Source organism: Nicotiana sylvestris, chromosome 12 (assembly GCF_000393655.2).
Source record: "Nicotiana sylvestris chromosome 12, ASM39365v2, whole genome shotgun sequence".
Classification (NCBI taxonomy): domain Eukaryota; kingdom Viridiplantae; phylum Streptophyta; class Magnoliopsida; order Solanales; family Solanaceae; genus Nicotiana; species Nicotiana sylvestris.
The window spans coordinates 156715544-156787632 of NC_091068.1; the positions used below are offsets into that span (position 1 = coordinate 156715544).

At 37.8% G+C, this 72089-nt stretch overlaps 6 protein-coding genes and 2 long non-coding RNA genes across 9 annotated transcripts; 3 read left to right on the forward strand and 5 right to left on the reverse strand.

Annotated features, from left to right (window-relative positions):
* Nucleotides 1-17864: 17864 nt before the first annotated feature.
* LOC104216904 (auxin-induced protein 15A-like) lies at nt 17865-19562 on the reverse strand. Its single transcript, XM_009767040.2, has 2 exons — nt 19548-19562; nt 17865-18221 (listed from the first exon to the last, which is right to left on the reverse strand). The coding sequence occupies exons 1-2, from the start codon at nt 19560-19562 to the stop codon at nt 17865-17867; spliced, it is 372 nt and encodes a 123-aa protein (XP_009765342.2).
* Nucleotides 19563-20339: 777 nt separating this feature from the next.
* LOC104216900 (uncharacterized) lies at nt 20340-21796 on the forward strand. The gene is made up of 2 exons (XR_708618.2): nt 20340-21008; nt 21326-21796. It is a non-coding gene; the product is annotated as an uncharacterized lncRNA (long non-coding RNA).
* Nucleotides 21797-22357: 561 nt separating this feature from the next.
* On the reverse strand, nt 22358-22648 carry LOC104216901 (auxin-responsive protein SAUR21-like). The gene has a single exon (XM_070164725.1). It carries the CDS (start codon nt 22646-22648, stop codon nt 22358-22360), a length of 291 nt encoding a protein of 96 aa, XP_070020826.1.
* Nucleotides 22649-22654: 6 nt separating this feature from the next.
* On the forward strand, nt 22655-25968 carry LOC138884342 (uncharacterized). Of its 2 annotated transcripts, XR_011404517.1 has the most exons (5): nt 22655-23069; nt 24788-24978; nt 25178-25262; nt 25368-25445; nt 25534-25968. It is a non-coding gene; the product is annotated as an uncharacterized lncRNA (long non-coding RNA). The 2 variants fall into 2 exon arrangements; XR_011404516.1 differs by lacking the exon at nt 22655-23069 and having other exon boundaries at nt 23692-24978.
* A 2194-nt stretch (nt 25969-28162) lies between these two features.
* LOC104216903 (auxin-responsive protein SAUR22-like) lies at nt 28163-28510 on the reverse strand. Its single transcript, XM_070164726.1, has one exon. It carries the CDS (start codon nt 28451-28453, stop codon nt 28163-28165), a length of 291 nt encoding a protein of 96 aa, XP_070020827.1. The 5' UTR covers nt 28454-28510.
* Nucleotides 28511-37914: 9404 nt separating this feature from the next.
* Nucleotides 37915-38232, reverse strand: LOC104234252 (auxin-induced protein 15A-like). The gene has a single exon (XM_009787794.1). It carries the CDS (start codon nt 38230-38232, stop codon nt 37915-37917), a length of 318 nt encoding a protein of 105 aa, XP_009786096.1.
* A 9400-nt stretch (nt 38233-47632) lies between these two features.
* Nucleotides 47633-48119, reverse strand: LOC104216899 (auxin-responsive protein SAUR22-like). Its single transcript, XM_070164727.1, has 2 exons — nt 47853-48119; nt 47633-47749 (listed from the first exon to the last, which is right to left on the reverse strand). Exons 1-2 carry the CDS (start codon nt 48117-48119, stop codon nt 47633-47635), a joined length of 384 nt encoding a protein of 127 aa, XP_070020828.1.
* A 22013-nt stretch (nt 48120-70132) lies between these two features.
* LOC104216902 (uncharacterized) lies at nt 70133-71050 on the forward strand. The gene has a single exon (XM_009767038.1). The coding sequence runs from the start codon at nt 70133-70135 to the stop codon at nt 71048-71050; it is 918 nt and encodes a 305-aa protein (XP_009765340.1).
* Nucleotides 71051-72089: the final 1039 nt, after the last annotated feature.

Here is a 72089-nt window from a genome sequence, read left to right on the forward strand (position 1 = left end):
CTCTTTTATTTCAAAACACGCTGGGGGAGTCTTTTTTAACTCCAAAACTACTCCCTTAAAAAGTTTTATTTTCCCTCAATACTGCAGGGGGTAAAATGTTATCATCTGGGGATGACATTTATTGAGGATAAGACTGCTGGGGTAATTTTGCTGCGGATGAATTCCCCTTTTCTCCTTCCCCTTTTCTGTGTTGTCCGACTACCTTGGAACTTGGTCAGTGATCGATCGAAGTTCTGCTAGGGATCCTTTTGGAATCTTGATCCATAAGCTCCTCGACCGTTTCTTTCGAGCTTTTCTTCATGTTCCCCTTAACTTTCTAGGCCCGTTTGTCATTCGGTCTTGCGACAAATGCCTTTTGTCTTATTACCTTGTCTCTGGCCTGTCCCCTTCGCATTTTGCTTTGTACCATTCTGTCCACTGGTAGTAAACTCTGAAATATCCTTCTCAAAACAAATTTCTGGAAAAAGTCTTTTTAGACAAAGAAATGAAAAGATAGAAAAAGAGAAAAATCTTTCTGAACAAATGCTGGGGGAGAAGAAAAGGAAAGAACTTATCTGGACGGTATGACTGGTCCCAACGATCATGTCGTGCATTCCGGATTAATCGACCCAGTCTGTTTGTATCAATCAGTCTTCCTGATGGCTTCATTCGCCGGGAATGACCAGACGCCCAATTTTTGCCATATGTGGATTCTTTCTGCCGATCTCAGCTTGTCGCCTCATAGTGCCCTTCGAGGGGTTTTCACTAATAAGACTCTCTCCTTTCTCTCAGCTCCCGTCGCCTTATGGTGCATGTGAATGTTTTCGCCGATAAGACTCTCTCATTTTATTTTATTTTTCAGCGGGGGATTGGAGTGCTGCCGATATGACTCTCTCTTCTGGGGATTCTTTTTGGCTATCAATTCATTTCCAGTTTATGGTCCTATTCTTTGCTGGGGCTCAGAGTGTTGTTCCCGACTTCCCTTTTTATGACTCGACACTTCTCGGATACTGATCGGGAGGTCTTTTTTAGACATCGATGTTGGTTTTGGTGTGGGGCTAAAAGAAAGGCTATCAAAAATTCAAAATAACTTTGATAGGTGAAACACTACAACTCTTGGAATCAAACCTTTTTTGAAACTTTAAAACATAACTTCTGCCCCAGTTTTCTTGCTTGGGGGATTTTATTTTTGTTACACTATGTTGAACTATGCACACTATGACCGAGCCGTGAGGCGCCTACGTATCCTCTTTGAGGAATCAGGTCAAACGTAGTTCCCACCGATTCCTTTGTTTTTCTTTTGAACTTTATCTTGTTTTCATTTTTTTTTTCTTTATTACCTTTTTTTCATATATTTTTTACTGACTCCAAAAGAGGGGTATGAAAGAATAAATAAGGCTCAAAGGGGGAAGCAAAGGTTAAAAGTGTTTGGATAGAAGAAAGAATTGCCTCCGTCATTTCATTATCCAATAAGTACCAAGTACAAGCAAACGAACCAATAACTATCATAATAAAAGAAATTACGCATAATATCTTTTGACTGCATCAGAATTGATAGCCATGTCGACGCATCTTCCTTCGATATCTGTTAGACATAAAGCGCCGTTGGATAACACTCTGGTCACAACATAAGACCCTTGCCAATTTGGGGCGAACTTGCCTTTTGCTTCGATCTGATGTGGGAGGATCCGTTTCAATACTTGCTGCCCTACTTCAAATTTTCTAGGGCGCACCTTTTTATTGTATGCCCTTGCCATTCTCTTCTGATACAACTGGCCATGACACACTGCTGCCAATCTTTTTCATCTATTAAGTTCAACTGCTCCAGTCGAGCTTTGACCCATTCATCGTCGTCAATCCCGGCTTCAGTGACAATTCGGAGGGACGAAATTTCGATCTCTGCTGGTATTACTGCTTCAGTTCCGTATACCAATAAATAAGGAGTTGCACCTACGAAAGTCCGGACTGTAGTGCGATAACCCAACAAGGCAAAGGGTAATTTCTCATGCCATTGTCTAGATCCTTCTACCATCTTCCTCAGTATCTTCTTGATGTTCTTATTGACTGCTTCAACTGCTCTATTCGCCTTGGGACGATATGGGGTGGAATTGCGGTGTGTAATCTTAAACTGTTGACATACCTCCCTCATTAAATTGCTGTTAAGATTTGCACCATTATCCGTGATGATCACTTTTGGGACCCCAAATCTGCAGATGATATGGGAGTGGACAAAATCCACCACTGCCTTCTTGGTTACCGACTTGAAAGTTTTAGTTTCGACCCACTTGGTGAAGTAGTCGATGGTCACCAGAATGAACCTATGGCCGTTGGTCGCTGCCGGCTCAATAGGTCCAATGACATCCATGCCCCATGCGACAAATGGCCATGGCGCTGACATTGTATGCAATTCCGTCGGCGGAGAATGAATCAGATCTCCGTGTATCTGACATTGATGGCATTTCCGCACGAAATTGATACAATCATGCTCCATAGTGAGCCAATAGTACCCTGCTCGAAAAATCTTCTTTGCCAATACATATCCGCTCATATGCGGCCCACAAACTCCAGCATGCACCTCTGCCATAACTGTCGTGGCTTGACCGGCGTCTATACATCTTAGCAATCCCAAATCTGGGGTTCTTCTGTACAACACTCCTCCACTGAGGAAGAAACCATTTGACAAACGCCGAATGGCTCTTTTTTGATCTCCGGTGGCCTGCTCCGGGTATATCCCCATCTTGAGGTACTCCTTTATGTCATTAAACCATGGCTTGCCATCCACTTCCTCCTCTACTGCGTTGCAATAAGCATGCTGATCACGAACCTGAATGTGCAATGGGTCAACATGAATTTTATCGGGGTGGTGTAGCATTGATGCTAAGATGGCCAATGCATCTGCAACCTCATTGTGAACTCTTGGGATGTGTCTGAATTCCACTGATTGAAATCGCTTGCTCAGATCGTGCAAACATTGTCGATATGGTATGAGTTTCAAATCCCGTGTTTCCCACTCACCCTGAATCTGATGCACCAGGAGGTCCGAGTCTCCCAAGACCAAAACGTCCTGGACATCCATGTCTGCAGCTCGTCGCAGACCCAAAATGCATGCTTCATACTCGGCCATGTTGTTGGTATAATAGAAACGTAGGTGAGCTGTAACAGGATAGTGACGTCCTATTTCAGAAATGAGTACTGCTCCTATTCCAACCCCTTTCGCGTTTGCGGCTCCATCAAAGAAAAGCTTCCAACTTGGTTCCTCGGGTAATTCCAGCTCACCTATATACATTACTTCCTCGTCCGGAAAATACGTCCTCAAAGACTCGTATTCTTCATCAACGGGATTCTTAGCCAAGTAATCGGCCAGTGCTTGGGCTTTCATGGCCGTCCTAGTCACATAGACGATATCAAACTCTGTGAGCAAAATTTGCCATTTTGCTAACCTCCCTGTAGGCATAGGTTTCTGGAAAATGTACTCCAAACGGGAAATGAGATAAGTAGTATATGAGGATAAATAGTGCTTCAACTTCTGAGCCACCCAAGTTAGGGTGCAACATGTCCTCTCGAGTTGAGTGTACTTGACCTCATATACTGTAAACTTCTTGCTAAGATAATAAATGGCTTGCTCCTTCCTTCATGTAATGTCGTGTTGCCCCAACACGCAACCAAACGAATTCTCCAGGACCGTCAGATAAAGAATTAATGGTCTCCCCGGCTTAGGTGGGACCAACACAGGTGGATTTGACAGATACCCTTTGATCTGGTCGAAGGATTTTTGACACTCCGCCGTCCAGTCTACCGCAACATCTTTTTTCAGCAGCCGAAATATGGGTTCACAAGTCGCCGTGAGTTGAGCGATGAACCTGCTGATATAATTTAGTCTTCCCAACAGACTCATTACCTCCGTTTTGTTCTTTGGCGGTGACAAATCCTGGATGGATTTGATCTTGGACGGATCCAACTCAATACCCCGTCGACTGACGATGAATCCTAACAGCTTTCCTAATGGAACCCCAAAGGCGCATTTGGCCGGGTTGAGCTTAATATCATACCTTCGCAGTCTTTGAAAGAACTTCCTTAGGTCTGCTACATGGTCTTTTTGACACCAGGACTTTATGATCACATCATCTATGTACACTTCAATTTCTTTGTGTATCATGTCATGAAACACAGTAGTCATTGATCTCATGTACATTGCCCCAGCATTCTTCAATCCGAATGAAATTATCCGGTAGCAGTAAGTTCCCCATGGCGTAATGAAAGCCGTATTTTCCGCATCTTCTTCGTCCATTAAGATCTGATGATATCCTGCATAGCAGTCCACGAAGGATCCGATCTCGTGCCCAGCGCAATTATCGATCAAGATATGGATGTTGGGCAATGGAAAATTATCCTTAGGACTTGCCTTGTTGAGATTGCGCTAGTCGACACATACCCTGATTTTCCCATCCTTCTTCGACACTGGTACCACATTGGCCAACCAATCGGGATATCGAGTGACCCGAATAACTTTTGCCTGCAGCTGTTTGGTCACTTCCTCTTTGATCTTCACACTCATATCCGTCTTAAACTTCCTCAGTTTTGCTTGACCGGAGGGTATGCCGGGTCAGTGGGCAATTTGTGAACCACTAGATCGGTGCTTAATCCCGGCATATCATCATATGACCACGCAAAAACATCTTTGAACTCAATGAGGGCTTTGATTAATTCCTCCATGATGTTTGGCTCAATGTGGATGCTGATTTTCGTTTCTCTAACATTGTCTGCATCCCCTAGATTGACAGCTTCGGTATCATTCAGATTAGGCTTGAGTTTCTCTTCGAACTGGCACAATTCTCGGTTTATTTCTTCGAAGGCTTCATCTTCGTCATATTCGGACTCATCATCATAACCGATCTCGTGTATAATTAAGTCGGAGTCAGATTGATTTATTAGACTAGGTTGAAGATCCGTTGTGCATGCCATGTCATTAGAACCAGTAAAAAGAGAACTTTTCAGAAAGAGAAAAGAACAAAACAAAATTAAAACAAGACAAGAAAAGAGAATTTTATTAAAAATGCAGGATAACAGGGTTCACACTTTACAAAATAAAATGGGATTTGGATTACACCCTGAAATAATCCGAAAAAACAAGAAAGAAAAATCAAAGCCTACTACCAGGACTCCCCTCGGGTAGGAAGAGGAGTAACCGTCCAATTGTTGGTATTGGCCTCAGGCCCCACAAACTACATGTCTTCTCTGCTGGAACCCTCTCCAACTTCTATCACATGGACATCAGCAAACAGCCTTTCGAAGCTCTGATTCAAATCCCCGTCCATCCCAATCAATGGTCCGATAATTTTCGGGACCGGTGACCCCTTGGCACTTGCTCTAATAAAGGATCTGGAGAGACACGGAATTGGTTTGGGAAGAACCCAAACTTTCTTCTTCATTTTCCGCGCTCGCTTTACCTCTGTCGTAGTAGGTTTGAACCCCAGTCCAAAGGTCTCTAAATTTTTAGGCAAAGAGACAGGTTGAACAATCCCCTGAAGCTCATCCCCCAGGCCTTTTCCTGGAACAAACCCATTACCCAGCATCTCTGAAACCATCATGACGGTTGCGGAAGCTACCCTGGGGTGTGGAATGCTTTCACCCTCGGGAATCTTGTTTGCTGACACTGCATCAAAAATCTGGTAAACCCAGGGACCTTTGTCATCATTGGTTTCTATGAAGGGCACAATTGCGCCTCCCCTAGTGTACGCAGTGTCTTCTCCATGCAGCACGACATCTTGTCTGTCCCATTCAAACTTGACCATTTGATGCAAGGTGGATGGCACCGCTTTGGCCGCGTGGATCCACGGTCATCCCAACAACAGGTTATAAGATACCGCGACATCCAATACCTGAAACTCCATAGTAAACTTAACCGGGCCGATGGTTAACTCAAGTATAATATCCCCCACGGTGTTCGTTCCACTTCCGTCAAATCCTCGGACGCAAATGCTGTTCTTGTGGATTCTACCATGGTCAATCTTCAACTGGTTCAGGGTGGATAATGGAAAAATATTGGCACTTGAGCCGTTATCCACCAACACCCGAGTAACTGCCGAATCTTCACATTTGACAGTCAAGTAGAGAGCTTTATTATGTTCCGTGCCTTCCACTAGCAGATCATCATCAGAGAACGTTACCCTGTTTACCTCAAAAATTTTGTTGGCAATCGTTTCAAGGTGGTTTACTGAAATTTTATTGGGCACATGAGCTTCATTCAGTATCTTTCATCAGGGCCCGGTGATGTTCATCCGAATGGATCAGTAGTGATAACAACGAGATCTGGGCTGGTGTTTTCTTCAATTGTTCGACAACGGAATAATCCTGCACTTTCATCTTTTTCAAGAATACCTCCGCCTCTTCTTCTGACACGAGTTTCTTTGTTACTGCTGGGTTGGACCTTCTCAACTCCACGGGAGCAAAACACCGTCCCGACCGAGTCAGTCCCTGCGCCTCACAGCTATCCTCCTCCACTTGCTTTCCCTTGTACATTACCACTGCCTTTTCATACTTCCAAGGCACAGCCTTGCTATCAATCACTGGCAATTGGACCACCGGCTTTATAATGACTAGTTCCCTGCAGACCCCCTTCACAACAACTACGGGCGCAGATGATGCTCCCGATACTACCAATTTGGTTGGCTCGGGTTTCCTTGTTGCAGTGGATGGACTCTTCCCTAATATCACCACTGGCTTGACATCTTCCCTCTTCAACTGTACCCCTGCTTCCCCACCGGTTGGCTTTTCTCTCGGAGTGTCACGGATCATCATCAATGTCTGTGAGGGTTTCTTGGGTTCCCCTCCTTTGTGCATCAGCTCGATCATGTGAGCTTTGTGGTGCACTGGCAATGGGTTCTGGTTGATGTTGGGTGCCTCCGTCGTCTAGACCTCGATCTTGTTGGCATCAATAAGATCTTGTATTGCATGCCTCAACCTCCAACATTTTTCGGTATCATGCCCTAGCATTCCTGAGCAGTACTCACAGCTTATCGATCGGTCCAAATTTTGGGGTGGGGGGTTTGGCCCCCTAGGCTCGACAGGACTCAACAAACCTAACTGCCTCAATTTGTGGAACAAGGCGGTATAGGTTTCTCCCAATTCAGTAAAGGCTATTTGTCTCTGTAGCCTTTCATTTTTAGAAGCTTGATTTCCACGGAAACCTGCCCCTGGAGGGTTCCTGTAGGCCCTTGGTGGAGGATAGGCATTTTGGGGTGGTGGGTATGTGTTCTGCGGAGGTGGATAGGTGTTCTGTGGAGGTGCATATGCATTTTGGGGAGCCGGCGCGTGCCATTGCGGGCGAACCGGAGGCTAAGTGTATGTTTGGGCTTGGTGTACGGAGAAGTGTGCTTCTTGAGGTGAATAGTAGTGTTGTGGTGTGTTATAAGGGGAATATGGATAGTTTGGATGGTGGGGTCTGGGTTGGTTGCAGTATGGTTTGCTGGATCTGGACCAGTTGCCTGACTTAACCATGGCAACTTCTTCTTTCTTTTTCCTCCCCAGCGCACCTCTCGTGCCGCTCTGAATAGCCTGGGTTGTTGCCTTAAGCGCCGAGTAATTCAGGATTTTATCGGACCTCAGACCCTCCTCTATCATAACCCCTATCTTTACTACTTCATTGAAGGATTTTCCAACTGTTGTCACCAAGTGACCAAAGTAAGTTGGGTCCAGCGTTTGTAGGAAGTAGTCCACCATTTCCCCCTCTCTCATGGGAGGATCAACCCTGGCTGCCTGTTCTCTCCAGCGGAAACCAAACTCATGAAAGCTTTCCCCAGGCTTCTTTCCGGTCCTCAGTAATGTGAGACGGTCAGGGACTATCTCAAGATTGTACTGAAAGTGACCCGCGAAAGCCTGTGCTAGATCATCCCAAGTGTACCATCTGCTAGGATCTTGCCTGGTATACCATTCCAATGCCGATCCACTTAAGCTTTGACCAAAGTAATCTATTAGTAGCTCATCTTTGCCGCCTGCTCCTCTCATTTTGCTACAAAAGCCCCGCAAATGTGCCATAGGGTCACCGTGCCCTTCATATAAGTCAAACTTAGGCATCTTGAACCCTGCCGGGAGTTGGACGTTCGGGAAAGGGCATAGATCCTTGTAGGCCACGCTGACCTAGTTGCCCAATCCATGCATGCTCCTGAAGGATTGCTCCAGGCTTTTGAACTTCCTCATTACCTCATCCTGCTCTGGAACCTTAACCGGCTTTTCAATCTCCGCCGGGACCTCCAAGTGTGGATTATAGGTATGGGGTTCTGGTGCATTGAATGTGGGTTCAGGGGGATAGTACTGCGCATCGTGAGCCTGAAACAACGGCTCACTAGTTGATCTTTGCAGCGTGGCTGGTGTGGGTCCCATAAAAGCGGGAACATTTGGTGGTGGGAAATGTTGATGAGGTGGTGGAGCTTGGGAATCATAGGGGCTTCTTCCCTGATAATAGGGGTGATTCGGGAGGCTTGTTGAAGGGCCAGGGTGAGGGTATTCTGGCATATGCCCTAGTGTAAGAGTAACGGGTGGTTCAAGGCTCTTTTGTACTTTAGCCAAGGCTAACTGCATCGCATTCATCTCCAATCCCATCATCTCTATCTTTTCCATTGCCTCTTTCACCAACTGGCTTACTGGCCTTTCTTCCTCGACACTGTTTTCTGAAGTAGTCATGATTATTGGTGCATGTCCTTTGGATCTGGTTTGATAATGATGTGATGCCAGAACGCTTTAACAACTAACTTTCTGGAATTCAGAAAACAACAAACTTGTTAGCGTTAGAGTTTAACAGATTTGGTAATTACACGTTGGGGATGCAATGCTCCTAAGCAGTTAACCATTTCTAACATGTTTTTGCTTCAACCGCATGCGTCATCCCGGCTTGCTTTATTTATGCCTTTAAAGTGTTTTGGGAACCCTCTATTATTTGTCCTTTCTTCTTTCTTTTTTTTTTTTTTCTTTTTCCTTTTTTTAGTGGTGGTCGAATCTTATATGATTGCCTACGTATCACGTCCCCGCGTGAATCAGACCGGGCGTAGTTCTACCACAAATGTGAAAAATAAAGATATTATTTCAAACTTTAACTTTTATTACCAAACATTACCAAGCAACAACATTCTTGAAGAGAAAATTTGAAACACCTCATAGCCTTTAACCAAGTATTGATTACAGCTGACAAACGGACTCCAAAGTACAGAAAATACAAACTTCAAAGTGCTTAACATGACTCGATAGACAAATTCATAAAGACAACAAACTCACAAAGACAGCAAACAACAGGTTCAAACTAAGGATGCATTAAAGCCTTTAGTTTGGGTGCCCGCGAGGCATCGTTCGGCTTTTTCGCGGGCTTTGGTGCAAGACCCTTTCGTAAGCTCTTCAAGTCATCCATGATATGGTGGACGTAACCCATGATGGAGGAGAAGAGGGTATCTCGGGGCATTTGCTCACATGTTAGGCACCTCATGTAGATGTAATGCCCAATCTCATCAATCCTTCCCCGGATGTTATCCCTTTCTGCGAACAGTTGCTCTATTTGTCGGTTCTTTAACCCCGACACTTGAGCATTGTCGGCGAGTCGATCTTGGAATCTTTCCATCTGTTCCTCCATTCTGGCCATCAGATTATAACAGCGTTCTCTGTCTGTTCGGGCATCTCGGGATTGTTTAAAGTCCCGCTCCTGGAGACTGGAATTGGTTTCCCTTAATATCCCAATGCTCATTTCGTAATCCCTCATGACTTGTTGCAGGTGCTTCCTCCGTGCCATTGTACCTTTTTCCCATCTGACCCGCATCCTTGCTAAGCAATCCTCAGATCTTTCCAAACCTTCTCGGCTTTTGCTGACTTGATTTCTCAACTCTGCTATCAACCTTTCATTAGAGCGACGTTTCTGTCGGTCGTTATTACTCTTACTGAATTGGCGAATTCGGGCCCTCAGTGCCTGGTTTTCTTTGGTCAATTTATTCCTTTCACCTTGCTCCGAGGTAACTTGCACACTGTTCTCAAATTTGAGCCTTTCAACTTGTTGCTCCAGCTTCCCGATTTCAGCCCGGTAACCTTCTTCTCTTGCCAACCAGCCCCACTTCTCTTGCGAATCATCCGTAAATTGTTGTACATGAGCTCTTTTATCAGGTCTCTGATGAATCTGGAACCTTTTACCGAACCAAGCATTGTATTTTGGGTCTACCTCACCCTTAGCCAATTCTCGAACCATAGTCTTGGGCTCCAGGAATCTACATTCGTGCCACAACTTTCTAATTTTTCCTTCGAGGAATACGACTCCTGGGCTCAACTCAATGGCGTGCTTGCTTAGATCCTCATCAGTGGGAATTACCTGAAATCTTCCTAGCTGGCGCAATACCCGATGAGGAGCATATGGTTGGATACTGCGAACTCCCATCAAAAGAATATGACATTCCTCGGCCGACATGTATATTACCTCAGTATCAGGAAACCACCCAAATGCCCATTCAATTTGGTCGGCCGTCATTGAACTTAATCGTGCAAGCCATGCTTCGACACCTTCGGGGAATACAATGCCTATCATCCGTTTCTCAAAACCACTGATACAGTTTTTTCCGATCAACCCGTGATTCATGTATCCTACTCGGTGACAGAGGTGTTCTTGCATCCACAGCTGGAGTAATAAATTGCATCCCTGGAAGAAATTGCCTCCCTCTCGGCATATAGTCAAGGCTCGGTAGATTTCGGACAAAACTTGAGGGACCACAGTACTGTTATTTTTTTTGATTGCAACATCAGCCATCCCTACAAGGCCTATCTCTATTTTCTTATCTTTGCGTGGACAAACCATGATTCCCAAGAAGGCTGTTATGAATGCCAAAGTACGTATTGCCTCCCACTTGTTTCTGTCCCCACCATGAGTTAGTCCAAGGTTCGGTTCTTCGAAACCCTGAGGAGTACCATACCGTTGATATAAGAATTGAAGATCACAATAACCTTTCGACAAATCATCATCTTGCACCTTCCGATTAATGTGTAGCAAATTCAAAAACCCATGTGGAGACACTGGTCTAGGTGAAAGCAAATATTGCCCCCTCAATTTTCCATCCAAACCTGCATAACCCGCAATCTCCTCTAATGTAGGTGTAAGCTCAAAGTCTGCAAAGCGGAATACATTACGGGTTGGATCCCATAATGGTATTAAAGCTTTAATGTCGTCTGTCCTTGGCTTGATATCTAACAGACTGACGAGGCCTCCCAAAATTCTTTCCACTATTTTTTTACTATCATTTCCCAAATCATTCCACCACATGTGGAGCTGTAGAGGGACCTTGCTAAAGACTGAGAACGGTTCAATTTGATTTGTACTCATCCTGCACATTTATTAAGGTGATTAAGAAAAAAGAGAGACTTTTATTCGACTCAAAAATAAAACTATTTATATGTTGTTTTGTGTGTTTTCAAATTGGGAAAATAAAAAACTCGATTTTCAAACACGGCCTTTCAGTACTCCGGAAGCGAAGATTTTAAGGCTGTGTAGTCTACCGGTCAAAATTCTAAAAAGAATGACCCAAGTGGCCGTTTATGCAAAGTCAATCTTCCGGTGTTCCTTTAGAGAACATTCGGCTATTTATGACAAAAACGGCATCGCCCGACTTATTTATGATGACTATTAAAATTTTGGCATTTTCGGACTATATTACGTAAAAGGGAGGCTAGACCCGATAAGGGTTGCCTACGTATCTCACATCCGGTGAAAATCAAACCAGCGTAGTTCGGGCGAATTAACCGAACTATTTTAAAATAGGACTCTTTTTAGTTTTCATTTTTGGCATTTCATAAGCAAAAATAAAAAAACTACTTTTAAAAGCAAGACCCTTTTTTTCCCTCTTTTTCAACAGACAACCTATTTTCCAATTAAAATAAAAAACTCCTTTTTTTTTCAACAAACAATATAACAACCTATTTTTCGAACTAAAAAAAAGCGACTCTTTTTCCTTTTCTTTTCAGCAAACAATTTCCAAAAATGAATCACTCTTTTTTTCCTATTTTCCTTTGCTTTTTTTTTTTAGTAAAACAAACCATTAAAAATAAAACATTTTTTTTCCAGAGTTTCGACAGTACTTGGACATTGGTTTTTTTCAAAACAATCAGTTAACTCTCCAACTGCTCTTTTTCTTTTTCTTTTTTTCTTAATTTTCTAACATTCCCGAAATTCAAAAACCGGTCAACATCCAGGCCCGAACAAATAAATGCACAGAAAACAATTAGGATGCATCAGGATGATCTTTTCGTTTCAGGTTGCTAGCCCTAGACGGACCCAACCCCTGTGTTGAGTCCCCTGAGTCAAAATGCACATGATACAAACAAGCGTTCCTACTAGGGATCTGGCATAAGGCTGAGTTATTCTAGGTTCAAAACCTGGGTGTTTGTTCTAGACCTGGCTTACCCGAGCGGACAACTCGAGCCGAGGAGGAGGCGGCAATCCGAGAATATAGAACCTTCACCGGCTTTGCGACTTATCCAAACCTCGTTCTAAATTGGGACTTGACACTAGACAGAAAAGAAGTCGTACACCATACACCCTTCTTCACAATTCAGAAGACTCAGAGAGGAGATGAGTTTTGGCACAGTTTATATACAGTTCACGTAATATCAAAGCGGTAAAAGCAATCAATTAGCACATTAAGCACATATCATGTAACAAAATCAGATAAAGCTAAACACAACAATTTATTCTAAGCTCAATTTCTAACCCTGAACCAGTGGTTCTGGGTTTTCAGTTCCCCAGCGGAGTCGCCAGAGCTGTCACACCTCCTTTTTCCGCCATCGTGCGGGTGACAAGGGAGTTTTTCTAATTAAAGGACAATCAGAACGAGATTTATTATTAGGATTCAGAGTCGCCACTTGGGAGATTAATGGTGTCCCAAGTCACCGGTTGAATCCCGAACCGAGGAAAAAGATGACTCTGTTCACAGTTTGCTAACCAAAAAATCCGGATAAGGAATTCTGTTAACCCGGGAGAAGGTGTTAGGCATTCCCGAGTTCCGTGGTTCTAGCACGGTCGCTCAACTGTTGCATTTAGCTATTATCTGGTTTTTTACATGAATAACCTATGTGCTGATTCTACTTTTTACTGCTTTTATATATACATATTTATTCGAGAAAGTGAACGTCGTTTAAAGTATGATTTCGGATTGCGCCGCATCAAATGAACCCACAATCTTAGGCACACTCTATTCAACATCTTAGGATTTGGATTCGGGCTGCATAAAATGTCCACCCATATTTAGGAATGTAATTTACTAAAGCCACGCCTAAAAATTCTAGCGCGTTATTATCTTTCGGGAGGGCCGTGAAATTCGCTAAACGGCCCTTCCCGACTTCTAAAAATCTTAAACCTTTACTGAGGGCCCCGCAATTTTTTTGCCTTTTATTTGGCGAAGCTCGTCTCATTTATTTTAAAAGGGCAATCCTAAAGTAACTACATTTATATTTTAATTTGTCTCTAAATTTAAAAAAAAAAAATCCTGGTTAATTACATGCTGGAAAAAACCGTAACTTATTTAATTAATAGGTTACAACAGATGCTAACGAAAAATTGTACTCGAACTTGTAAAAATGGAAAATTATTTCGCGCCTTATTCCATAAGATAATATTACTAAAAAAATGGAATTATGTATACAAAAAAAACGTACAAGATTGACTAAACGTTACTACAATTAGCCATTTTTAACTGTGGTAAGGTTAACTAAATGATCAAAGCTATAGACTAATTCATTAACCCTAATGGATCCGCAATTTAACTATACTAAATGCTTATTGAAACTACTCTACATTAGTATAAGTATACTTAATCATAATAAATAAAATTATCGACTACGGCCTTTATTTTTTTTATTTTTTTTGATTTTTTATTGGAACTACAATGTTGACACTACCTAACCACCTTACTTTCACATTTTTAGCAAGTCCACAACCTATCTATGTGAGATTATTTGTAACATGAATTAATGCCAATACTTATGAGATTATAATCACTTAAGAGGATTAATGGAAAATTAGTTTTAACCACCTAAACGAAATACTAATCGGGATTTGACTAAGTACTCTATCTCGTTTGTGGACTACTTGAATATATGCATGGAAACAAACAACTAACTAGAGATATGCTACTAACATGATCTACCCCATTAATCTAACAAAAAAAATTGAAAGGTTCATATTATATTAACGCATGACCATTTATACAATTCCTTCTCTTTTCAGTCCAATTATACAAAAATTAAAATAGTTCATAAAGAAAAACTAAATAGACCAAATTGCCTACTATCTACTTTATTGAAGCGGTTGGATTTCATTATTGCATTTCAACTTCAAAGCTTTATCACTACAAGATTCGAATGTGTACCTGGAATTCGAATTACAATAAGAGAGAAAAGAGGTCAGGAGCAACAATGTACAACAGTAGCACAACAACAGAATACCACAGCAAATAACAACAACAAAAACCAGCAATAACCAATGTAACAATGGTCAGAACCAAACTGAAAACCCCGGAAAGCCTGACTGAAAATCAGTAGTACTAAACGCAATCCATAGAGGCAGTAACAAAGTTCTGATTTCAGTAGTAAAGAAAAGGACCTCACTTTTAGTTTTTAGCTCTCAAAGACTGACTTTTTAGTTTTGAAAAATTAACCTATCTATCACTTTTAAGTTCTGAAAGTTTCTGATGTGTAAATTTTTTCAGTCCCCCTTTCTATATCAACTCCTCCTATTTATAGGCTAGAACTAAAAATTATTTATTCAAAGTTTTTTTTTCACTTTCAGCCTGTATATTCCCTCCATCCCATGCTTATTTTCTGATTTCCCACCCTTAAAGATACCAGACAGGGTGTATTCTGCACTACTAATTCCCTTTTCATTAAATAATTCATTAATTTAATTGTACACTGAATATTCAACTGGCAGACCACTAACACTAAACATTTTATATCTTTTAACACCTAAAAATACCCCTGAAAACCCCCTATTATTATTGCCTTGCCCTGACTCTTAACAATCTGTATTTAAACCTCTCTGATTTACAACTACACCAAATCACTACACAGCTGCAACCAATCCTTAAGTCAAATTCACACAAATGATTCAAGCATCAAAACAGACCAACGAAGTGATTCAGGTTGTACTCGTCCAAACAAAGCAGTCATAAACTAATTATTCGACGAAGTTGTTCAAATCGAATGTAGCTTATACCGCACACTCAGAAGAAAAACTTTGACCAAATAAAAGGTCTTGAAGAAGAAGGAGAACTAATGAACAAGACACGATTACAAAATAACACTTTAAACAAAGAATCAATAATCCGAAAAATAGAATGAACAAGACAAGATTACAACCAACACTTAAAACCAAAAACAATAACAAAAAATAGATCAAAGGAACTAAATAATCTTGAAAGAAAAATCTGAAAATTGAACGAACCCAAGTTGAACTCTGATTTAAACTATTGGAGGTCGAACGGATTGTTTGTGAGTGTTGAAAAGGACGAAGCAGAAGCTGGTCGTTTGGACTGTGGCGGACTAGCTGGAGGGAGACGAGGGTGGTCGTGAGGAGCAGCAGCGGCAGCAGCTGGACTCGCTGCTGCTGATGGCGTCGTGGGCTGGTGTTGGGTAGTGTCGTTATGACGGGGTGGTGGTCGACGTGAAGCAGTGGTCGACGGAGAAGGCTCGACGTGAGGGAGCTGGAGTGGACGTGAAGGTGATGGCGGAGAGGGGAAAACGACTGGACGTCGAGCAGCTGGAGGTGGCAGTGATGGCTGCTGCTCGTCGTAGGCGAGCAGCTGAGCTCGTTTGGTCGTCCATGGCTGTTTCGCGAAAGGAGAAGGAGCAGCGGTCATGGCTGTTTCGTGAAGGAAAAGAAACAACGTTTATGGAAGAGAAGAGGTTGTATGGCGACTTGAAGACGAGGATGACGGCTGTAGATGATTAGGTTTTTTTTTTTAGGGTTTCTTCTTCTTGAAGAAGAAGAAGGAGGTGAAGCTTCTCAATGTGATATCCAAATATGTTCCCAAATAATGAAAGATACGGCTGATGCATAAGTGTATGGTTTGGGTATTTGGGTTGTGGACCAAGTAGGGTATGAGTCATGGGTGTGGGCCTGGTATTGTTTTGGGTTGGGTAGAAGTGTTTTGGGCCTATTTTTAATTCCGAAAATTGGCCCAATCCGAGTTTGTTCTTCTTATTTTTTGTTTCTCTTTTCTTTTAATTGATAAAACTAAAATTCTAAATTGAATTATAAACTAAATTAACTCCAAAAATACTAATTAAACTCCTAACAACAATTATTATACACAATTAAACACCAATTAAAATAAAATTGCACAATTTGACATTAAATGCTAACAACGCAAAAAATTCCTATTTTTGTGATTTTCATTTTTGTAAAACAAACTTAATTACCCCTAATGGTAAACTTGAATCCTAAATGCAAAATGCCACATATTTTTGTATTTTTTATTAATTTAACAAATGGACATGCACATACAAAAAAAAAATGCAAATAATACATGGAAAATAACATCAAATTCACAACAATTGCAAACAATAAAAAAAAATATTTTATTTTAAATTTTTGAGAGTAATATATATAAGGCAAAAATCACATGCTCAGTTATGGCCTATGGGTCTTGTTTGGGGGGTTACCTCACGTGGCTCTGATCACAAAGCTCAATAAAAAATGCAGTAATTTTTTATTCCCTGTGAATGTATCAGGGAGAAGTGGTCATGTGGCTAAATAACCTCACCCATCCCTATAAAGTTATTGTTTGGCTTGTTCTGATAATATTACTAATGCATCGGGAATAGCTAGCCGTACAACGGACTTTCATAACAGTACTATGTGATGAGAGGACCCGAATATCAATATCACCATGCGGACACCATGTGACCTCCACGCTTCACTATAAATAGGCTTTTGTTACTTCTAAGACTTTTGCTGATGTACTGGCTTAGAGTTTTTGAACAATGTTAATACTATATGCGCAAGGATTTACAATGATATAAATTTTATTGTGCAACCTCATATGTACTTGCCTAGGTTTCTGAGAATGGTAATTAGTTTGACTGCGCGAGACTTCACAGTCGATAGGATTTAGTTGTAAACTTTTAAGTTCCATTCACGGATATCTTAAATGGAGAAGTAAAACCGGATAAGTGCTTTGCAGGTATTGAAGGAGTAGGTAAACTCGTCTGAATAAGGAGATTTTAGCAGGGACGGGCAAAAAAGGAAGAGTTTTAACCAAGTCAGACAATGGTATGGAAAGTGTAAAATAGGCAACCATTCTGTTAGCATGATTAAATGCCTTGAGATTCTCGTGACAACTTTTTGAACTTCGTTAACTCCCTGGTACTAGAATAGTCTTTTTGTAATTGAGCTAACAGTAACTTTTGTATTATTATGCATCTTCTTGATGCCAGCAATGAAATCTATTATTACTTCATCAAAAAAAAATGTCTTGAGATGAAGTCACTATTTGGCGAGTGTAAAATACTCCTTTTTAATTTTTGCACTCCTATTATATCTTTTCCCTTTTGGTGTAAATGCTGCATGATTCCTATGACTATATGACTTCTTACAAATTTTTCACTCTGCAGGATTTTTGTTGCAGCTGATTACATGCAAGTGACTTGGAAATGTAAATCCGTTACTTACTCTTTTAGTAATAATAGTGGGGAATCAGGATAGTGATGATGCTGAAAAGCAATGTATTGGCTTAAACAACACTGATATTACAAGAAAATATATCCAAATGTCCTGGTAAAGTTGGGAAAGTGTAATCTATGAACTAGTAAACTTCTATCCTACAATATACTGATGGTACAGATTGAAGAACTAGACTTGTAATCCTCCTTTATTAATTAGTAGTGCCATTCAAGGGAGCAGTGACACGTAGAAATGTAGTCTCACTACATGGGATAGCAAGGCCCCCCGTTGTATAATCAAATCTGTATTCTTCCTCTGCATGCCTCAACAATTCTTGAAACAAAGGATGCTTCAAACAAGAGATGGGTACCACGAATTGGTGCTTATTATTATGGCTCTCTCCAACATAAACTGCCATGTGACCCTTGGGAACATCTGCCAACTTTGATGAAGTGTTTGCAGTTGATCTTTGGTGGAGAAAAATGCTGTGTTTAGCATGATCAAAGATTGTCTTCAGATGAATCCTCATGTCGTTGAACGTCTCTTCAACGTTTAGCTGGTAAGAATGCTGCAAGAAATTGAAAACTAGCTTTAAGTGTATGTAGTGTGAAGAAATAGGCTTATGGTTTTTGCAAATGAGTTGGCTGACTTATATTCTTATATATAGGGATTGGCTTTAGTAGTAACCAAATAGTGTGGGACCAAACTTCACCCTAACAAAACATCCTCAACTTGATGCTGTAAGATAGAAGAATTTTCTTTTGATTTAACAATACATATATGGCCTAGCACATAGTTTTCCTGCTCATAACCGCGTATCTCTACGTAGACTCAGTTGTCTCGTCAATTTTTTTTTTCCTTCTATTTGATAATTTATTGTTTTTGCTACTCTTATCTTTTCAGATTTCTGATTTAATCATGAGTCATATTTGGGGCCTTTGTTGTTTTGTTGTAGTACTGGAATGCAACCATTTTCTCTCATCTGCTTCTCTAATTTCTATAAATAATATGAAGTTTTGATATATCAAAAGGTTTTGAGAAGACTAAGAAGTCAACCAGATGAGATTGTTGACTGCAATCCTAACCTTCCAACAACATTTTTAAGCAGATCACACATTAGTGTCTTGGTCCTGGGACCAAGCATAGCCCACTGCGTAGAAATATCAAATTATATTTTGTTTGATTAACAGTATAAATGTAGTAAAGAGGCAGGATTCACTATGAGAAAGCAGTATTACTCAGGAGCATGGTTAATAAATTCCTGGTAGAGAAGGAGTATAGAAGTTGAAAAAGGTGGTACAAATGGTATCTATTGTTTCCGTTCGCCTATTAACTATATGCAAACTATCTATGTATTTAGCTTCAGAATTTTAGATCACTGCTCTATCTTCCTCATTCAGTACTTGTACCAAAATAACGCTTCAGAATACATTGGTGATGAAGCTAGCAGTGACCCTCGGCTTATTTTACAACTCCACTCGCACACAGTTTTCTATTTCAGGCACTGTGGAATATCTCTTTTTTGGCCCTCAATGATTCAATCAAGATTGGTTCATTTCTTGCTGTCACAATGAATAATTTGTTGGTCATCTTGAAATGTCTGTCCTACCAATTTGCGCTTATCCTTTTTAAAAGTTCTTCTCAAGAGCACATGTCCTATAGGTACAGGTACAGGTACAGGTACATGTGATTCTGAGGTCGTTATAAATTATCCAGACACTATTTTTATGCAGGTTGCTATATGCATCCAATATTCAATCATTGATTCTGACATATAAAAAACTATTAATTTGATTACAATTTTAAGCCTATATTAAGTATCTTAAGATTATTTGATGCTGATATTAATACAAGGATATCCTTGGTGTTGGTTTTTCGGCTAGGTTTATTCTACCTGAAATTTGTTCATGTTACTGGGGTCTCTTTCTACATTTACTTCTTTGAATACTAAAACTCTTTATGCAAGCAATTCAAGCTAATGGTGTGCTTGATCTGGTTGTTCTATTAACTTCTATCTTATTTGCTATCTTTGCCCTGTGTAGCATGTGACAAGAAGAACTTTTTCTTAATCTAATAAGTCTTTCATCAATCTATTATCTCTCTCTGATTCAGTTAGCTTTTTCTGGAAAGCAGAGAAGATCTTAAATTCTAATTCAGTTACAGCACTAAATGTGAGCGCATCAGCTCCAATTTTAGTGGGCAATACTTGTGCTTGTGGATAAAACAGATTTCCCGGTGGATTAGTCGAGGTGTACACAAGATGTCTAGGCACCACAATTGTAATAAAAAAGATACATAAACATTTCACAGATAAAGAATTTGGCTATCCGTCATCTAAAGACAACAAATAATGGTAAAGATTTCATTTATATGCTTTGCTTGAAGGCTGTTTACATACGTTTACAACTCTTGCCTAGTAAGATGAAACTAAAATTGAAAATTCTAAGCTACATAAGTTTACGCAAGGAATTGTTAGACCACCCATTGGATGATGAAATCCAAACACTTCTTCTGCTTTCCGTAACAAGTTCTGGAACAAAGGATGATCGAGGTATGTTATTGGCACCATATACCTTTTCTTCTCTCTCTCACCTACATAAACCACAAAATGTCCTTTCGGAACATCTGAAAGACTCCTTGTTAGAAGAGACTGCAGTTTGTAGATTTGCTTGGCACTGGAAATCATTGGTAACAAACGAAATCCCATGACTTATTTTCAACTTTAATAAGTAAAGAGTATTACAAGAAATTGAAAGCAAGCTTTAAGTGATATGTGTTCTATTAAAAGAAGCTTTTGCTTTTCTGCATATGAGTTCTCTGATGTATATATAGTGATTGATTGGAGGAGTTAGTTTGATCTATTTGTAGTATATCCCAACAGTGTGGGACCAAATTCGCTCTAACAAAGCATGACAGTGGACTCAATTGCTTTACATTATTGTAGTAGAAAGCTCTGCTTGCTCCCCAACTTGCAGCTGTACGATAGAAGACCTTTCTCTTTAAATTATTTGACAATACATTTATGGCTTAGCACATAGTTTTCCGACTCAAAACCGCGTACTTCTATGTAGAAAGTTTCTCCTTTGTACTATTTTTTCTATTGATTATTTATTGTTTTTAATACTCTTATCTTTTTGGTCGTCAGACTGATAATACACGTACTCATGAAACATATTTGGGGCCTTTGTTGTTTGGTTGCTGATTCTCTAACTTCTATTGTGCCAAATTGATGGAAGTGGCAGCGGCTCTAGGACTTTCTTTAAAAAAATTATTACATAGGGGGCAGCGGAAGGGAAAATGGGGAGGGGATTACAAGGTGAAGAATCGAACTCTCACCAACCAGGTGAAAATTCAGGTAACCAGCCAACTGAGCTACTAAGATTCCCCACAGTGGCTCTAGGCTTATTTTACAGTTCCAATCTTCCCCATTTTTCTATTTAAAAGTTGGGCATTGTGAAGTTTCCCCCCCCCCCCCCAGTATATATAATTCAATCAATATTGGTTCATTTCTTGCTGTCAAAATGGATAAGTAGTTGCTCATCCTGACATATCTGCCATACAAGTTTGGATATGTCCTTTTCTACATGTCTTCTGAAGAGCACTTGTCCTATAAGTACTACTACATGTGATTACGAGGTCATTTTAATTTATCCAGATACTATTTTGGTGCAGGTTGTTATATGCATTCAATCTTCAATCATTGATAACAAGTTGTTAACTGTCTATATTTGACTTCCAAGACATGTTATTCATCCCTTAATCTTGTATTTAGTGATAAAGATTTATTTTGTACTAAATATGTAATAAACAGATTTGCTTCGGCTTATCTTAAGATACAACATCTTATATTTATGCTTTAAATTTGCTGTATGAGATTGAGCTGGTTTAGCAACTGGTATTTCCCTTATTTCTTGATTTACTGACAGATTATAAAGATTCTGTACAGATTATGTAAGATCATTTTGACATTACTTCAAGTTGGCGCGCGTGCCAAATGCTTATGAGAAAGCCCGCAAGATAGAGATTAACTACCTGCTGCTTCTTTAATTACAAAAAAAGACTATTAATTTTATTACCATCTCAAGCCTGGATTGTGTATCTTAAGATTCTTGGACGGTCATATTGAAAAAAGATTTCCTTGGATGCTGGTGTTTCTGACTCTTTTTTGTTCTAACTAAAAATTCTCCATACTGTGGTTATTTTGTAACATTTGCTTCTAGTATTACTAGAATTGTTTACGCCGTTTCAAGCTAATAGTGCTTGTAGCATGTGGCAAGAACAAATTTTCATACTCTAGAAAATATTTCATCAATCTATTATCTCCCTCGGACTCCTAACAGTTGCTTTCCCTGGAAATTAAAGTAGAGAAAAATACTTGATCAGGTTCATCCAAGGGATGGTTTAGTTATAGAGATAATGAAGTAACAACCTGGAGGTCATAAATTCAAATTCAGTTGTAACACTAAATGTGAGCTCCAATCTTTGTGGACAGATTTATTCAACAATCACAGATAAAGAATTTGTCTATCTATTTTCTAAGGACAAATAAAGAATGGTAAAGATTTCATTTATATGCTTTTCTTGAAGGCTTTGTACATAAGTTTAATACTCTTTCCTAGCAAGATGCATAATGAAAAACAAAAACTGAAAATTCTAAGCTAGCTATAATCTGAAGCTCAGAATGCTACTTCTTGGTTCTTCATTTCATAAATTCAATCGAGAAGTCACGTCAACAAAATCATTCTCATTGCAAGGTATTGTTAGACCACTCGTTGGATGATGAAATCCAAACTCTTCTTCTGCTTTGCGTAACAAGTTCTGGAACGAAGGATGGTTCAGGTATGTTATTGGCACCACGTATCGCTTCTTCTCAATCTCTCCGACATAAACTGCAAAATGTCCTTTAGGAACATCTGAATGATTCCTTTTAAGAACAGACTGCAATTTGTAGATTTGATTGGCACCGGAAATCATAGGTAACAAACGAAATCCCATGGCTTCTTGATATGTCAAGTATTGGGTGTTTGATAAAATTGTGGTTGAAGTAGGACTTGTTTAGATTGATAAAGATTTGTGTTTTGATCTAGAATTTGTTGTGAAGTTTTCACAGGAAAAGGTTATATTTATAGAGCTGCTTGCATATAGTTCCATCGCGTGTCAGCTGTAGTTTGCAGTAATTTCTAATTCCCTGTGAATGCATCAGCGTCAAGTGGTCAATTCAAGTGGCTAAAGAACCTTATCCATTCCTTTGAATTTATTGCATAAATAGCAGGTCGTACAACAAAAACTTTTAAAAACATTACCATGTGATATGATGAGAGGATGTGTATATCAGAAACCACCAACCAGAACATCTGGAAATGGTGTCGAACACCACTTGACCTCTTGGTTACTGTCTGAGCTTTCCCCGTTCAATGTAAGTGTGAACTTAGTTTTGATGGCTTAAACTCTTCATCATATTTGTATTCCGTCCGTCTCATTTATGTGAAGGTATTTTACGGGGCACTAAATTTAAGAAATTAAAATACTTTTGACGTGTAAGTCAAATATATAAATAGTTACATGTCTTCTGAAGAGCACTGTCCTATAGGTACAACTACATGTGATTATGAGGTCATTTCAATTTATCCTGGTACTGTTTTTGTTGACTATCCACGTCTGACTTTACAGACATGTTATTCAGGCATTTAATCTTGTATAAAGTGAGAAAGATTTGCTTTGTACTTTAGGAACATCGGATGGATTCCTTGTAAGAACGGACTGCAATTTGTAGATTTGCTTGGCACTGGAAATCATTGGTAAAAAAAAAAAAAAAAAAAGAATCCCACGACTACTTAATATGTAAGTATGGTGCTTGAAGGAGTTTTGATTGATACTTGTTTAGATTTATAATTAAAGGTTGGTGTTTGATCACTTTTTCTGAAATTTGCACAGGAAAAAGTTATATCTATAAAGATCCTTGCATATTACAGCAGCTGTTATTTAGCTATGATCTTATGAGGTTTTTTTTTTTTTTTGGTTGGGGGGGGGGGGGGTGGGTCACCTCACATGGCTTTGATCATAAAGCTCAATAAAAAATACAGTAATTTTTTATTCCCTGTTAATATATCAGGGAGAAGTGGTCAAGTGGCTAAAGGATAGAGCCCATCCCTACTATAAAGTTATTGCATGGCTTGTTCTGATAATATTACTAATGCATCGGAATAGCTGGCCGTACAATGGAGACTTTCGTTACAGTACTATGTGATGAGTGGAACTAAATATCAAAATCACCACGCGGACACCATGTGACCTCCATACCTCACTATAAATAGGCTTCTGTTACTTCTATGACTTTTGTTGATGGTACTGGCTTGGAGTTTTTTAACAATATTAATACTATATGCGCAAGAATTTACAAAGATATAAATTTGCAACCTCATATGTACTTGCCTAGGATTCTGAGGATGGTAAGTTTGTCTCGAGACGTTACAATCAGTAAGATTTAATAGTAAATTTTTAGGGTTTCATTCACTGATATCTTAAATAGTACAAATCGATTAAGTGCTTTGCAGGTATTGTAGGAGTAGGTAACCTCGTCCGAATAAGGAGATTTTAGTAGCGATGGGCCAAAAGAAATCATATATTTATGATTTAGATTTTAGCAACCACTATTTCCCTAATTTCTTGATTTACTGACAGATTATAAAGATTCTTTACAGATTAAGTAAGATCATTTTGACATTACTTCAAGTTGGCGTGCCAAATGCTTATGAGAAAGCCCACGAGATAGAGATTAACTGCCTGCTGCCTCTTTAATTACCAAAAAAGACTATTAATTTAATTACCAGCTCAAGCCTGGATTGTGTATCTTAACATTTTTGGATGCTTATATTGATAAAAAGGTATCCTTGGATGCTGGTGTTTCTGACTCTTTTTCGTTCTAACTAAAAATTCTCCAAACTGTGGTTATTTCTAACATTATGCTGTTTCAAGCTAATAGTGCTTGATCTAGTGGTCAATTAATTTCTATGTTATTCAATATCTTTTCCTTGTGTAGCATGTGGCAAGAAGAAATTTTCATACTTTAAACAGTATTTCTACAATCTATTATCTCCTACTGACTTCTAACAGTACGCTTTCCCTGGAAAGCAGAGAAAAATACTTGATCAGGTTCATCCCAAAGGGATGGTTTAGTTATTGAGATATTGAAGTAACAAGCTGGGAATCTGAAATCCAGATTCAGTTATAACACTAAATGTGAGCTCCAATCTTTGTGGGCAGATTTATTCAACAATCACAAATAAACAATTTGGCTATCCATCTTCTAAAGACAATAAATAATGGTAAAGCTTTCATTTATATGCTTTTCTTGAAGGCTTTGTACATAAGTTTACAACTTAACTCTTTCCTAGCAAGATGAAAACAAAAACTGGAAATTCTAAGCTAGTTCTAGTCTGAAGCTCAGAATGCTACTTCAATATGGCTCTTCATTTCATAAATTCAGTCGAGAAGTCACATCAACAAAATCATTCTCATTGCAAGGTATTGTTAGACCACTCGTTGGATGATGAAATCCAAATTCTTCTTCTGCTTTGCGTAACAAGTTCTGGAAAGAAGGATGATTCAGGTATGTAATGGGCACAACATATCGTTTCTTCTCTTTCTCACCTACATAAACTGCAAAATGTCCTTTAGGAACATCTGATTGATTCCTTGTAACAATGGATTGCAGTTTGTGCATTTGCTTGACACTGGAAATCATTGGTAACAAACGGAACACCATGACTTCTTGATATGTCAAGTATTGGAGGTTTGATTATTTTTTTACTGAAGTAGGACTTGTTTAGATTGATATAGATTTGTGTTTGATCTGGAATTTGTTGTGAAATTTGCACCAGGAAAAGGTTGTATTTATAGAACTGCTTGCATATAATTCAGCGTGAAGTGGCCAAGTGGCTAAAGAACCTGTCCCATTCCTTTGAAGTTATTGCATATATAGCTACAACAAAAACATTCAAAACATTACCATGTGATGTGATGAGAGGATGTGTATATCAGAAGCCACCAACCAGAACATCTGGAAATGGTGTCGAACACCACTTGACCTCTTGGTTATTTATATTCTGTATCATCTTATGTGAAGGTATTTGACTGAGCATTGACTTTAAGAAATTAAAATACTTTTGACGTGTAAGTCAAATATATAAAAATAATACCAAAATTAGCTTTTAAAATGAGTGGTGGTTGGAGTTTCCAAAAAGATAAATGTGTTATTCCGAAAAGCTTTAAAAATTGTATCACTGGGAGAGAGTTAAAAGGTTTGGAACTTTGGTTACGATTGGTCACATGGCTAAGCTCAGACACATAGCTGAGAAGAAAAGAAAAAAGTTGTACTAAAAGCTATATCCCTAATTCCTGAAAATAATGCAGTCACTGTAACAAGATTTAAAAGGCTTCACTTGTCCTTATGCAAGCAACTACATCTTGAGCTGCTATAATTTCAATCTTGATTATGCCACAAAAAAGGCCAGTCGTAAAACAGAAATATTGCAGCAAATCATGTGATTGGTTCCACACTGGCACTTTAAAGAAAAATGCACTGCACGCGGACACAATGACACGAGCTTCAAATCCATTACTCAAAACTAGGAAAGTTATTTATTCACAATCCCAGTTAGGTTGTTTATAGACATTTTGGTGTAATTGCCTTCGACTTTGATAAGGATTTAACTTTTATATAGTTATAAAGAAAATTATTTACATTATCAGGTCACTTAAAGCTAATTAAAAGTTACTCTCTTCGTTTTATTTTATCTGATACACTTTGATTGAGCACAGAGTTTAAGAAATAAAGACTAAAACACGCCATAGATACTATAAATCATCTTATTAAGTTGTACTGTTATCGGAATAATGCTTCAGAATACATTGGTAATGAAGCTAGCAGTGCCCCTCAGCGTATTTCACAATTCCACTCATCCACAGTTTTCTATTTAAATTTGGCTTTGTGAAATAGTATCTGTTTTTAGCCCTCATTATAATTCAATTAAGATTGGTTTATTTTGCTGCTGTCAAAATGAATAATTAGTAGCTTATCCTGACATATCTGCCCTACCAGTTTGGATGTTTCCTTTTCTGCATTTCTTCTGAAGAGCACTTGTCCTATAGGTACAAACTACCTGTGATTATGAGGCCATTTTAATTTATCCGGGTACTATTTTGGTGCAGGTTGTTATATTCATCCAATATCCAATCATTGATACAAGTTTGTCTTTCTGTAGATATTTAGTTAACTGTCCATATTTGACTTTAAAGACATCTTATTCATGCATTTAATCTTGCATAAAGTGTCAAGATTTGCTTTGTACTAAATGTAATACACGGATTTTCTTTGGCTTGTATTAAAATACAGCACCAGATTTTTATGCTGTATGAGATTGAGCTTGTTTAGCTTTTACTGATGTTTCCCTAGTTTCTCTATTTACTGACAGATCACTGTCAATCAAGATCTTTTACAGAAATTAAATAATCATCTTAGCTTAACTTCTATTATCCTAAATTCAAATTCCATCTCCAATCTTGGTGGTAGCTTAACGCAACACATTTACTTCTGGCAGTAACTTTTATTCCCTGTGAATGTATCAGGGAGAAGTGGTCAAGTGGCTAAAGGATAGAGCCCATCCCTATAAAGTTATTGTATGGCTTATTCTGATAATATTACTAATGCATCAGGAATAGCTAGCCGTAGAATGGACTTTCACTACAGTACGGACACCATGTGACCTCCATTTCTCATTCACACCTCTTATCTAATTAGATAAAAACCCAACAAGATCATTTTGACATTACTTCAAGTTGGCGTGCCAAATGCTTATGAGAAAGCCCACCAGAAAGAGATTAACTACCTGCTACTTCTTTAATTACACAAAAATTTAAAAAGAAAAAGAAATTCGAAAGACTACTACATATTAATTTACCAAGTCAAGTGTGGTTATTTCTATCATTAGCTTCTAGTATTACTAGAACTTTTTACGCCATTTCAAGCTAATAGTGCTTGATCTGGTGGTCGATTAATTTCTGTATTGTTCACTATCTTTTCCTTGTGTAGCATGTGGCAAGAAGAAATTTTCATACTCTAAAAAGTCTTTCGTCAATCTATTATCTCCCACTGACTTCTGATAGTACACTTTCCCTGGAAATGTGAGCTCCAATCTTTTTGGGCAGATTTATTTTACAATTGTATTGTGGATATGGCAGACTGTCCAGTAGTTTAGTCGAGGTGCAGTACACAAGCTGTTCGAGGCACCACGGTTGTAATACAAAAGAATCCATGAATTTCACAGATAAAGAATTTGGCTATCCATTTTCTAAAGACAATAAATAGTGGTAAAGATTTCATATGCATGCTTTTCTTGAAGGCTTTGTACATAAGTTTACAACTCTTTCTTAGCGAGTGGAAAACAAAAACTGAAAATTCTTAGCTAGTCCTAATCTGAAGCTCAGAATGCTACTTCTTGGCTCTTCATTTCATAATTTCAATCGAGAAGTCACATCAACAAAATCATTCTCATTGCAAGGTATTGTTAGACCACCCATCGGATGATGAAAGCCATATTCCTCTTCCGCTTTGCGTAATAGGTTCTGGAAAGAAGGATGGTTCAGGTATGTTATAGGCACAACGTACCGTTTCTTCTCACTCTCTCCGACATAAACTGCAAAATGTCCTTTTGGAACACCTGTATGATTTCTCGTAAGAAGAGCCTGTAATTTGTAGACTTGCTTGGCACTGGAAATCATTGGTAACAGACGAAATCCCATGGCTTAACTTCTTGATATGTCAAGTATTGATGTTTGATAAAATTGATTGAAGTAGGACTTGTTTAGATTGATAAAGATTTATGTTTGGTCTGGAATTTGTTGTGAAGTTTTCACAGGAAAAGGTTATATTTATAGAGTTGCTTGCATATAATTTCATCGCGTGTCAGCTGTAGTGTGCAGTATCTTAATTCCCTGAGAATGCATCAGCGTGAAGTGGTCAATTCAAATGGCTAAAGAACCTGGCCCATTCCTTTGAATTTATTGCATAAATAGCAGGTCATACAACAAAAGATCTCAAAACATTACCATGTGATGTGATGAGAGGAAGTGTATATCAAAAACCACTACCCAGAACATAATGTAAGTGCAAATATAGCTTTTGATGGCTTAAACTCTTCATGATATTTATATTCCGTTTGTCTCATTTTATGTGACGGTATTTGACTAGACTTTGAATTTAAGAAATCAATATTTTTGACGTGTAAGTCAAATCTATAAATAGTACAAAAATTAACCTTTAAAATGACTGGTGGTCAGAGTTCCCGAAAAGAGAAATGTGTATTCCAAAAATCTTAGAAAAACGTATCACATAAAGTAGGAGAGAGTTAAAAGGTTAAGAACTTTGGTTACGAGCATAGCTCTGCAGAAAACAAAAAAGCTGTACTAAAGTATATTTCCTTATTCCTGAAAATAATGCATTCACTCTAACAATGTTGAAAAGGCTTCACTTGTCATTATGCAAGTGCCTGCATTTGAGCTGCTATAGTTTGAATCTTGATGATGCCACAAATAAGGGGGTTGTACAATGGAAATATTGCACCAAATCATGTGATTGGTTCCACACTTGCACTTTAAAGAAAAATGCACTGCACGTGGACGCAATGACACAAGCTTCAAATCCATTACTCAAAACTGGGAAAGGTATTTATCCACAAAAGCGTTTAGGTTGTTTATAGACATTTTGGTGTAATTGCCTTCGATTTTGAGAAGGATTTAACTTCTAAATAGTTACAAAGAGAATTCTTACATTATTAGGTCACTTAAAGCTAATTAAAAGTTACTCTCTTTGTCTCATTTTGTTTGATGCAATTTGACTGAGCACAGAGTTCAAGAAAAAACGATAGGCTTTTGAAGATTGTGGTATAAAACATGCTATAGATATTTGTGTGGCTATACATCATTGTATTAATTTGTACTATCACCGGAATAATGCTTCAGAATACATTGGTAATGAATCTAGCAGTGCCCCTCGGCTTATTTCACAATTCCACTCATCCACAGTTTCCTATTTAAATTTGGCATTGTGAAATAGTATCTGATTTTGGCCCTCAATATAATTCAATTAGGATTGGTTTATTTCGTGCTGTCCCAATGAATAATTAGTTGCTCATCCTGACATATCTGCCCTACCAGTTTGGATATGTCCTTTTCTACATTTCTTCTGAAGAGCACTTGTCCTATAGGTACAAACCACCTGTGATTATGAGGCCATTTTAATTTATCCGAGTACTGTTTAGGTGCAGGTTGTTATATTCATCCATTATCTTATCATTGATACAAGTTTGTCTTTCTGTAGATATTTAGTTAAGTGTCCATATTTGACTTTAAAGACATACTATTCATGCATTTAATCTTGTATAAATAAGGTTTGCTTTGTACTAAAAGTGAATAGACAGATTTTCTTTGGCTTGTCTTAAAATAAAGCATCAGGTTTTTATGCTGTATGGGATTGAGCTTGTATAGCTTTTACTGATGTTTCCCAAGTTTCTCTATTTACTGACAGATCACTGTCAGTCGAGATCTTTTACAAAAATCCTTATGAGAAAGCCCAGAGGATGGAGATCAGTTGCTAGTGGAGAAGAATAAATGATAATTTTGTCCCTAACTTGGAGATCCTAAATTCACATTCCATCTCCAATCTTGGTGGTAGGTTAACTCAACACATTTACTTGTGGCCATAGGCTTAGTCATGGTATACACGAGATGGCTCAAACACCATCGCCATAATAAAGAAAAGAATACTGTCAACCACCAGCAGTTGTTGTTATGGCCTATGGCTCTTGTTGGGGGGAGGGGGTACCTCACATGGCTTTGATCACAAAGCTCAATAAAAAATGCAGTAATTTTTTTTCCCTGTGAATATATCAGGGAGAAGCGGTCGAGTGGCTAAAAAACATCGCCCATCCCTATAAAGTACTGCTTTGCTTGTTCTGATAATATTACTAATGCATCAGGAATAGCTAGCCCTACAACGGACTTTCATAACAGTACTATGTGATGAGAGGACCCGAATATCAAAATCACCACACGAACACCATGTGGCCTCCATACTTTACTATAAATAAGTTTCCGTTACTTCTAACACTTTTGCTGATGTACTGGCTTGGAGTTTTTGAACAATGTTAATACTATATGCACAAGAATTTACAAAGATATTGTTGGGAAATAAACCCCCTACCAAAATAATATTCACGGTAATAAAAGCGGAATAATAATGTAGCACCGAGATACGGTAATTAACAAGAATAAAAGAGTAACAATAACACCAAGATTTTTACGTGGAAAACTCTTCTGAATAAGGGAAAAAACCACGACCCCGAGAGGAGGAACTGATATCACTATAGTAAGGATTTTACACTTTGTAGGCCCGAGTAAAATACTACAAAGACCACTACAACACTCAAAAGAAATAACCCTCTTTTGATATTTCACCTCACTACAATATCACTCACTCTCTATTTTCTTCACAGACTATTTTCTTATACCCTGTCTGTGAAACCTCACTCTTTCTTTCTAGCTCTCAGATATATTTTCTTTTGAGATTGTGATGATAAAAATGAGAGCCGAAGCTCTCATTTTATAGGCAGAATACAGCCTACCTCATTTGACAGCTTCATCTCTGCAGCGTGCCATTTTTGACAGAAAACAAAAACGTGGGCTGCTGCTATTACCAACTTTGACAAAAGTGAGGAAGGAAGAAAATTTCTTCCTTGAAATGTGGGCTGGACCCCACAAATCTCCCCCTCCAGTCTCATTCACCCGAAGGAGGTAACTTCGCAGTTTCTAGTTTGAGTGTATGCGGACAAGTTCTTTGCATAACTCAAACTTGTCTCTTGGTACCACTTTGATCAGCATATCCGCAGGATTTTCGCTTGTGTGAATCTTTTTGACCTGTAAAGATTCGTTCGCCACCTGCTCACAAATCCAATGATATCTCACATCTATGTGTTTGGTCCTTGCATGATACATAGAGTTCTTGCTAAGGTCTATTGCACTTTGACTGTCACAATAGACGACATACTCCTTCTGATGCAATCCATGCTCTTGAAGGAACCGTTTGAGCCATATCATCTCCTTGCCAGTTTCTGTAGCGGCAATATACTTTGTTTCAGTTGTTGAAAGTGCAACACACTTCTGCAACTTAGACTGCCATGATATAGCTCCCCCTGAAAATGTAAACAAATATCCAGTAGTGGATTTTCTGTTGTCAATGTCACCTGCCATATCAGCATCTGTATAGCCTTTCACGATTGGATCAGATCCTCCAAAGCACAAACAATCTCCGGTGGTACCTCTCAGGTACCTGAGTATCCACTTGACTGCTTCCCAATGTTCCTTTCCAGGATTTTCAAGAAACCTGCTGACAACACCAACTGCGTGGGCAATATCAGGTCTAGTGCATATCATTGCATACATTAAGCTTCCGACTGCTGAAGAATAAGGAACTTTAGCCATGTTCTCTTTCTCCTCCACTGTTGTAGGACACATCTTCTTACTCAACTTTAGATGACCAGCAAGAGGTGTGCTGACTGGCTTAGCATTCCTCATGTTGAAGCGTTCTAGTACACGTTCAATGTACTTCTCCTGAGATAGCCATAACTTTCTACTTGTTCTCTCTCGAACTATCTTCATCCCTAGAATTTGTTGTGCTGGGCCCAAGTCCTTCATATCAAATGACTTGGACAGATCTCCCTTCAACTTTGCTATCAACCCCTTGTCTTTTCCTACAATTAACATGTCATCCACATACAACAACAATATAATAAAGTTATTCTCAGAAAATCTTTTGAAGTATACACATGGATCAGAATAGGTCTTTAGGTATGTTTGACTTTTCATGAATGAGTCAAACTTCATGTACCACTGCCTTGGTGCCTGCTTCAATCCATAAAGACTCTTATTCAATTTGCACACCATGTGTTTCTTTCCAGCTACTTCAAATCCTTCTGGCTGCTCCATATAAATCTCCTCTTCCAAATCTCCATGAAGAAATGCAGTTTTCACATCCAACTGCTCCACTTCAAGATCTAGGCTAGCTGCTAAGCTCAAAATTGTTCGAATAGAAGTCATTTTGACAACAGGTGAGAAAATTTCGTCAAAATCAATACCTTTCTTTTGTTCGAAGCCTTTAACCACCAATCGAGCTTTGTATCTGACCAGCTTGCCATTTCCATCTTTCTTGAGTTTAAAGACCCATTTGCATTTGAGTGGTCTTTTACCCTTTGGAAGTTCAACCAGCTTGTATGTGCCATTTTTCTGTAGAGATTCCATCTCTTCTTGCATAGCTTTCATCCACTGGTTCTTTTCTGGATGGGACAACACCTCCTTAAGACTTTCTGGCTCCCCCTCATCACTGATGAGGACATACTCTGTGGAAGGGTACCTGCATGACTCTACCCTTGGCCTCTCTGATCTCCTCAGAGGTTGAGGTTGTTCTTCTCCCTGAGTGGGGTGCTCCACTTCCTCGACACCTTCATCAAGTTGCTCCCCCTGCTCAATAACCTCACCAGGTTGCTCCCCCTGCTCGGCAACCTCGTCGGTCGTACTTTCTGCACTTGTGGGATTGTTAGAAGTAGAAGGAATAGTAACAAAGTTAGGAATTATACCATTCTTCGCCTTTTCTGACATATCAGCAGCAGTTCCAACTTCACTTTCTCGGAAGACTACATCTCTGCTTCTGATGACCTTCTTCTTTACAGGATCCCACAGTCTGTACCCGAACTCTTCATCTCCATATCCGATAAATATGCAGGGAACAGATTTATCATCCAGCTTTGTTCTCTGCTCTTTTGGTACATGTGCAAAAGCTCTGCAACCGAACACCTTCAGATGCGAGTAGGACACCTCCTTGTTGGTCCAAACTCTCTCTGGGATTTCAAACGCCAACGGAACTGATGGACTCCTATTGATCAGGTAACAGGCTGTCTGAACTGCTTCACCCCAGAATGACTTAGGCAGTTTAGCCATTCTGAGCATGCTTCTCACCTTCTCCACAATGGTGCGGTTCATCCTCTCGGCTACGCCATTGTGCTGTGGGGTTCCAGGAACTGTCTTTTCATGTCTGATCCCATGACTTGAACAATACTCTTCAAATTCCCTTGAAGTGTACTCACCTCCATTGTCACTTCGGAGACGCTTTAGCTTTCGACCCGTCTCCCTTTCTACTAGAGCATGAAACTTCTGGAAAACTTGAAACACCTGATCTTTGGTTTTCAAAATATAAACCCATAATTTTCGTGAAGCATCATCAATAAAAGTAACAAAATATTTGTTACCGCCCATTGATTCAATTTCCATTGGGCCGCAAACATCAGAATATACTAAATCAAGTATATTCAATTTTCTTTCAGACGATGTCTGAAATGAGACTCTATGCTGCTTACCAAATAAACAGTAGTCACAAGGTTTTACCGTTGTACCTTTGGCATAAGAAATGAGTGATTTCTTGGCAAGAATCTGCAATCCCTTCTCGCTCATATGACCCATTCTTTTGTGCCACAAATCTACAGAAATCTCATCTTGTGCCGCGTTCAATTCACCTTGGCATATTTCTGCATTTGTCCTGTACAACGTGCCACGAGCAACTCCCTTTGCAATCACCAATGATCCCTTAGTGAGTCTCCACTTTTGATTTGCAAAATAACTCTCGTATCCATCTCGGTCTAAAGCAATTCCCGAGATCAAGTTCATCCGCAAATCAGGTACATGCCGCACATCCTTTAGAACCAATGTGCATCCGACATTTGTCTTGATACAAATGTCACCAATCCCCGCAATCTTTGAGTAACTTGTGTTACCCATTTTCACTGTGCCGAAATCACCTGCTACATATCTGCAAAAAAGATCTCTTACCGGTGTGGCATGGTGAGATGCCGCTGTGTCAACCACCCATTCCGACTCTGGACCTGACAGGTGCATGCATTCCTCTTCCTCATTTATAAAGAGGACAACATTATCATTATTTTGCACCATGGCGGCTGTGTTGTCGTCATTCTTCTGGCCACTGGTTTCACCTTTGCCCTTCCTTGGATTTGGGCAATCTCTTTTGAAGTGACCTGGTTGATTACAGTTGTAGCAATTTCTGACTCTTGATTTGGATCGGTTCTTTGACTTCCCACGAGCTCCGGATCTACCATAGTTGTTCGAACTCCTTTGATAACTCCTGCCTCTACCTTCTGTGATGAGAGCCTGTCCTTGATTTTCAGGCTTCTTTCTCATCTTCTCATTGAGTAGAAGAGCCGATGTGACATCTTTCAACTCAATAGTAGTCTTACCGTGCAGGATGGTTGTTGCCAAATTATCGTACGAAGATGGCAACGAGTTCAATAGCAAGATGGCTTTATCTTCTTCCTCGATTTTCACTCCGAGGTTGGCAAGCTGTGTGATTAGTCCGTTAAACACATTTAAATGTGACAAAAAATTCGTACCTTCACTCATGTGTAGGGCGTATAACTGCTTCTTCAGGTACAATTTATTTGTCAGCGTTTTGGACATGTATAGGCTTTCCAACCTTGTCCAAATTTCACGTGCAGTGTCTTCATCAATGATGTTATTTACCACATCATCTGATAAGTGCAACCTGATTGCACTAGCAGCTCTTTCATCCAAGTCAGCCCAATCCTCAACTTTCATGGTATCAAGCTTTTTGGCATCAGCATCTAGTACCTTGTGTAATCCTTGTTGGATGAGCAGATCTCTCATCCTTCTTTGCCATGTTGAGAAACCGTTATCTCCGTTGAATTTTCTACCTCGTACTTTACTCCGGACATTTTTATTTTTCACCAAATATAGTATTACCGATAGTGAATAGTATTTCAGTGAACGAGCAGAACCTGTGCTCTAATACCAATTGTTGGGAAATAAACCCCCTACCAAAATAATATTCACGGTAATAAAAGCGGAATAATAATGTAGCACCGAGATACGGTAATTAACAAGAATAAAAGAGTAACAATAACACCAAGATTTTTACGTGGAAAACCCTTCTGAATAAGGGAAAAAATCACGACCCCGAGAGGAGTAACTGATATCACTATAGTAAGGATTTTACACTTTGTAGGCCCGAGTAAAATACTACACAGACCACTACAACACTCAAAAGAAATAACCCTCTTTTGATATTTCACCTCACTACAATATCACTCACTCTCTATTTTCTTCACAGACTATTTTCTTATACCCTGTCTGTGAAACCTCACTCTTTCTTTCTAGCTCTCAAATATATTTTCTTCTGAGATTGTGATGATAAAAATGAGAGCCGAAGCTCTCATTTTTATAGGCAGAATACAACCTACCTCATTTGACAGCTTCATACAGCATGTCATTTTTGATAGAAAACAAAAACGTGGACTGCTGCTATTACCAACTTTGACAAAAGTGAGGAAGGAAGAAAATTTCTTCCTTGAAATGTGGGCTGGACCCCACGGATATTAGTTTTGTGCAACCTCATATGTACTTGCCTTGGTGCTGAGAATGGTAAGTTTGTCTCGAGACTTTACAATTGGTAAGATTTAACAGTAAACTTTTAAGTTTCATTCATAGATATCTTAATTAATAAAATCGGTTAAGTGGTATGCAGGTATTGTATGAGTAGGTAATCACGTCTGGATAAGGAGATTTTAGTAGCGACGGGCTAAAAAAGGCAGAGTTTTAACCAAGGCAGACAATGGTATGGCAAGTGTAAAATAGGCAACAATTCTGTTAGCATGAATAAATGCCTTGAGATGAAGTCACTATTTGGCGAGTGTCAAAATATCAAATACTCCTATTATATCTTTTCCTTTTTGGTGTAAATGCTGCATGATTCCAATGTCCAAATGATTGCTTACAAGCTTTTCACTCTGCAGGATTTTTGTTGCAGCTGATTACATGCAAGTGACTTGGCAATGTAAATCCGTTACTTACACTATTCTATATTCTATATAGAGCATTGTTAAGACAAAATAAACTACTTTTCTAACTAATTTTTTTTGAATTTTAAATTTTGAATTAGTTGGTTACACTACCTTAATTAATAAATATAGATATCTTATAATTATCAATAAAAAAGAAAATACAAAAAATATTCTGAATAAGACTTATAAAAATAATTAGAATTATTATGAGAAAAGTCGTACATATACTCTTAACTAAAATCATAATAAACAGATAGTCATAAATGAAGAATACTAAAAAAATTAAAAATCAAATGATATCATAAGAATACATATACTAATTAAATTTCCCATGTAGGAAAATTTACTTAATAAATAGAACTCATAATTCCATAATGAAAAATACAAAAATATAAAGAAACTATTAAGATTTTATACACAAGATAATATATTATATATAAAACACATTATAATAATTATTAAAAATTTTAGTACGTTTTTATAAAAAGAATAATAATAAATGGCTTATCTCTTTATACTTTTGCTGAATTCAAAATTATAATTTAGTAAAAAAAAAAGATATTATTTAAATTTTCAGTAAATATAAAATGAGAAAACTAATCATATATTATAGTAGAAATGAATGTACGAAAACAAGTGGATAAAGATAATTTTATAATATTTATTTTTTGAATTAATTATTAAACAACATATAAATAAATAACACTCAAGAAAATTATTTATAAATTTAGACAGTTGAAGAATTTTAAACAGTATAATATAAGTATAAAAATATATATTTCCAGAATAAGAAAATATATACGTATGTTCTACTAGAAGAGAAGTAGTATCAAAATATTAAGTCTATTGACAAATTAATGAAAAATCGTATTAATAAATGTATAGTACTAAGTACTTGCTAATTTAATAAAGAATAAATAAGTAATAAATAATTTATTTGATTACTATTTTGCTTTGTATCCTTTGATTTTATATAGATTTTATTATATTCATGTATACTACATTAAATAATAAAATAGTAACTAATTTATCAAAATAATATGATATATTAGATCATAATTTTATATGTGCGCATCGCACGGGTTCTAACATTAGTTAGTAATAGTAGTAGGGAATTAAGGATAGTGAGATGCTGAGAAGCAATGCATTGGCTCAAAACAACCGTGATATTATGATAAAATATATTCAATGTCTAGGTAAAGTGGGGACTTCTGTAATTTATGAACTAGTAAACTTCTAACCTACAATATACTTGATGGTAAGAACTAGACTTGTAATCCTCCTTTGTTAATTGGTAATGACATTTAAGTGAGAAGTGACACAAAGAAATGCAGCCTCACTACATGGGATAGTAAGGCCCCCCATTGGATAATCGAATCCATATTCCTCCTCTGCATGCTTCAACAGGTCTTGAAACAAAGGATGCTTTAAACAAGAGATAGGAACCACGAATCGATGCTTATTATTATGGCTCTCTCCAACATAAACTGCCATGTGACCCTTGGGAACATCTTCCAACTTTGATGAAATGGTTGCAGTTGTTCTTTGACGGAGAAGAATATTCTGTTTAGCGTGCTGAAGGATTGTTTTCAGATGAATCCTCATGTCGATGAACTTCTATTCAACTTTTAGCTGGTAAGAATGTTGCAAGAAATTGAAAACAAGCTTTAAGTGATATGTAGTGTGAAGAACTAGGCTTATGGTTTTTGCAAATGAGTTCTCTGACTTATATTTTTATATATAGGGATTGGTTGGAGGAGTTACTTGATTTATTTTTAGTAGTATCCCAACAGTGTGGGACCAAACTTCACCCTAACAAAGCATGACAGTGGACTCAATTGCTTTACATTATTGTGGCAGAAAGCTCTGTTTGCTTCCCAACTTGTTGCTGTAAGATAGAAGAATTGTTTAGTTAACTCTACATTTATAGCATAGCACATAGTTTCCCCGCGCTCAAAACCGTGTACTTTGACGTTGACTCAGTTTTTTCTTTAATTATTTCTTTTTTATTGGATAATTTTTGCTACTGAAGTACATGTTCCCATGAGACATATTTGGGACCTTTGTTGTTTGGTTGTAGTGCTTGAATGCAACTATTTTTTTCCCGGCTGCTTCTCTAGTTTCTATTGTGCCATAGTTCATAGTATTTGCGGAGGAGCAGTCCTTGTTTATCACTGATAGAAGTTTCACACAAGCACAATACTGAGTCACCTAATATGGTTTTTTTGATAGTTATCATAAGGTGTTGAGTAGAATTTGAAGTACCAATAAATGATATAGTCGACAGGAATCCCGACCTTCAACAACTTTTTAAGAAAATCATATCTTGCCTCTTACAGAAATGCAGGGTAAGCTTGTGTATAATAGATCCTTGTGGTCTGGTCCTTCCCCGAACCCCGCGCATAACAGGAGCTTAGTGCACCGGGCTGCCTTATCTTGGTTCTGGGACCATGCATAGCTACATCACTTAGAAATATTAAACTATATTGTACCATGGGACCATGCACCGGGCTGCATGTTTTCAATGTAAAAATGACTGCGTTAAGTTTTACCGGTCTGCATGAATTCTGTGTTAACTACTCACATGCACGTGACTTGGCAACATAAAGCCGTTACTTCTACCTTTAGTAATAATAACAATTTGCATCAACTATATCAAGACAGCCTCAAGAAGAATGCTAGAAAAGGTACTGTCTGCTTACCTAAGTTGGGTAATCTGCACATATCTTTAGTAAGAGTGCGGAACCAAAATATGGTTTATTTTTACTCAAAATACGCAAATAAGTGTAAAAAAAAAAAGTTACCAAACTATATATAACGCCACTAATAGTGGCGCTATACAGTAACGTTAACTGTACCGTTACTGTATAGCGCCACTATTAGTGACGTTATACTGACAAACCTTACATAGCGCCATTAATAGTGGCGCTATACGCCTTATTACCTGAACATATAGCGCCATTAATAGTGGCGCTATACCCCTAATACAAATCCTCCATCTTCTTCTTCTTCTTCGTTCCATCTCCCTCATTTTCATTTCTGGTCCCCCACCACCACCACCACCAATTCTGCCCCCATTTTTTAAAAAAAAAAAAAAAAATTTGAGTCCCCCCGTCACATAAAAGTTTAAAATTTGTGGTCCCACTGTCGAGTAGAGCTTCGTGTTATTGTGGATTCACTCTTTCGGAGTCAAAATTTCGATCTATCTACATTTCGAAAATTCTAAATCGAGGTATTTCGATTTATTTTAAGTTGAAACTTTTATAACAATGCATATTACTTGATTTGTATGTGTTCTATTTCGGTTTGTGTTTATTTTTTCCGAAACTAGCATGTTAAATTTTATCCGGATTTAATTTTAGTGTTGTATAAAAATATGTAAATTAGTCTAAAAATGTGTTTGTTAATATCCTCATGTATATTTATGTGTTTTTATGCCGTTTAATTTAGATTATTTTTTAGCGTAGTAAAATGTATACTTTTTTAGCGTAGTAAAACGTAGACCTTTTTAGCGTATAAAACGTAGACCCTTTTAGCGTAGTAAAATATAGAGCCTTGTAGCATAGTATTGTGTAGTAATTGTTTAATTATCTTATATTCTAGCACGAAACCCATAATTATATATATATATAATTCTTACAATTAATTTATTAAAAAATATGAATAAAAATTATAAAAAAACATAAAATTATTAATGATAGTTTGGTACTACTGGGCCTCAGAAAATCTAGCACGAAACCCATAATTATAAAATATATATATATATATATATATATATATATATATATATATATATATATATTATTTTTACAATTTAGTTATTAAATAAATATGAATAAAAATTATTAAAAAAACATAAAATTATTAATGATAGTTTGGACGACACATTTATTGAGTGGCTGACAACGCAGTTGGGTATTTGGGACAGCCGATGGGACTTGACCCCAGCTCTGCAACACTTTCCTATCGAAGTTTATATGGAATGGTACCGCACTGTTTCCCGACTTTTTATCGGGAACCCAGTTCATCAGGTAGATGGTCGGTACGTCTCATACGCCGGGAGACATGAGGCTCTGGTATGTTTTCTGTTATTATCAATTACATTAATAGTAATTTCTAGTCAAATACGTAGTTTATATTAAAAACTTTTGTGCAGGCGATTGGATTGCATACCGTATATCGTATGGGGCAGCAGATGCAGAGTTATGTCCACGACCCTGTGATCATGCAGGACTATAGTCGTCGCTTAATGGATGTGGCTGCCCAGACACTGCAGCGAGGCCGATCGGATCAGCGTTTGGCACACCAGCCAGATTATGTTGACCCAGCCACATACCAGCGAGGTCGTGGTATGCCACGGGGTGGTGGCCGACAAGCTGCTGCTGCTCCACGACGACCTGTTGGTGTTGGACGACGTGGTCGTGGGCGGAGAGGAGGTCCCCAGCAAGGGGGCTTTGAGGCTCCTGCTGATGATGTTGCTGCTGATATGGGAGGTGGCATGCATGAGACCGACATGCCGTCTTACAGCCTTGGCATTTATGACACTCCAGGGACGTCGCAGGTGACCCCATCGGGTCAATTCTTGATCATGGGCTCGAATTTTCAAGGAGTGGAGTTGGGTAGATATTTCCCTGGCCCGTCTACCACTGATGAGTCTCGACCGATCCGAGATTTTGATAGTGGGCACCGACTGAGTTATGGCAGCTCATCACATGCGCAGGTATGAGTTTATTAGTATTAATTTTATTACTGTTTTTACTATAACTTATTTATTTTGTTTTAACTTTATTAATTTACTTTTTTAGGCTTCATGCGATGCTGCGACAGAAGCAAATTGGTGGACGACCAGGTTGAGCCATTTGTGAACTATTTGCTTATAATAAAAACCTTACTTACTTTTAATGAAATATTTCTTGGGGGAAATTTTTAGCACACAAAATAACTACAATGACCCCATTATTTATAGGCTAAACAAGACACATATAGCGCCATATCTAATGGCGCTATATTAGATAGCGCCATATCTAATGGCGCTATATTAGATAGCGCCATATCTAATGGCGCCATATCATGATGTTGACGAGACGACTTTATGTCAGCCGGTCACACATATCTAATGGCGCCATATCATGATGTTTTCAGCTTTTTCAGTTCGACAAGACAAGACACACATAGCGCCATATCGTATATTAATTATATTAAATTATTATTTAAATAGGTAAAAAGGGAAAGTACAAATCATAATTAACAAACAAGAAAATATTATTTCATAAATACTTAAATCGTATACATAACAACTAATTATTACAACATGAACTCATGGGTAGTTAGGTACAATAGAAGAACACCCGCCCTGAGCTTGATTATTGTTGCCACCCAAAGGACATTTTCTACGGTCGTGGCCTGTTTGCGAGCATATACCACATTTGCGTGCATATACGATATCACTAACATCCATTTGGTTCCGTATACGCGTTCTCTTCTGCACCTGTCTTTTACGCAAATAGGACTTGTTACACACCATTTTAAATGGTTCTGGGGGCCAGTAATGCTCAGAACCCACTGGTTGCAACTGACCACTATATGTGTTTAGGTATTTGGAAACACTATATTGTTGATCAATATAGTTGGTCTCCGCATAACCAACACGTTGAAAACACTTGATGGCATGTGAACAAGGCATGTGGTAGATTGACCATTTCCCACATGAGCATAACCTTGTGGATTCATTTACAGTATGTACATTATTACCCCGATTATTATGGATAGCGGTGCGAACTTCAAAAATACCTCGTTCGTTATCATATTGCAAAAAGGAATGCCAATGTGCTCGCCGTCTGTATTTCTCTAATCTCTTCATAGGCACTGGCATAAATTCAACACCCCTTTCCATCAATTCCGTTGCAGCTGCAGACCGTTGTACAAACCTCTCCGCCATCTGCTTGAACGACATACGCACCATGGCTGTGACGGGCAATCCTCTTGCCGACTTTAATAACCCGTTGAAGGATTCTGACACGTTTGTAGTAAGAATTCCCCAGCGTCTGCCACCATCTGCATGCAACGTCCACTTTTCAGGATCATGTCGCATTAACCAACGATATGCTGCATCGTCTTCTTGCCTGATAGAATCCATATGCCTCCGGAATTTATGTTGTTGGTGGTCTGTTGCTGCCATCCACATCAAATCATGTAGATCTTTTTTGGGATGTGCCTTCTTGAAATTGGCCTTAAAGTGCCTCACACAGTAACGGTGGTATGCATAAGGTTCTTGCCAGGCAGGAAGGTTCTCCACAGAACTTAATATACCCCCGTGCCGATCAGATATTAGACAAATACCTGAACGCTGTTTGACAACGTGCTCTTTCAAGTGGTTCAAAAACATTGTCCACGTCTCTGTGCTTTCATTTGCACAAATAGCAAAGGCTAGAGGAAATATCTGTCCATTAGCATCCACTGCCACGGCTATCAATAGCTTGATATCGTACTTTCCATAGACATGAGTTCCGTCTATGGATATTACGGGCCGGCAATACGGAAAACCATCAATTGCTGGCTTAAACGCCCAGAACACGTAATTGAATATATATTCTGGTTTACCCGGACTCCGCTCAAGCTTCCATTCAATAACTGTTCCGGGGTTAAAGTGCTGCAGTGCAGCCATGTAGCTAGGCAGATCTGCAAATGACTTATCCCAGTTACCATAGACTATTTCAAACGCTCTTTTGCGCCCAAGATATGCCTTTCTTTTAGTAATTGTGTGGCCATATTCCTGGTAGACTGCTGTAATGCACTCTTTGATTTTATACCTTATGGACGCTTCGATGTGCGGAATAAGTACAAGAGATATCAAGTCAATATCCAAGTTGAAGTGATTCCCGTTGAAAGTGTCCATTTCGCATGTGTGGGTGGGAATGTATTTACCCACTTTCCACATACCTGTTTTCTTCTTCGACGCACGCAACATCCAATTACATGGCCAAAACCACCTGCGGCAAATAGCCTTGTATACCGTCGGACTTGACTCCGATACCTGCATCTCACGACACTCTTTAACATTGTGCATTTTACAAGCCCTGCTTACGCGTGCTTTATCAGGAAAAAGCATCCCCTTTGCAAGCACCGTTGGTCTAGACTCATCCCACATTGCTGTCCGGATTTCATCAAAATCCCTTGTGAGAGCTTCCACATCCGGCACGGCTGGCAAGTTATCAATATAAGGAATCTCCCTTGAATGAAACGACACTTCAGACTCGTTCACTTTTCGTCTATGGGGGGCTCTCTTCAAATCGGGTCCTTCCTCCTTGTCCTCTTCATCACCATCCTCACGAGCAAATGGTGTCTCGTCTCCCGATTCATCGGCATTGTTATCGTAATCGCTGTTCTCTTCCTCACTCTGTTCATCTGCCAGATCCTGATGTAATACGTCATTTTCGGGCAATTGAGTGAGTACGGGTAGTTCAACTTGCTCGTTTTCACTGCACATTTCAACAAAAATATAAGCTACTAAATTAATAAATGCTTTATATATGGTTGTAGCTTTTCACTTACAAGTTGTAATGTGATGACATTCCATGATGGACGTTTTCAGTTAGGTGATGACTACCGGATGGGCCACTTGTAAAATTCATATCCGGCCGGTACCCCCTATTAAATAAATGAGCGTTAAAATTAATTCAATACGCAAAAATATACATAATTAACACAAATGAAAATTGAAGTTTACCACTCTTCTTGTGAATTATGGAAAGCAGGGTATAAATTATTTTCTCGCTGCTCATTCGCCGACGGTGATAAATTTAAATCAAGAAAAATTCTTTCATCTGGAACATGTCCGGCAAAAACTGATCCAGAATAACCACCCGATGACTGGGGGTTATCTCTACTACGCACAACCTCATTTTTTGGAACGTCTTCGACCTTCACGTACATCTCCAACATTGTGATTACAAGAAATTCCCGGCATTCGTCCGGAGTCCTCAAGAAATCACTCAAAGTGTCATCATCGTCGATGTTAAACTCTGAGTAAAAAGCAACCCCTTGCGGCGTAACGGAATACGGATATCTTCCGGTTACTTTGAGTATCACTGAACGTTTTCTCACACTCATTTTTTTGCATAACAACGATATCAATGTTTCGTACTCCATTGAAAGTGGCAATTTAACATTACACTTAGCAGGTAAACTGTAGCCCACAGAGTTATTCTCCATCACAACCTCACCCCCCCCCCCCCAATATAATGATACTCTTATTCTACGTTCTTCAGACATAATGAAAAAATGCTGGAGAATTTAACAACAATAGAAACCAACAAGAGTTAAAAAAATTTTTTGAATGAAGTTGTGGCGATTCTACGATGTTTATATAGAAAATGGCTAGCCGGTTTTTTTTTTTTTTTGTATATAGCGCCACAAAAAGTGGCTTTATACGCATTTAAATTATTGAACCCAGAAATTATTGGTGGGGTCAGGTAATAAGGCATATAGCGCCACTATTAATGGCGCTATGTAAGGTTTGTCAGTATAACGCCACTATTAGTGGCGTTATATATAGTTTGGTAACTTTTTTTTTTTACACTTATTTGAGTATTTTGAGTAAAAATAAACCACATTTTGGTTCCGCACTCTCTTTAGTAATATGCTTGACAGGGAATTTCCAGTTTAGTTGCTATTTTGCTGAGGTGTGCGTGCACGCGCGTGTGTAGAGGATTGGTGGGAGGTGACACCAAATCTGTTACTAGTAAGTATCCCAAATGCAACCAAATTTTTGGAACAATCCGTTTCTGGAATAGCACATAGTTTTGAGCTCAAACTGTGTACTTCTATGCACACTCAGTTATTTCTTTTATTGTTACTTATTTGCTTAATAGCTTATTGTTTTTTTGTTATTCTATATGAGGCATATCTGGGCCCTCTGTTGTTTGGGTTATAGTCCTTCAATATTGAAAGTATTACTTTTTCCCAGCTTATGATAAGAGTTCATTGTACTTGCTGCAGCTGTTGCAGCTCATTTATGATGTGGGCTTTATATAAGCATTGTTATGTCACTCTCAACATGGGGCTTTGATGTTAATCAAAATGTTTTGGAAGAACTATTTCCTCCGTTTTAATTTATATGACATAATTTGACTCGACAAGGAGTTCAAGGGAAAAAAACACTAGTTTTGAAACTTATGGTATTAAAACCTTAAAGCGTAAAAGCTTTTGTGTGGCTATATAAAATAACATCAAAAGTATTGGTTTCCGAAGATGTAATGTCTAATGTTTTTTCACCCGGAATATTAGTTCTTTTTTCTCTGATAGATGGTCAGAACTGCCCCTCGGATTATTTAATAATTCCACTCACCCACAATTTTCTAGTTCAAGCTTTGTGGAATAGTACTCACTATCTCCTTTGGCCCTCAATGATTGAATCAAGATTGATTCTTTTCCTCTTGTCACAATCAATAATAAGTTGTTTATCATGACTCCATATCTGCCCTACCAATTTGGGTATGTATTTTTCTGCTTTTATTCTCAGAGCACATGTCTTAGAGCTACAATTACATGTGAGCTTGTGGTCATCTTAAATTATCTGAGTACTAATTGGTACAGGTTGTTATATACATCCAATATTCAATCATTGATCACACCCCTATAAATCACGAGTAAAGTTATTTTCATGTGACCTATAGGTTACGGGTTCGAGTCATGGAAGCAGTCACTAATACTTGCAATTAAGGTCACAACCTCAGGGGTGCGTCCCTTCTCCAGACCCTACGTGAATGCAAAATGCTTTGTGCACCATGCTGCCCTAATCTCTGTTAACCGTCCACATGTGATTTGAACAATAGTTAGTAAAATGATTTGCTTTGTACTAAAAAAGTAATACTATAAGATTTGCTTCAGTTAGTCTTGAGATACAACTAGCATCAGATTTGTGATCTCTTAATTTGCTAAATATTACTTAGTATTTCTTTTCCAACTTAATTTGCTGTATATGGATGAGTTAGTTTAGATACTTTTATTTCCCTTATTTTCTCTATCTACTGACAGATTATTCTAGATTTTCCGCAGTTTGACTAAACATCTTAACATGACTTTCAGTTGGCATGAAAATTTCTAAGGGAATTTTTCTAAGTGGTCGTTAAATATTGTAATATTTTCTTAACTTTGACCTAAGATGTGAATGTAGGAATGCCAGATTCAGTCAAAAATCTTTACTCTTATTTAGTCTACTCTTGTTGCAACACCCTGCTGTTTCTTTAAATAGAAAAAAAAAAGAAAAAAAAAGGAAATGGACTATATATATTTGAGAACAAAATCATGACTAGATTTTATATTCTTGGATGCTGATACTGATTAAAAATTCTTGAATGCTGGACCTTTTACTGTGTTGAATGAACTGAATTTTATTCAGTATGAACTGTGATTTTTTCTATGTTTGTTTCTTGGATTACTAATTTATCTTTAATGCAAGTTCAAGCTATTAATGCTTAGACTGGTGGTTCTATATATTAACTTCTAGTATCTTTTTGCTGCGTAACCTTGTAGCAAAAAGAACTGTAACTGTTATGTCATATATGTTCTTGCTTCTAAAAACTTTGATTTTCCTTGAGATTCCGAGAAGAGGGCATCCCGGTGCACAAAGCATCCCATGTTTTACGCAGGGTTCGGGGAAGGGCAGGACCCAAAAGGGTGTGGTGTAAGCAGTCTACCCTGATGCAACATTAATGGTTGATTCCACAGCTCGAACCTACGACCTATTGGTCATAGGGAGAGCCCAAAAGGAATTTATGAATAATATGATCAGGCCATAGTTAAAGAATTTGGCTATCCATTTTCAAGGACAACAAAAAGTAGAAATGACACAACATAACCACTCTAAACGACTGTTATTTAAGAATTAGCCGGTGTGTTCCGAATTTCAATTTTTCAGTTTAAATTTTTGGGAAAAAAATGTACTGAATTATCCTTAATATTTTAGATTTAAAACTTCAGAACAAAAATAAGTACGGACTAATCTCTAAATAGCATTCCTGAAAATGGCTATCTGTGCACTTAGCCCCAACGAAAAATGGTTAAGATTGCACCTTTGTGCTTTGCTTGAAGGCTTTGCACATAAGTAGTTTACAACTCTTGCCTAACAAGAGGAAAAAAAACAAACTAAAATGAAATTCTAAGCTCTAATCTTAACTTTAGGATGCTACTTCTTGATATCTTAAATTATTCAATTGAGAAGTTACATCAACAAAGGCTTTCACATTACACGGAATTGTTAAACCGCCCATTGAATGATGAAAGCCAAATTCTTCTTCTGCTTGCCTTAATAACTTCTGGAAAGAAGGATGATTCAGGTATGTTATTGGCACGACGTATCGTTTCTTCTCTATCTCTCCCACGTAAACTGCAAAATGTCCTTTTGGAACATCTGAATGACTCCTTGTTAAAACAGACTGTAGTTTGTGTATTTGCTTGGCACTGGAAATCATTGGTAATAAACGAAATCCCATGGTTTCTCTTGATATGTATGTAGTGGTGTTTGATGTATTTAGACTGATAAAGACTGGTTTTCGAGTTGAAATTTATGGTGAAGTTTGTATTGGAAAGATTATATTTATATAGTAGTTGTTTGCATTTGTATTGCCACCCTATGTCAGCTGTTGTCATGGGCAATGGGTCATATATTCTGGGCTACTCACATGGCTTTGGTCATATATAACTCAATTAAAAATGCACTATCCTTAATGCCATGTGCATCAGCATGAAGTGGCGCTAATACTGAAGTTACTGAACTTCAATATTTGAAATATTTTGTGAAATATTGAAAAAATTGTTTGAAGAGTATTTCGAGTGAAACAATGGGCGTTGATTCACAAAGCTTTAATTTCTTCTTTTTTTCAATTAAAATTTATGTTCAAACACATCTTCATGTCAACTTCTAGATTCATTTTCTCGACTTTAAGTTTTAATTATTGGATTCAATCAACTCAAAGATACTCGATCCAAGCTCTAAGGGTATGAAAACTGAGCCCCGCACCATCATCCTGCCATCAACATATTCATCCCGCTGAACCTGGGCTCTAATATCAGTTGTTGGACTAAACCGTTCCACTGCTATCACCATACTCATCCCCCGAACTTGGATTTTGATACCATTTGTTGGACTAAAACGACCCACATTATGATCTTAACATAGTGTGAGTTTATCCTCTTTGGGCCAAGCCTATACAGTTTTCTCATAAAAAACCTCAAATTATTAAGAGATCCATATACCTTGTATATAGGTGTGAGACTTTATTTGCACGCGCCCAACGTACACTAACACTCTTTTTTTCAACTTCAACCCAATATTGTCCGAAGGCCTATTAAACTGCTCCACTCAGTGGCTATGAAGTTATTGCCTCATTGTTTGCATCAATTCTAATGCTGATGCCTGGGACATAGTTGTTCGTACAACGAAAACTTTCCTAACAGTACACAATGTGATGAGAGGACTTAAATATCTAAACCAACAATCCTTAACCTCAGGAAATGGTGTCGAACACCATCTGACATCTATAATTCATGACTATAAATAGGTTTCTGTTACTTCAATTTAAACTGTGTGATAGCCCATAGTTTTTAGGTTATACCGCGTACTACGGCTTCACTCGCGCCGGCCATTTTAATACACTTCAAAGTTAAAAAAATACTCTAATAAAGAAGGAAATACTTTTGAGATATCTAGTCTTAAATAAATCATAATATTTATGTGGTTGTAAAATTTTTGAAACTTGTGGTCTGAGTCATAATATTTGTCTGGCTATAAATGCTTACCATTAAGAAAATACTCCTTCTGGTCCATAATAAGTGACCAATTTGCTTTTGGCACGCCCATTAAGAAAATACTAAATTCTATACAAAAATATCTAATATGACTAAACTACCCTTATTAAATATTTAATGTGAGTAAGAAAACTTTTTAGGGATATGTACATAAGAGTAATTTTTAAAAACAAATTAATTTTTTTTATTATATAAATGGACACTTATTTTGAACTAAAATAAAAAAACAAATTGATCACATATTGTGGATCGAAGGAAGTATTGAAGAATGTTAATCTTTTTTGAATAAACTATAAGAAAATAGTGTCAATCTTTTTGAAATAGAGGGAGTATGGAATGATCTTCTATATCCACTTACTATTTGAATCAAACAATGAAGTTACAAAGTTTTCGTGTGGAAAGTGTTATCTAACTAAAATACATTTATAACGGACTACAAAATCAAGTCTCCTACTTAAAGGTATCTCCAATCCTTGCACTATTTTTAAATACCAAAATGGTGCAAATTAACTACAATCCATTGCATTATTTTTTACATCAAAAAAGAATATTACTTTTATATTCTTCTCTTTCTTCTATATTATATTAATTTTATCCCTGTATTTATTTAGATAAAAGTACAACACATGCGATGGAGGAAATATTTGTTGAATTAGGTGACTTTTCAAAAGAAATTTTGTAAGAACACAAATTGAAATGAAGTGAGTAATAACAATTCAATATGTGCGATTAACGTCAACTTACGAATGTTAATAATTGAGATGAAACTGGAGATTACATATTCTCTGATAAACTAAAATAAATATTATTGCATTTTTAAGAAATACACACCATAACTGCATAATAAAGTCTGTTTGTTACTTTTAGCCAATTGATGTGAGTATAAGTTGTGATTCTCCACCATTAAGGAATTAGCCAAATAAAACTGACCGATAGCACCTGAGCAGTGCAAGAGAATCAGATAGTTTATTTCGATGTTAAACCCCATATAATACCCATATCGTTTGAAGGGTTTACAGTTTAAAGTTATTTTAGGAGAAGATATATAGTTGCTTTTAGTATTATGCATTGCCAATAGAGATGAGTTAAAACTTAAAATATCAAAAACTTGGACTCTTCAGTTTTGTACAATTAGATACACACCACTTTGTAAAGCATCTCAATTGAGTAGTTTTTGTGGTTCTAACTTTATAATGCTAATCATATTTTAAAGTACTTTAGAACCATATTTATTTTCATATATAGACTGATTCTTTTATTCTCAAGTCATTAAGCTTTATTATTTGTCTTTGGCAACGGCATACATAAACTCTTTTTTATTTCATATTCCTAAACTTTGTTCGTGTCATTTGCCATGTATGACTTATTCTATTTTCAAGTATCCAACTGAGTTTTTTTTGTTTACTTCTTCAGATGAACTTCTTTTCTTATATATGCATATTGCTGAATACATTTTTGCAATTCATCTATTAACCTTCACACATATTAATCTCTCAAGGTTTTTTTTAGAAGTTATCGTATTCCTTTTTTCATTACAGGTTTAAGTAGTTGTCTTGGTAATTCTGAATCAAGAAAACTAAGTTTATTTTTGTGTTCATGGGGAAGGAGGACTTGAGGTTAAAATTTTGTTTAATGTGGTAGAAAGATGATTCTTACGTGACAAATTGCACATTATTGAAAGAAATATTTCACATTGAAGAAGAGGAAGAAGAAATCAGCCATAGTTTAATGGGAAAAAATCAGGAAAGATTTTCTCCTATTTCATTTAACTACATGAGAAAGACGAAATTTTTTGGAAGAATTCTTAAATTTGTGAACACGTTGAGGATCATTATTACTACTTGCTGCCAAGGGGTAAAAGAACCAATTAAATAGTTGAGAAGGCTTCCTATTTCTCTAAAATGGAGAAGAAGAGAACTAATTAATAAACGATGAGAAAAAAAAGCATTGAGGAGAAGATAATGGTAATTAAAGAAGTGAAAAGAAATTAGAGCGCATAGCCATGAATATGCTACTGTTGTTGATGTATTGAGGGAATATTTTTCATAGAGTTTATGTTCTTGAGCCCGTTTATGTCATTTAGAAGCAAATGATAATACGATCCAATTTATATGAGGTGTAGACGTAGCTTAAGTACATAACTATTTATTACCATAGTCTTATAAGTTCAATTAGGAACTTCATTTTTTGGGAAATATTTCTTACAACATTTATACTAATTATATATGTAGAGTCATCTCTCTATGAATGCGTTAATGGGAGTAATATACAATCGTTGTCTAATTGTGATGCTTATCTTAGTTCATGTGTATTTAATTGTACTTTGCTTGTTTATCTTGGTAGGATTAACTGACTATAATGATCCTTATTAGTCAGTCACTTAAGCTTTATTATTTCATGTATAATTATTTATTCAGAAACTTCACTTTAATAAAATTGATAATATTTTACACAGATGTATATTACATGACTTAACATACACGTGCAATCACACGTGAGGAGAAACTAGTATAACTAAACTACATTTATAACGGACTACAAAATCAAGTCTCCTACTTAAAGGCATCTCCAACCCTTGCACTATTTTTTTATACCAAAATGGTGCAAATTAACTCCAATCCATTGCATTATTTTTTACGTCAAAAAAGAATATTCCTTTTATATTCTTCTCTTTCTTCTATATTATATTACTTTCTTTATAAAACAAATTCTTTCTTTTTTCTTTTATAAAAAATAGAGTTCTGAAACTAAAAGAATTTTAAAAAAAAATTATTGTCGAAATTAGATTCTATTGATGATCCAAATATTCATGAATTTATTCGACAAGAACAAAAACGAATAATGGATAAAAGAAGTAAACAATTTCAACAGTCACAACTACAACAATCCTCTGCCCTATATACTTAATATTTTAATGATATTTGTGGATCTGGAAGCGGCTTTCCAGAGTACTAGATTATTGTTGTAATTTTCTAATCTCATTATGTTATTTAATGTATTTTCAATTTTAATCTATACCAGACACTACTATATTAAATATTTATTTTTATGATAATCAATTAATATTGTGTTATTTATTAAAAACATATTATATTTCAGATTTGCACATTTTATTTTTTTGATGGTTATATATTTTTATACAATTACAACTTATAACAAAATTAACTTACAATTTTATATAAAAATAAAATTTACGAAAATTATACACCAAAATTAAAATATAAAATTAATACAATAAAGATATTGCATAAAAACTACAAGTAATTAAAAAATTTATAATATGTTAAATTAAAAATATTATGTAATAAAAGATAATAATAAAATAATGATATAAAGTAATGGTGTTGATGAATAGTGCTACACCAAATTTGGTGTAATACTATTCACACATCAAAATAGTGCAAGAAATGATGTTGGGTTGGAGCACCAAAATACCATTTTTTAGGCTAAATTAACGTTTGGTGTCAAAATTAGTGTTGAGTTTGGAGATGGTCTTAAAAACTACTACAACAATTAGCATTTGATGGACGGTAACACAAAAAATGTTGAAGTTGCCTAAACCTAGGGCTACTTAAACGGTTTATTGCATGGGCTAGCCACTATTTGGATATGCATTTAAGGTTTAGCCAAGTTTTCAAATGTTTTGTAAAAGTAGCATTATTTAAATTAGATTTGACACTGGGAGCATGCTCAAATATGTACTGTTCTCTTTTTTCTCAGTATTTTTGTCTAGATAAGAATTCATTTAAGAGAAATTTTTACAAACCACTATTGTTTAGTGATTATTAGTTAGTTATAACTATTATTTACTATATTATTTCCTATAACTATGTTTTCAGGGTTTTTAGAGTGTATTCGAAGTATTTAAGCTATTGTATTCAATGTATTTAAGCTTTTCTCGGCGTGAAACAGAGGATTACAGCTAGATAGATTATTGTATTCGACTGTATTCACGACGTGAAACATGGGATTACAGCTAGACAAATTATTGTATTCGACTGTGTTCACGATATATATATTTGTGAATACAATAACGTAAATAGAGCAATTCATGGTCTATTCATCTGTTTTTAAACGGAAAGTTAATCAATTAACATAATAGACTCCTAATATAACTCAAACTCAATTATAACACACAAAATTTGTATTTCCAGTTATAAAAAAGATTCTCAATCTAAAAACACCCCAGAGACTGTCACGACCAAAAATCTAACCATGGTCGTGATGGCGCCTATCGTGTTAAAAGGAAAGCCTATTCCCAAAATATTACTACTTATTTGATTATAAGAATTTAATAACACAAATCCAATAATTTAATTCCTGATAAACTAAACCAACTCTAAATATAATTAATATAAAATACAGAAACGGGTCCCAAACATCGGGGTGTCACTAAGTCATGAGCGTTTAAAACTACGAACTAAGAAATATAAATGTCTAACTGTCCAAAATAAGAAATGACAAAAGGAGTAACAAGGTCTTGCGGACGCTGGCAGCTACCTTGCAATCTCCACAGATAGCCAACCTGAAATCAACGATCGCCACACTCTAACTCACCTGGATCTGCACATAAAGTGCAGGGGGTAGTATAAGTACAACCACCTCAGTAGTAACAGAAATAACTAAGGAACTGAGCAGTAGTGACGAGCTAAGTAAAATAGTCCAATTATTTATTTTTCACAATTTAAATATAACAAGAATAAATAGGTGAATTCCATAATTCAGTAATTGTCACAAAGAAATTAACAGGTAAAATGCAGCAACATCAAAAGTAAATGCAACCTCACAGCAGTGTCACTCCATCGCTCAGCACTCGCACTCAGCACTCAACACTCAATACACTCAACAATATGCGCTCACTAGGGGTGTGTAAGACTCCGGAAGGGATCCCAAAGCCCAAGCGCTAAGCACGGACAACTCATGTGCCATCATATCAATACCTGGATCTGCACGGTCAACTCACGTGCTATGCGGACAACTCACGCGCTATGGTATCAATACCTGGACCCGCACAGTCAACTCACATGCTAAGCGGACAACTCACGCGCTTTGGTATCAATATCCACACAACTAGGCCCTTGGCCTCACTCAATCATGTACCTCACTAGCCTCACCATCATCAACAAATAAGAGGACACATCCCACATCAAGTATCATAACATATTAGCAAATAACAGAGACTGAGGTAAACATATATAATATTTTCTTTGACTGAGTACAAATAATGTGAGCATGAATAAAGCCTAAGCATGATCTCTAACATGAAGGTAGACAAGTTCAACAACAAGTAACTACGTAAACACAGATGATGGCCATGAGGCCTCACAGGACGGACCAAGTATCCATCCCTCGAGGTATACATCCAAACGCCCATCACCTAGGGTGGGTATCAGCTCCAAATAGTCACACGATATCAAATTCTCCGATTTTATACCCTCAAAGCCAGAGTTAAAACTGTTACTTACCTCAATCGCATAAAATCATACTCCGGGATTCCCTCGTCTCTGGACTCGCTCTTCAAAAGATCCGAATCTAACCATAATCAGATTAATACCATTATCATGTGCTAAAAAATCGAATTCCACAATAAAACTATAAAATATACCAAAATCGAAATCGACCAAGATCCAGCCCCCGGGCCCACGTCTCGGAATCAGTCAAAAATGGCAGAATCATAAACCTCGTTCTCTCCCGAGTCTAACCATATAAAATTTATCAAAATTGGACTCCGTTTGATCCCTCAAATCCTCACTTAAAACTCTCCAAAACTCAAACCCTAACTCCCTCAATTTCACCTTGAAATCATCAATCAAAACCCAAAAAGTGATACTGGATTCATGAAATATAATCAAAACCGAGTAGAGAACACTTACCCCAATCCATATGGTGAAAATTTCCTCCAAAATCGCCCAAATCCGAGCTCCCCAATTCAAAATATCATCGAATGAACAAACCCTAATTTTATATATTTTTCTGCCAGATATTCTGCATCGCTTCTCATGCCAAACGATCTTGAAACTCGTATTTTATGCCTCCAATGAATTCTTTGTGAAATTATAGTCAAGTTAGTCTTTTGAATCACTCAATTTGACCTTATAATGAATGAGATATGTAGGTTTCAATATTTGCAAATAGTGCAGATTTTTAAATACGTTGCTAGTGGCAATTTCGTAATTAATCTAAAAATCTGGCAACCTAATTCTTAGTAAAATGACCCCAAAATCCTCATATGCTGTCCAAATTCAATCATTCTTTTTGCTATGGGTCCGTATTTACGATAAAGATCTAATGCTTCAATCAAAAAAAGAAATCGGAGCTCATTTGTTCAATATGATATTATTTATGCTTGAAGAAACGACGTCAAAATATAAGAAAAAACGAGCGTAACACAACCCAAACATATCCGAAACTCACCTGAGACCTTCGGGACCTCAACCAATAATTCCAACAAGTCATATATCACTACCCGAACTTAGTCGAACCTCCAGAACACCGAAAACAACACCAAAACACCAAATCAACCTCGGATTCAAGCCTAAGAACTTCTAAACTTCCAAAATTCGCCAACGACGCCAAAACCTATCAAATCATGTCTGAATGACTTCACATTTTGCACACGCGTCACAAATGATACTACGAACCTACTCCAACTTTCGGAATTCCATTTCGACCCCGATACCTAATTTTCCACGGTCGACCAAAATTGCAAAAATTCCAACTTTCGTCAATTCAAGCCTAATTCTACTATTGACCTCCAAATTACATTTCGGATACACTTCTAAGTCTAAAATCACCCAACGAAGCTAATCGAATCATAAAAATCCAAATCCGAATTCGTGTACTCATAAGTCAACTTTCGGTTGATTTTTCTAACTTAGCTTTCTAACTAAGAGACTAAGTATTCATTTCACTCCAAAACTACTCCGAACCCAAACCTACCAACTCGATACAACTCACCACAGCTAAACAAAAAGCATAGATGTGGGAAATGGGCTATAACTCTCAGAGTGAACGACCGAGTCATTACATCCTCCTCCTCTTAAACAAACGTTCGTCCTCGAACGAGTCTAGAAACATACCTGGAGACTCAAATAGGTCAAACCTTCAGCAATACCTTCTCGCCACATTCAAATCATATGAACTCATCTCGCGATCACATCATACTCATCACTTATTAATCACTTATTTAAATATAACAAGAATAAACAGGTGAATTCCATAATTTAGTAATTGTCACAAAGAAATTAACAGGTAAAATGCAGCAACATCAAAAGTAAATGCAACCTTACAGCAGTGTCACTCCATCGCTCAGCACTCGCACTCAGCACTCAACACTCAACACTCAATACACTCAACACTCTGCGCTCACTAGGGGTGTATACAGACTCCGGAGGGGCTCCCAAAGCCCAAGCGCTAAGCACAGACAACTTACATGCCATTATATCAATACCTGGATCCGCACGATCAACTCACATGCTACGCGGAAAACTCACGCGCTATGGTATCAATACCTGGACCCGCACGGTCAACTCACGTGCTACGCGGACAACTCACGCGCTATGGTATCAATATCCTCACAACTAGGCCCTCGAACTCACTCAATCATGTACCTCACTAGCCTCATCATCATCAACAAATAAGGGGACACAACCCACATCAAGTATCACAACATATTAGCAAATAATAGAGCCTGAGGTAAACATGTACAATAATTTCTGTGACTGAGTACAAATAATGTGAGCATGAATAAAGCCTAAGCATGATCTCTAACATGAAGGTAGACAAGTTCAACAACAACTACGTAAACACAGATGATGGCCATGAGGCCTCACGGGACGGACCAAGTCTCCATCCCTCGAGGTATACAACCACACACCCGTCACCTAGGGTGGGTATCAGCTCCAAACAGTCATACGATATCAAATTCTCCAATTTTATACCCTCAAAGCCAGAGTTAAAACTATTACTTACCTCAACCGCATAAAATCCTACTCCGAGATGCCATGGTCTTTGTACTCAGTCTCCAAAAGATCCGAATCTAACCATAATCAGATTAATACCATCACCATATGCTAAAGAATTGAGTTCCACAATAAAAACTATAAAATATGCCAAAAATCAAAAATCGGCCAAAATCCGGTCCCCGAGCCCACGTCTCAGAATCAGTCAAAAATGGCACAATCATAAACCTCGTTCTCTCCCGAGTCTAACCATATAAAATTTATCAAAATCAGACTCCGTTTGATCCCTCAAATCCTCACTTAAAACTCTCCAAAACTCAAACCCTAACTCTCTCAATTTCACTTTGAAATTATCAATCTAATCATAAAACCGATAATGGATTCATGAAATATAACCAAAACCGAGTAGAGAACACTTACCCCAATCCATATGGTGAAAATCGCCTGCAAAATCGCCCAAATCCGAGCTCCCCAACTCAAAATATGACCGAAAGAATAAACCCTAGTTTTATATAGTTTTTTACCAGATATTCTACCTCGCTTCTCATGCCAAACGATCCCGAAACTTGTATTTTATGCCTCCACTGGAATCCTTGTGAAATTATAGTCAATTTAGGCTTTTGAATCACTCAATTTGACCTTATAATGAATGATATATGTAAGTTTTAATATTTGCAAATAGTGCAGATTTTTAAATACGCTGCTAGTGGCAATTTCGTAATTAATCTGAAAAATCTGGCAACCTAATTCTTAGTAAAATGACCCTAAAATCCTCATACTATGTCCAAATTCAATCATTCTTGTTGCTATGAGTCCGTAATTACGATATGGATCTAATGCTTTAATCAAAAAAAGAAATCGGAGCTCATTTGTTCAATATGATATTATTTATGCTTGAAGAAACAGCGTCGAAATATAAGAAAAACGATCGCAACACAACTCAAACCTATCCGAAACTCACTCGAGGCCTTTGGGACTTCAACCAATAATTCCAAAAAGTCATATATCACTACCCGAACTTAGTTGAACCTCCATAACACCCAAAACAACACCAAAACACCAAATCAACCTCAGATTCAAGCCTAAGAACTTCTAAATTTCCAAAATTCGCCAACGACGCCAAAACTTATCAAACCTTGTCCGAATGACCTCAAATTTTGCACACACATCACAAATGACACTACGAACCTACTCCAACTTTTGAAATTCCATTTCGACCCCGATACCTAATTTTCCACGGTCGACTAAAATTGCAAAAATTCCAACTTTCGTCAATTCAAGCCTAATTCTACCGTTGACCTCCAAATTACATTTCGTATACACTTCTAAGTCTAAAATTACCCAACGAAGCTAATCGAATCATAAAAATCCTAATCCGAATTCGTGTACTCACAGTCAACTTTCGGGTTGACTTTTCTAACTTAGCTTTTTAACTAAGAGACTAAGTATTCATTTCACTCCAAAACTACTCCGAACCCAAACCTACCAACTCGATACAACTCCACACAGCCGAACAACAAGCATAGATGGGGGAAATGGGGCTATAACTCTCAGAGCGAACGACAGAGTCATTACTTCCTCCCCCTTTTAAACAAACGTTCGTCCTCAAATGAGTCTAGAAACATACCTGGAGTCTCAAATAGGTGAAACCTTTAGCAATACCTTCTTTCCACATTCAAATCATATGAACTCATCTCGCGGTCACATCATACTCATCACTTATTAATCCAGCCACCATTTCCAGTAATAAGGACAATACCAGACATATAGGTCCACAAGAACACGCTAACACAATCAACACCTCAGTGCTTAATCTACAGTCAAAACCCGTCCTGAAATCCTCCAGACTGGCCCAACATCAACACACAGAAATCACATAATCTCGCACCTCATTCAGGAAATCACAATTCATCGATGCACAACTGATATCGAGCACTCATGTGCACATACGAATGCGTGGAAGGAATTCAAAGAGTTACACTTCAAGCTAAATTAATACCGCACGATAAGAATTCAAGAAGGAGAAATTATCCTAAAGGTTCTGCAGCCTCTCGAAGATAAGTACAAACGTCTCCGTACCGATTCACAAGACTCTACTAAACCTACTCATGACTTGTGAGACTTTGTAACCTAGGCTCTGATACCAACTTGTCACGACCCAAAATCTAACCATGGTTGTGATGGCGCCTATCGTATTACAAGGAAAGCCTATTCCTAAAATATTACTACTTATTTGATTATAAGAATTTAATAAAACATTTCCAATAATTTAATTCCTGATAAACTAAACCAACTATAAATATAATTAATATAAAATACAGAAACGAGTCCCAAACATCGGGGTGTCACTAAGTCATGAGCGTCTAAAACTATGAACTAAGAAATATAACTGTCTAACTGTCCAAAATAAGAAATGACAAAAGGAGTAACAAGGTCCTGTGGACGCTGGCAACTACCTTGCAATCTCCACAGATAGCCGGCCTGAAATCAACGATCGCCATGCTCTAACTCACCTGGATCTGCACATAAAGTGCAGGGTGTAGTATGAGTACAACCAACTCAGTAGTAACATAAATAACTAAGGAACTGAGCAGTAGTGACGAGCTAAGTAAAATACTCCAATTATTTATTTTTCACAATTTAAATGTAACAAGAATAAATAGGTGAATTCCATAATTCAGTAATTGTCACAAAGAAATTAACAGGTAAAATGCAGCAATATCAAAAGTAAATGCAACATAACAACAGTGTCACTCTATTGCTCAGCACTCGCACTCAGCACTCAACAGTCAGTACACTCAACACTCTACGCTCACTAGGGGTGTGTACAAACTCTGTAGGGGCTCCCAAAGCCCAAGCGCTAAGCACTGACAACTCACGCGCCATCATATCAATACCTGGATCCGCACGGTCAACTTACATGCTACGTGGACAGCTCACGCGCTATGGTATCAATACCTGGACCCACATGGTCAGCTCACGTGCTTCGCGAACAACTCACACGCTATGGTATCAATATCCTCACAACTAGGCCCTTGGCCTCACTCAATCATGTACCTCACTAGCCTCACCAACATCAACAAATAAGGGGACACAACCCACATCAAGTATCACAGCATATTAGCAAATTATAGAGACTGAGGTAAACATGTACAATAATTTCTATGACTCAGTACAAATAATGTGAGCATGAATAAAGCCTAAGCATGATCTCTAACATGAAGGTAGACAAGTTCAACAACAAGTAACTACGTAAAGATAGATGATGGCCATGAGGCCTCACGGGACGGACCAAGTCTCCATCCCTCGAGTTATACACTCACACGCCCGTCACCTAGCATGTGTATCACCTCCAAACAGTTACACGATATCAAATTCTCTGATTTTATACTCTCAAAGTCAGAGTTAAAACTGTTACTTACCTCAACCGCATAAAATCCTACTCCGGGATGCCCACGTCTTTGGACTCGGTCTCTAAAATATCCAAATCTAACCATAATCAGATTAATACCATCTCCATGTGCTAAAGAATAAATTCCACAATAAAAACTATAAAATATGTCAAAAATCCAAAATCGGCCAAAATCCGGCCCCCAGGCCCACATCTCAGAATCAGTAAAAATGGCAGAATCATAAACCTCGTTCTCTCACGAGTCAAACCATATAAAATTTATCAAAATTGGACTCCGTTTGATCCCTCAAATCCTCACTTAAAACTCTCCAAAACTCAAACTCTAACTCCCTCAATTTCACTTTGAAATCATCAATCAAAACCCAAAAACGATGATGGATTCATGAAATATAACCAAAACCGAGTAGAGAACACTTACCCCAATCCATATAGTGAAAATCACTTCCAAAATCGCCCAAATTCGAGCTCCCCAACTCAAAATATGACCGAATGAACAAACTCTAGTTTTATATATTTTTCTGCCAGTTATTCTGCCTCGCTTCTCGTGTCAAACAATCCCGAAACTCATATTTTATGCCTCCAATGGATTCATTGTGAAATTATAGTCAAGTTAGACTTTTGAATCACTCAATTTGACCTTATAATGAATGAGATATGTATGTTTTAATATTTGCAAATAGTGCAGATTTTTAAATACGCTGCTAGTGACAATTTCGTAATTAATATGAAAAATCTAGCAACTTAATTCTTAGTAAAATGACCCTAAAATCCTCATACGATGTTTAAATTCGATCATTCTTTTTGCTATGGGTCCGTAATTACGATACGGATCTAATGCTTCAATCAAAAAAAGAAATCGGAGCTCATTTATTCAATATGATATTATTTATGCTCGAAGAAACGACGTCGAAACATAAGAAAAACGAGCGCAACACAACCCAAACCTATCCGAAACTCACCCGAGTCCTTCGGGACCTCAACTAATAATTCCAACAAGTCATGTATCACTACCCGAACTTAGTCGAACCTCCAGAACACCCAAAACAACACCAAAACACCAAATCAACCTCGGATTCATGCCTAAGAACTTCTAAACTTCTAAAATTCGCCAACGAAGCCAAAATCTATCAAACCATGTCCAAATGACCTCAAATTTTGCACACACGTTACAAATGACACTACGAACCTACTCCAACTTTCGGAATTCCATTTCGACCCCGATACCTAATTTTCCACGGTCGACAAAAATTGCAAAATTTCCAACTTTCGTCAATTCAAGCCTAATTCTACCATTGACCTCCAAATTACATTTCGTATACACTTCTAAGTCTAAAATTACCCAACTAAGCTAATCGAATCATAAAAATCCAAATCCGAATTCGTGTACTCACAGTCAACTTTCGGGTTGACTTTTCTAACTTAGCTTTTTAACTAAGAGACTAAGTATTCATTTCACTCCAAAACTACTCCGAACCCATACCTACCAACTCAATACAACTCCACACAGCTGAACAACAAGCATAGATGGGGGAAATGGGGCTATAACTCTCAGAGCAAACGACCGAGTCATTACTTCCTCCCCCTCTTAAACAAACGTTCGTCCTCGAACGAGTCTAGAAACATACCTGGAGTCTCAAATAGGTGAAACCTTCAGCAATACCTTCTCGCCACATTCAAATCATATGAACCCATCTCGCAGTACATCATACTCATCACTTATTAATCCATCCACCATTTTTAGTAATAGGGACAGTACTGGACATATAGGTCCACAAGAACATGCTAACACAATCAACACCTCAGTGCTCAATCTACAGTCAAAATCCGGCCTGAAATCCTCCAGACTGGCCTAACATCAACACACAGAAATCACATAATCTCGCACCTCATCCAGGGAATCACAATCCGTCGATGCACAACTGATACCGAGCACTCATGTGCACATACAAATGCGTGGAAGGAATTCAAAGAGTTATACTTCAAGCTGAATCAATACCACACAATAAGAATTCAAGAAGGTGAAGTTTTCCTAAAGGTTCTGCAGCCTCTCAAAGATAAGTACAGACGTCTCCGTACCGATCCACAAGACTCTACTAAACCCGCTCATAACTTGTGAGACTATGTAACCTAGGCTCTGATACCAAATTGTCATGGCCCAAAATCTAACCATGGTCGTGGTGGCGCCTATCGTGTTACAAGGAAAGCCTATTCCCAAAATATTACTACTTATTTGATTAGAAGAATTTAATAAAACATTTCTAATAATTTAATTCCTGATAAACTAAACCAACTCTAAATATAATTAATATAAATTACAAAAACGAGTCCCAAACATCGGGGTGTCACTAAGTCATGAGCGTTTAAAACTATGAACTACGAAATATAACTGTCTAACTGTCCAAAATAAGAAATGACAAAAGGAGTAACAAAGTCCTGCGGACGCTGGCAGCTACCTTGCAATCTCCACAGATAGTCGGCTTGAAATCAACGATGGCCACGCTCTAACTCACCTGGATCTGCACATAAAGTGCAGGGTGTAGTATGAGTACAACCACCTTAGTAGTAACAGAAATAACTAAGGAACTGAGCAGTAGTGACGAGCTAAGTAAAATAGTCCAATTATTTATTTTTCACAATTTATATATAACAAGAATAAACAAGTGAATTCCATAATTCAGTAATTGTCACAAAGAAATTAATAGGTAAAATGTAGCAACATCAAAAGTAAATGCAACCTCACAGCAGTGTCACTCCATCGCTCAGCACTCGCACTCAACACTCAACACTCAATACACTCAACACTCTGGGCTCACTAGGGACATGTATAGACTCCGGAAGGGCTCCCAAATCCCAAGCTCTAAGCACGGACAACTCACATGCTATCATATCAATACCTAGATCCACACAGTCAACTCACATGCTATGCGGATAACTCACGCGCTATGGTATCAATACCTGGACCTGCACGGTCAACTCATGTGCTACGCGGACAATGCACGCACTATGGTATCAATATCTTCACAACTAGGCCCTCGGCCTCACTCAATCATGTACCACACTAGCCTCACCATCATCAACAAATAAGGCGACACAACCCACATCAAGTATCACAACATATTAGCAAATAATAGAGACTGAGGTAAATATGTACAATAATTTTTATGGCTGAGTACAAATAATGTGAGCATGAATAAAGTCTAAGCATGATCTCTAACATGAATTCATGAAATATAACTAAAACCGAGTAGAGAACACTTAACCCAATCCATGTGGTGAAAATCGCCTCCAAAATCTCCCAAATTCGAGCTCCCCAACTCAAATATGACCGAATGAACAAACCCTACTTGTATATATTTTTATGCCAGCTATTCTGCCTCGCTTCTCATGCCAAACAATCCCGAAACTCGTATTTTATGCCTCTAATGGATTCCTTGTGAAATTATAGTCAAGTTAGGCTTTTGAATCACTCAATTTGACCTTATAATGAATGAGATATGTAAGTTTTAATATTTGCAAATAGTGTAGATTTTAAATACGTTGCTAGTGGCAATTTCGTAATTAATCTGAAAAATCTGGCAACCTAATTCTTAGTAAAATGACCCTAAAATTCTTATACGATGTCCAAATTCGATCATTCTTTTTGTTAGAGGTCCGTAATTACAATACGGATCTAATGCTTTAATCAAAAAAAGAAATCAAAGCTCAATATGGTACTATTTATGCTGGAAGAAACGACGTCGAAACATAAGAAAAACGAGCGCAACACAACCCAAACCTATCCGAAACTCACCCGAGGCCTTCGGGACCTCAACCAATAATTCTAACAAGTCATATATCACTACCCGAACTTAGTCAAACCTCCAGAACAACCAAAAAAAACACATAAACACCAAATCAACCTCGGATTCAAGCCTAAGAACTTCTAAACTTCCAAAATTCGCCAACGACACCAAAACCTATCAAACCATGTTTGAATGACCTCAAATTTTTCACACACATCACAAATAACACAACGAACCTACTCCAACTTTCGGAATTCCATTTCGACCCCGATACCTAATTTTCCACGATCGACCAAAATTGCAAAATTTCTAACTTTCGCCAATTCAAGCCTAATTACCATTGACCTCCAAATACATTTCGGATACACTTCTAAGTCTAAAATCACCCAACGAAGCTAATCGAATCATAAACATCCAAATCTGAATTCGTCTACTTATAAGTCAGCTTTTGGTTGACTTTTCTAACCTAGCTTTCTAACTAAGAGACTAAGTATTCATTTCACTCCAAAACTACTCCGAACCCAAACCAACCAACTCAATACAACTCAGCATAGCTGAACAACAAGCATATGGGGAAAATGGGGCTATAACTCTCAGAGCGAACGACCAGGTCACTACAAAGACATAGAAATCTTCAGAGAAATTATATAATTACATTGAATACAGTTAAATATATAAAAATACATTGAATACATGAAGTATAGCAGATCATCTATAGTGCAAAAAATATATGAATACATACTATAGATACATTTGAATACATAAATTATATTAATTAAAAAAAACATATGAATACATTCATGGAATATAGCGAGACAGTGAATACAATGAAATACAACTAAAAATGACAATGAATACAATGAAATACATAGAATACAATGAGATACATTGAAATACAATGGAAAAAAGGTAACAGGCTCTTTAAGTTGCTCAGCCCTAAACTCCGTTTGTTCAAGAACAACCCTAATGTCGTCTCGTCAAGAGGACCGCAATTCTGACTCGAAACTCTCAAATTTTGGCGCAAAAATGAAAGAAATTCCTTATTTTCAATAGCAGATTGTCTTTTTTGTTAGTAATGCCGAATTTGGTAGATGAAGAAAAGCAGCAATGGAGGTGGTGAGAGGCAAGAGTTACAATGGCCATGTCCAGATTTCATTGTAAAGCAACGACCATCAAGAATGGGGTGGATCTTTCTCTCTAGGGCTTGATTTCGATATTGATTCAGAGCCCCAGCCCACTGATAATGAAAATTTCGCGAGGCAATGGAGATGAATCGGTGGAGAATAGTAGTTGCATTCATGGAGAAAGACTGGCATTGAGAGAGAGAGATGATGGAGAAAAATCTGAAAGAATGAGAGCTCAAAATAATACAAAGAGTATTTTATGGCTTAAGGGTAGGAGGTAACCATAAATAGATATTTGGCTATAAAAATCAAAAGGTAGCTATGGAATATAATTTTTTAAAAGGGTATTTATTTAAAATAAATAAGATATCAACCTTTACTGTAGGAGCTAAAAATTTCTTGTTTAATACAAATTGGCTAGATTTCAATGGGCTATATATATTTTAGTACTGGAATGTAAGAAAGGCGGCGAGAGAGGTGTTAGGGATATCTACGGGCCACTATGGTGGACACAAAGGAGATTGGTGATGGAATGCAGTTGTCCAAGGTAAAGTGGAAGCAAAGAAGGCAGCTTACCTAATGTTAGTAGGGAGCACTGTCGAGGAGGAGAAGAGAGAGAACAGTCAAAGGTATAAGGTAGCTAGGAAGGAGGCGAAGATGGCAGTGACGGAGGCTAAGACGACAGCTTTTGCTCATTTGTATGAGGAACTAAGGAACAAAGGTGGGGAGAAGAAGTTATTCCGACTCGCTAAGGCGAGAGAGAGGACAACTCGGGATCTGGACCAAGTGAGGTGCATAAAAGATGATGACGACAAAGTTTTGATGGGAGATGACCAGATTAAGAGGAGGTGGCAGACCTACTTTCATAAACTTCTAAGTGAAGAAGGGGATCAGGATATTATACTTGGGGAATCGAGGAATGCCGACAGTCACCATGAAGTAAGTAATTGTAGGGACATTGAGATCGATGAAGTCATGGAGGCAATGCGTAAGATGAGAAGGGGCAGAGCTACCGGGCCAGACGAAATTCCGGTTGAACTGTGGAGGTGTGTGGGTAGAGCAGGCTTGGAATGGCTTACTGCATTGTTTAGTGTTATATTCAAGACTAATAGAATGCCTGAAGAGTGGAGGTGGAGTACAATGGTCCCGTTGTATAAGAACAAAGGTGATGTCCAGAGCTGTAACAACTATAGGGGCATCAAATTACTAAGTCATACCATGAAAGTTTGGGAGAGAGTGGTAGAAATGAGAGTGCGAAGGACGGTGTCTATTTCAGACAACCAGTTCGGGTTCATGCCGGGACGATCTACCACAGAAGCTATCCACCTTATTAGGAGGATGGTGGAACAGTACAGAGATAAGAAGAAGGATCTCCACATGGTGTTTATTGATCTGGAGAAAGCGTACGATAAGGTTCCTAGGAAGGTCTTATGGAGCTGCTTAGAGGATAAAGGGGTCCCGAGTAACTATATTAGGGTGATTAAAGACATGTATGATGGAGCTAAGACTCGGGTTAGGACAGTAGGAGGCGACTCTGAACACTTTCCAGTTATTACGGGGTTGCACCAAGGGTCTGCGCTCAGCCCATTCCTATTTGCCCTGGTGATGGATGCACTGACTCATCATATTCAAGGGGAGGTTCCATGGTGCATGCTATTTGCTGATGACATTATTCTAATTGACGAGACAAGAGGCGGCGTCAACGAGAGGCTAGAGATTTGGAGACATGCTCTTGAGTCTAAAGGTTTCAAGTTGAGTAGGACGAAGACGGAATACCTCGAGTGCAAATTTGGAGTTGAGCCGACGGAAGCGGGAGTTGAAGTGAGGCTTGACTCTCAAGTCATTCCCAAGAGAGGTAGTTTCAAGTACCTTGGATCGGTTATTCAGGGGATCGGGGAGATTGACGAGGATGTCACACACCGTATAGGGGTGGGGTGGATGAAGTGGAGGTTAGCGTCGGGAGTCTTGTGTGACAAGAAAGTGCCACCGTTACTAAAAGGTAAGTTTTATAGAGCAGTGGTTAGGCCTGCCATGTTGTATGGAACTGAATGTTGGCCGGTAAAGAACTCACACATCCAGAAGATGAAAGTAGCAGAGATGAGGATGTTGAGGTGGATGTGCGGGCATACAAGGATGGATAAGATTAGGAATGAAGATATTCGAGAGAAGGTGGGTGTGGCCCCCATGGAGGACAAGATGCGGGAAGTAAGACTCAGATGGTTCGGGCACATTCAGAGGAGGAGCACTGATGCACCGGTGAGGAGGTGTGAGCGACTGGCTGTAGTGGGCACGCGGAGAGGTAGAGGAAGACCTAAGAAGTATTGGGGAGAGGTGATCAGACAGGACATGGCGCGACTTAGGATTACTGAGGACATGGCCCTTGATAGGGAATTATGGAGGTCGAGCATTAAGGTTGTAGGTTAGGGGAGAGTGTGAATATTTCTACAGCACAATAGAGGGAGACTATCCAGTTAGGAGTTAGACTAGGAATGTCATTGGTCGTCTATTGATGCAGGGCTTTACCTTCTAGTTGTACTATACCAGCCATCTATTTCGTATTTCGTATTTCGTATTTCGTATTTCGTATTTCGTATTCTGTATTTCATATTTCATATCTCTTATATATTGTTGTTATTTTTATTACGCATTTTTATGGTACTAATATATCATCTCCTATTGCTTTTTTGAGCCGAGGGTCTCCTGGAAACAGCCTCTCTACCCTTCGGGGTAGGGGTAAGGTCTGCGTACATATTACCCTCCCCAGACCCCACTTGTGGGATTATACTGGGTCGTTGTTGTTGTTGTTGTTGTTGTTGTTGTAGTACTGGAATGTAAGGTCAAATTTCTGTTGCGCCCAAGTTTCCTGTATATTGGGCTTCACCAGTTGACTGTTGTTTCCATTTGATGCCACTACACAATTGGTACAGTGACACATCTCTATAACAACATCCTTATATAATAGTCACTCACTATAAAAATCAAGTTTTTCTCGGAACTGATTTTTTAAGTTATATTTTATATCTCTATAACAGCTTCTTACCTATAACATCAACAATTATATTTATAGCAGAAGCTCTTTGTAAAATTACACATTTATAACATCCATATAGAATCTTTAAGATTACTCTCTTGTCCATTAAATAAAGTTTCTATCTTGCATAAAATATAAGATTTGAAGATTTGCACATGATATCTTTTCCATTTGATAAATTCTAAAAAATATTTAAATTGAAAATTTAACTGCTAAGCTCTTAGATTGTCTTCAATGAAAAATTATTGGATACCTTTTTGCTGAAAATTTGGATATGAATCTTCGCCAATTCAAGCGTTATATCGCTAGTAAGAGAACAAAATCTACGAAACAAGCTACAATTACAAAGTTCTTCCATCAATCTTAAAAAAAATTATTTTTAGGTACCTTTAAAATGTCTGCCTTAGAGTTTCAATCTTTATACTTTTAGTTAAGAATTTATTAATAATGTATTTGCTTTCTCAATATTTAACTAGTGAAATATGCATATCTTTTGAGATTATAAATTTGAATAATTTTCTTATTTCTTTATACGTAACATTAAAAAAGAAAATATAATTAATTTTTGGTTATTTTTATCTATAATAACCAAAAAATATTTAAACGTCAAATATTTTTATAGGTGTCTAAAGCTCTCACTATAAAAGCCAAAAAATATCGGAACAAACGAGGTTGTTATAAAGAGGGTTGACTGTATATCATAGTATACTAAGATCGATTGCAATTTTTCATTCTGCTTTAGATTAATGTTGATAGAAGAAAGATAAATTCATACCAAACATCCCCTCACTCAATCGCTTAAACTAAAAATAGCTAGCGGATGTATAATATATGTATAATCTATATACAATATATGTATAATCTATTATAATCTATGTATACCGGCTGGAAAAAGAAAATAATGAATTTAGGCTGCTATTTCTATAAAAATCCCTAACTTAATAAGCAATACTAAAGTTGGTAAAATAATGACTCAAAACATGATTCAACTTTTTTCATTACTAGCACGAATACTACATTTGCTCTAACTTGGGAAATGTGCCATATTTCTCTTTCTGAATTTCTGTCCGGCGAACCTGTCCGGCATTACTTCCAATTTTAAATATGGGGGAAAAAGTTTTCTTTATTTCAGGGGATAAATCTTTTGAGCTTGTTAACATCGAAGATGTCCAGGTTAAATGGTTTTCTCTTACAAAGTGTGGTAGGCGATTCACAACTAGCATTAGCATTGACAAAAACAGTCTCATATGGGTTTGTGATGCTATGAAACAAGCATCAAGGGGGAGAGGAGACCTATACAGAAGATGGGGGAGGAAATAAGAACAATATTTTTACAGGGTATATCAAAATTACAATATATAAATGCAACAAAAATGCTCCCTACGAACATGAATACTCAGTGCCTGGAAACAACAACGCAAATTCCCCCAGAACCACCTGACATCTCACCAAAAACATTCACACACACACACACTGCAAAACAGCCCCCACTCAACTTTAAGGAAAATTTGCTTGCAAATGAAGAACAAATTGATTTGGAAATGGATCCCATTGACGATATACAAATGCAAGATTCAAGTACTGCAACTACTATCCAGCCACAAGAGAAGTTATCTCCATACGTTGGTGGAATCAAAGCAATTACACTCACAGACCAAGAAAAAGAAGCACTTAACTATCCATGGAAATTCTCCTTAATTATTAAACTCTTTGGAAAAAGAATAGTTCACTATTACTTAAAAGCAAAAATACAAGAGTTGTGGAAACCTACGGAACAATTCCCTCTAATAGATCTGGGCTATGATTATTACATTGTTAAGTTCACACAAGAAGAAAACATGCGGAAGGTACTCCAAAATCGGCCATGGTTCGTTAATGGACACTTCCTGTCGATTAAGCATTGGGAACCAAATTTTGTGGTTGCAGATGCCCAACAAACTATCTCTGCGGTTTGGGTACGATTGCCACAACTCCCCACGGAGTTCTATGATGAATCTTTACTGAGGAAAATTTGGAATTCTATCGGATCATTGCTAAAAATTAATGCTTGTATGAGTACCACTCTTAGAGGACGGTATGCTAGGTTGTGCATCCAAGTTCCATTAGAGGAACCCGTCACTACACGAAAACTTATTGGCTCACATTTGCAGCAAATAATATATGAAGGGGAGGGTTTTTTATGCAAACTATGTGGAAGGTTGGGCCACACAAGATCAAGATACCCGTATCAGGAAATCAAAGGCCATGATCAAAACAAATTGACCAACAACCAGCGTCTCATAAATCATTTACAAGAGGAAGAGTGAAAAACAGTGCTCTTTGGTAGGAAAAAGAGGCACAACAATAGGGTGAAGGCAAAAATGGAACAAGCCATGACTGCTACCCATCAAGAATATCCAAGTCCAGGTATAAACGTTAAGATTTATGCAGCAGACTCAGGTAAGTACCTCTCCTCTCAAAATCTTTCCTTCAAGGTTAAAAATAATGATTTTCATACCACCTTGTCCCAATCAATTATACATCAGCCTGGGAAAATGGACATAAACTACCAAGACACCTTGAATAAAAACCCTCCTAATAACTGCATCAAAAAGGGTATCGTTGACAACATGGGCATAATACAAGAAAGCTCCTTTAAAGAGAAGATCATTCTTGCCAACAAATTTAATGCACTCCACTCTCCTGATGAAGAAGATGAAGAGGTTGGTCCTAGACAACTACTTAAATCACATGTGGATGGCCAACGTGCTAGATCCCATAGCCTCAGCCCTAACACCCACGCTTTATTACAACATGAACTACCATTGGAACCTCCCCCCACACTTCAATCGCCCTCTCAACATGAACATTCCACAAATCTCCCATTCTTCTCCCCCACTAGAGATGACTATTGGCAATCCACTGATCTTTCCTTAGCAACCCTAGCAAACCCAGGACCTACCCCTCAATTAGAACCAAATAGATATCCCACCACCCCAAGAACAAGAAGAAATAGAGATGGAGGAAGAGATTATAGACCTTCCACTACCCACAAGCTCGTTCACCGAAATCTCAAACCTCAGAAAAGCAGCCCTTATGCTATTCCCGGAGAGAGGGGACAAAAAATTCATCTACAATTGCCCAATGGCACTCATGAAGTGCTCGTTCGATCTACGACCACCAGTGACAGAGCTGCTGCGAAATATATGATATTGCTAACCCCAACTCTGAGGGGAAGTCAGTTCTCAATGCAGGAGAACTAAGTCTCAATGCATCCCCGCAATCAAATGATCCTCATGAATAAACTTACGAGCTTTATTTTTTGGAACACAAGGGGGAAAACAATGAGACTTTCAGGAGGAATTT

Coding starts and splice junctions, on each gene's coding strand:
- LOC104216901 (XM_070164725.1), bottom strand. CDS start 22,648: ATGGGATTTCGTTTGTTACCTATGATTTCCGGTGCCAATCAAATCTAC.
- LOC104216903 (XM_070164726.1), bottom strand. CDS start 28,453: ATGGGATTTCGTCTGTTACCAATGATTTCCAGTGCCAAGCAAGTCTAC.
- LOC104234252 (XM_009787794.1), bottom strand. CDS start 38,232: ATGAGGATTCATCTGAAAACAATCCTTCAGCACGCTAAACAGAATATT.
- LOC104216899 (XM_070164727.1), bottom strand. CDS start 48,119: ATGGGATTTCGTTTATTACCAATGATTTCCAGTGCCAAGCAAATACAC. Junction 47,750..47,852: donor ATGTGAAAGCCTTTGTTGAT/GTAACTTCTCAA, acceptor TCCTCTTGTTAG/GCAAGAGTTGTAAACTACTT.
- LOC104216902 (XM_009767038.1), top strand. CDS start 70,133: ATGAATACTCAGTGCCTGGAAACAACAACGCAAATTCCCCCAGAACCA.